This window comes from Pseudophryne corroboree, chromosome 6, assembly GCF_028390025.1.
Source record: "Pseudophryne corroboree isolate aPseCor3 chromosome 6, aPseCor3.hap2, whole genome shotgun sequence".
Classification (NCBI taxonomy): domain Eukaryota; kingdom Metazoa; phylum Chordata; class Amphibia; order Anura; family Myobatrachidae; genus Pseudophryne; species Pseudophryne corroboree.
In genome coordinates this window covers 819,332,176-819,404,264 of record NC_086449.1, presented here as the reverse complement: position 1 = coordinate 819,404,264, position 72,089 = coordinate 819,332,176, and positions in this window count along the sequence as shown.

Sequence of the window (72,089 nt, the reverse complement as noted above, 5' to 3'; positions counted from 1 at the left end):
TCTCCCCCCTTCTCACCTGTATCTCCCCCCTTCTCACCTGTATCTCCCCCCCTTCTCACCTGTATCTCACCCTTCTCACCTGTATCTCCCCCTTCTCACCTGTATCTCCCCCCTTCTCACCTGTATCTCCCCCCTTCTCACCTGTATCTCCCCCTTCTCACCTGTATCTCCCCCTTCTCACCTGTATCTCCCCCCTTCTCACCTGTATCTCCCCCCTTCTCACCTGTATCTCCCCTCTTCTCACCTGTATCTCCCCCTCCCCACCTGTATCTCCCCCCTTCTCACCTGTATCTCCCCCCTTCTCACCTGTATCTCCCCCTTCTCACCTGTATCTCCCCCCTTCTCACCTGTATCTCCCCCCTTCTCACCTGTATCTCCCCCCTTCTCACCTGTATCTCCCCCTCCCCACCTGTATCTCCCCCCTACCCACCTGTATCTCCCCGCTTCTCACCTGTATCTCCCCCTTCTCACCTGTATCTCCCCCTTCTCACCTGTATCTCCCCCTCCCCACCTGTATCTCCCCCCTCCCCACCTGTATCTCCCCCTTCTCACCTGTATCTCCCCCTTCTCACCTGTATCTCCCCCCTTCTCACCTGTATCTCCCCCCTTCTCACCTGTATCTCCCCCCTTCTCACCTGTATCTCACCCCTTCTCACCTGTATCTCCCCCCTACCCACCTGTATCTCCCCCCTTCTCACCTGTATCTCCCCCCTTCTCACCTGTATCTCCCCCCTTCTCACCTGTATCTCCACCCTTCTCACCTGTATCTCCCCCTCCCCACCTGTATCTGCCCCCTTCTCACCTGTATCTCCCCCCTTCTCACCTGTATCTCCCCCCTTCTCACCTGTATCTCCCCCCTTCTCACCTGTATCTCCCCCTTCTCACCTGTATCTCCCCCCTTCTCACCTGTATCTCCCCCTCCCCACCTGTATCTCCCCCCTTCTCACCTGTATCTCCCCCCTTCTCACCTGTATCTCCCCCTTCTCACCTGTATCTCACCCCTTCTCACCTGTATCTCCCCCCTTCTCACCTGTATCTCCCCCCTTCTCACCTGTATCTCCCCCCTTCTCACCTGTATCTCCCCCTCCCCACCTGTATCTCCCCCCTTCTCACCTGTATCTCCCCCCCTTCTCACCTGTATCTCCCCCTCCCCACCTGTATCTCCCCCCTTCCCACCTGTTTCTCACCTGTATCTCCCCCCTTCTCACCTGTATCTCCCCCTCCCCACCTGTATCTCCCCCCTTCTCACCTGTATCTCCCCCCTTCTCACCTGTATCTCCCCCCTTCTCACCTGTATCTCCCCCTTCTCACCTGTATCTCACCCCTTCTCACCTGTATCTCCCCCCTTCTCACCTGTATCTCCCCCTCCCCACCTGTATCTCCCCCCTTCTCACCTGTATCTCCCCCCTTCTCACCTGTATCTCCCCCTTCTCACCTGTATCTCCCCCTTCTCACCTGTATCTCCCCCCTTCTCACCTGTATCTCCCCCCTTCTCACCTGTATCTCACCCCTACCCACCTGTATCTCCCCCCTTCTCACCTGTATCTCCCCCTCCCCACCTGTATCTCCCCCCTACCCACCTGTATCTCCCCCCTACCCACCTGTATCTCCCCCCTTCTCACCTGTATCTCCCCCTTCTCACCTGTATCTCCCCCCTTCTCACCTGTATCTCCCCCTCCCCACCTGTATCTCCCCCCTACCCACCTGTATCTCCCCCCTTCTCACCTGTATCTCCCCCTTCTCACCTGTATCTCCCCCTTCTCACCTGTATCTCCCCCCTTCTCACCTGTATCTCCCCCTCCCCACCTGTATCTCCCCCCTACCCACCTGTATCTCCCCCCTTCTCACCTGTATCTCCCCCTTCTCACCTGTATCTCCCCCCTTCTCACCTGTATCTCCCCCCTTCTCACCTGTATCTCCCCCTTCTCACCTGTATCTCCCCCCTTCTCACCTGTATCTCCCCCTCCCCACCTGTATCTCCCCCCTTCTCACCTGTATCTCCCCCCTTCTCACCTGTATCTCCCCCCTTCTCACCTGTATTTCACCCCTTCTCACCTGTATCTCCCCCCTTCTCACCTGTATCTCCCCCCTTCTCACCTGTATCTCCCCCCTTCTCACCTGTATCTCCCCCTCCCCACCTGTATGTCCCCCCTTCTCACCTGTATCTCCCCCTTCTCACCTGTATCTCCCCCCTTCTCACCTGTATCTCCCCCCTTCTCACCTGTATCTCCCCCCTTCTCACCTGTATCTCCCCCTTCTCACCTGTATCTCCCCCTTCTCACCTGTATCTCCCCCCTTCTCACCTGTCCCCTTCTCACCTGTATCTCCCCCTTCTCACCTGTATCTCCCCCTTCTCACCTGTATCTCCCCCCTTCTCACCTGTATCTCCCCCTCCCCACCTGTATGTCCCCCCTTCTCACCTGTATCTCCCCCTTCTCACCTGTATCTCCCCCCTTCTCACCTGTATCTCCCCCCTTCTCACCTGTATCTCCCCCTCCCCACCTGTATCTCCCCCCTTCTCACCTGTATCTCCCCCCTTCTCACCTGTATCTCCCCCCTTCTCACCTGTATCTCCCCCTACCCACCTGTATCTCCCCCCTACCCACCTGTATCTCCCCCCTTCTCACCTGTATCTCCCCCTTCTCACCTGTATCTCCCCCTCCCCACCTGTATCTCCCCCCTCCCCACCTGTATCTCCCCCTTCTCACCTGTATCTCCCCCCTTCTCACCTGTATCTCCCCCCTTCTCACCTGTATCTCCCCCTTCTCACCTGTATCTCCCCCCTTCTCACCTGTATCTCCCCCCTTCTCACCTGTATCTCCCCCCCTTCTCACCTGTATCTCCCCCCTTCTCACCTGTATCTCCCCCCTTCTCACCTGTATCTCCCCCTTCTCACTTGTATCTCCCCCCTTCTCACCTGTATCTCCCCCTTCTCACCTGTATCTCCCCCTTCTCACCTGTATCTCCCCCTCCCCACCTGTATCTCCCCCCTTCTCACCTGTATCTCCCCCTTCTCACCTGTATCTCCCCCTTCTCACCTGTATCTCCCCCCTTCTCACCTGTATCTCCCCCCTTCTCACCTGTATCTCCCCCTTCTCACCTGTATCTCCCCCTCCCCACCTGTATCTCCCCCCTTCTCACCTGTATCTCCCCCTTCTCACCTGTATCTCCCCCCTTCTCACCTGTATCTCCCCCCTTCTCACCTGTATCTCCCCCTTCTCACCTGTATCTCCCCCCTCCTCACCTGTATCTCCCCCCTTCTCACCTGTATCTCCCCCCTACCCACCTGTATCTCCCCCCTTCTCACCTGTATCTCCCCCCTTCTCACCTGTATCTCCCCCTTCTCACCTGTATCTCCCCCTTCTCACCTGTATCTCCCCCCCTTCTCACCTGTATCTCCCCCTTCTCACCTGTATCTACCCTCTTCTCACCTGTATCTCCCCCCTTCTCACCTGTATCTCCCCCCTACCCACCTGTATCTCCCCCTTCTCACCTGTATCTCCCCCCTTCTCACCTGTATCTCACCCCTACCCACCTGTATCTCCCCCCTTCTCACCTGTATCTCCCCCTTCTCACCTGTATCTCACCCCTCTCCACCTGTATCTCCCCCAGTGACGTGCGGTGAGGTCAATTGCTGGGGAGGCACCAAATTATAGGATGGGGGGAGGGGGGCCCTAACAAGGAGATATATATATATATATATATATATATATATGTGTGTGTGTGTGTGTCTCTATATTCCATAACTACTGTTTAAATTATCACATAAAAAGGCTGATGGGGGGGCAGGCATTAGGGGATCTCCCTGTTACCTCTGGGTAAGAGCACTTCTCGGTGTCCCGTCCACACATCCTGCAGGGACAGCACCGGGTCCTCGGCAGGGGCCTTCTCCGTGCTCAGCTTCTCCCAGTCCCAGACCCAGACTCCCACAGCCCATTTTCTGCCGCCATTAACCCAGGAAGAAGAGACTGACTAACACTGGCGGTGGGCGGAACTAGTCAGCGCAGCCGCTGGCTGGGAGGATGTGAGCGCGGACTGTCTGTGCAGCGCAGAGCAGGGTATGGCGATTACACCAGGACAATCACCAGAGGTGGGGTAGCTCCAGTAGTGTAACTTCATCCCAGTTGCCCGGTGGCAAGTTAAATGTTGGTGCCCCCCCTTCACTTACCACATGCTAAATAGGGACAGCACCAATAAAAGGTGTGGTCTCACTGTGAATGGGTGTGTCCACACAACAGTACCCCCAATTCAAAGTGCGCCACACAGTAGCGTAACCTTATTTTCATTACACTGCACTATAGTACATCTTATTCACATTACGCAACACGGTAGTGCCCCTTTTTCACACCATGTCACATAGTAGTGCCCCTTATTCTGTAATGTCACAGTAGTGCCAATTACAAATTAAGCCACACACAGTGATCACGCTGAGCCCCCCAAAAAGTGGGTGACTTTTAAAAATTGGGGTTTTACCTGTCTTTTTCTGGGTCCCATCGGTCATACACCATCACCCGCTCACCACACCCTGCAGAACATACAGTCACCGGTGCTCACCCCCCTCAGCACACACAGTCACCTGCTCACCTCCCCCACAGCACATACAGTCACCTGCTCACCTCCCCCCGGCAGCACATACACAGTCACCCACTTATCCCCCAAGTGCAGCACATACAGTCACCTGCTCACCCCGCCTCCCCCTGCAGCACATACAGACACCCGCTCACCTTCTACCCCATAGAAACTGCTCACCTCCCCCCCACAGCACATAGACACCCCCTCACCTCCCCCCCCCCCACAGCATAGACACCCGCTCCCCTCCCCCCACAGCACATACAGACACCCGCTCACCTCCCCCCACAGCACATACAGACACCCGCTCCCCTCCCCAGCACATACAGACACCCGCTCCCCTCCCCAGCACATACAGTCACCTGCTCACCTTCCCCCCACAGCACATAGACACCCCTTCACCTCCCCCCACAGCATATAGACACCTGCTCACCATCCCCCCACAGCATATAGACACTTGCTCACCATTCCCCCACAGCACATAGACACCTGCTCACCTTCCCCCCACAGCACATAGACACCCCTTCACCTCCCCCCACACAGCACAGACACCCGCTCACCTCCCCCCCACAGCACATACAGACACCCGCTCCCCTCCCCAGCACATACAGTCATCTGCTCACATCCCCCCACAGCATATAGACACCTGCTCACCTCCCCCCCACATCAGATAGACACCCACCCCCCAAGCATATAGTCACCCACTCACCTTCCCCCGAAGCACATACAGACACCCGCTCACCTACTACCCCATAACACATAGACATCCGCTCACCTCCCCCCCACAGCACATACAGACACGACACCCGCTCCCCTCCCCAACACATAGTCACCTGCTCACATCCCCCCACAGCATACAGACACCTGCTCACCTCCCCCCACACATCAGATAGACACCCACCCCCCAAGCATATAGTCAGCCACTCACCTCCCCCTGCAATACATACAGACACACTCCCCCCACAGCACATAGACACCGGACCCCCCTTCCCCTCCATAGTCACCTGCACACCACCCAGCACATAGTCAGCCACTCACCTCCCCCTGCAATACATACAGACACACTCCCCCCCACAGCACATAGACACCGGACCCCCCTTCCCCTCCATAGTCACCTGCACACCACCCAGCACATAGTCAGCCACTCACCTCCCCCTGCAATACATACAGACACTCGCCACCCATAGCACATAGACACCGGACCCCCCTTCCCCTCCAAGCACATAGTCACCCGCTCAGCTCACATTACTAAATCGTTATATGATGCAGCTGTGCGCTCAGCGCTACACTCGGCAGCTCCTCTAACAGGAAGGACCCGTCAGGCTGCGGGTACTGTGCGGCTCTGACAGCGGGGGTTGGTGCTGGAGAGACAGGCAGTCAGGAAGAGTGCTGGGGAGAGGAGCAGCCCTGTCCAAAGAATGAGGAGCGATCTGACACAGGACCGGCCGGCTCATCAGCTCATTCAACCGCTCAGTGTGCTGACAGCCGGACGGGTCCTTCCTGTTAGAGGAGTTGCCGAGTAGTGCGCTGAGAATCATCAACACGGCACTTCTCACCGGTGACCGTCCCACAGGGCTCTGGGAGTCTCAGTCATGTAAAATACATCCGACTGCGCTGGAGCTGGAGGTAATTATTGCCAAGCCTTGTCCCACTTAGGTGATTGGACCAGCGGATCCAGTACTGGATCCGCTGTCCAATCACATCTGCAGTGCTGACAGGGACGTGCTTTCATGTGAGCTGAAAGCCCGTCCCTGTCAATGAGGCACCGATACTAGTGCCGCTTTCACCACTTTTCTCAATGGGCTTTTTCAGCCCAGTGCCTGGCCCCGCCCCCCGCTGTATCCCGTTCCAATTGTGAATGGGAGGCACTGCTATCAGTGCCTCCCAAAGTAATTATCTGCATTAAAATGATTGGAATAATATAAAGAAGAAACTTATGACACAGAATATGTGTCATAAGTATCTTCTTTCTATTATTTTAATCATTATTGACAGGGGAGGCACTGCCTCCCCTGCCTCCCCTGACTGCACGTCCCTGATCTCCCCCCTCCCCACCTGTATCTCCCCCCTCCCCACCTGTATCTCCTCTCCCCTCTCCCCACCTGTATCTCCCCCTCCCCACCTCTATCTCCCCCTTCCCACCTCTATCTCCCCCCTCCCCACCTCTATCTCCCCCCTCCCCATCTGTATCTCCCCCCTCCCCAGCTGTATCTTCCCCTCCCCATCTCTATCTTTGTCTTCCTTCACACCTGTGTCTATGCCCCTTCTCCACTGACAGTACTGCAGCCAGACGCCATCAACACTAGCTGCAGCAACAGGGTGACCATGGAGTGGCCCCTGGGGGGCCGTTGTGGACTGTCACTGCCACCTCTCAGCTACTGACTTCAGCCATTATATGGATGGAGGACACATCTGTTGTTCCAGGATCTAAACAGGAAGTGGCTATACAGTATTATTTGGATATTGCTGTGGATTTACTTAAAAGAAAAGTGCACCTTTATTGGACTATCCAGCATTATTAGGACTATTCTCAAAAGATAATTATTTGTTTTAAATCCCCATACCCTCCAACGTTTTACACATAAAAATTGGTACAAATTAGAAAAGGGGGCATGGCCACGGGTAAAGTGGTGTGGTCACGCCCCTTTTCCTGTACTTTCAATGGAAGTTTGGAGAGCCAAAAATCGGTACAGACCATAAAAAAAGGTGCTGTAGCAATTAAAAAGGTGCAGTTGGAGGGTATGAATCCCTGGGTGTGTTCAAATACACGGTGTGTATCTATTGTTCACTCCAAGATGTTCAAGTGTATATGTTGCAACAGGAAAGCGCTGATGTAGCTGCACATTCGGGTATGGGTCGTTGGCTCGACCCAACTTAGGTCGACCACTGAAGGTCGACATTGCTGTTAGGTCGACAGGCAATGGGCATTAGGTCGACATGTACTAGATCAACAGGTAAATAGGTCGACATGAGTTTTTAAACTCTTTTTGGTGTTGTTTTCTCCGTAAAGTGACGGGGAACCCCAATTAGTGCACTGTGTCCCCTCGCATGCTTCGGGCAAGGTGCCTCGCTCCACTACCGCTGCGCTCGGCACAGGTTACCATTCCAATCGAAGTCCACGTGGATCGTTAAGTATGAAAAAATAAAAAAAAAAATGAAAAAAATGTTGAAAACTCATGTCAACCTTTTGCCCTGTCGACCTAGTACATGTCAACCTAACTCCCATGTTGACCTAACAGCAATGTCGACCTTCAGTGGTCGCCCTAATGACTGTCGACCTAAGTTGGGTCGAACTAACGACCGTATCCCGCACATTCAATCTAATGGAGTACTGATGAATGCTCTAATTGAGAATCTTCAGCTGCATGTCCTCTTTTAACTGCACACTTTTTTTTCAGGAAAACATTTATGTTCCCTTTCCACCTGTATCTATACCACCTCCCCACCTGTGTGTCTACCACCTCCCCACCTGTATCTATACCACCTCCCCACCTGTGTGTCTACCACCTCCCCACCTGTATCTATACCACCTCCCCACCTGTGTGTCTATCACCTCTACACCTGTGTCTCTCTCTCCCTTTCCACCTGTATCTATACCACCTCCCCACCTGTGTGTCTACCACCTCTACACCTGTGTCTCTCTCTCCCTCTCCACCTGTATCTATACCACCTCCCCACCTGTGTGTCTATCACCTCTACACCTGTATCTATACCACCTCCCCACCTGTGTGTCTACCACCTCCCCACCTGTGTCTCTCTCTCCCTCTCCACCTGTATCTATACCACCTCCCCACCTGTGTGTCTATCACCTCTACACCTGTATCTATACCACCTCCCCACCTGTGTGTCTACCACCTCCCCACCTGTGTCTCTCTCTCCCTCTCCACCTGTATCTATACCACCTCCCCACCTGTGTGTCTATCACCTCTACACCTGTGTCTCTCTCTCCCTTTCCACCTGTATCTATACCACCTCCCCACCTGTGTGTCTACCACCTCCCCACCTGTGTCTCTCTCTCCCTCTCCACCTGTATCTATACCACCTCCCCACCTGTGTGTCTATCACCTCTACACCTGTGTCTCTCTCTCCCTTTCCACCTGTATCTATACCACCTCCCCACCTGTGTGTCTACCACCTCCCCACCTGTGTCTCTCTCTCCCTCTCCACCTGTATCTATACCACCTCCCCACCTGTATCTATACCACCTCCCCACCTGTGTCTCTCTCTCCCTCTCCACCTGTATCTATACCACCTCCCCACCTGTGTGTCTATCACCTCTACACCTGTGTCTCTCTCTCCCTCTCCACCTGTATCTATACCACCTCCCCACCTGTGTGTCTATCACCTCTACACCTGTGTCTCTCTCTCCCTTTCCACCTGTATCTATACCACCTCCCCACCTGTGTGTCTACCACTCCCCACCTGTGTCTCTCTCTCCCTCTCCACCTGTATCTATACCACCTCCCCACCTGTGTGTCTACCACCTCCCCACCTGTGTCTCTCTCTCCCTCTCCACCTGTATCTATACCACCTCCCCACCTGTGTGTCTATCACCTCTACACCTGTGTCTCTCTCTCCCTTTCCACCTGTATCTATACCACCTCCCCACCTGTGTGTCTACCACCTCCCCACCTGTGTCTCTCTCTCCCTCTCCACCTGTATCTATACCACCTCCCCACCTGTGTGTCTATCACCTCTACACCTGTGTCTCTCTCTCCCTTTCCACCTGTATCTATACCACCTCCCCACCTGTGTGTCTACCACCTCCCCACCTGTGTCTCTCTCTCCCTCTCCACCTGTATCTATACCACCTCCCCACCTGTGTGTCTACCACCTCTACACCTGTGTCTCTCTCTCCCTCTCCACCTGTATCTATACCACCTCCCCACCTGTGAGTCTATCACCTCTACACCTGTATCTATACCACCTCCCCACCTGTGTGTCTACCACCTCCCCACCTGTGTCTCTCTCTCCCTCTCCACCTGTATCTATACCACCTCCCCACCTGTGTGTCTATCACCTCTACACCTGTATCTATACCACCTCCCCACCTGTGTGTCTACCACCTCCCCACCTGTGTCTCTCTCTCCCTCTCCACCTGTATCTATACCACCTCCCCACCTGTGTGTCTATCACCTCTACACCTGTGTCTCTCTCTCCCTTTCCACCTGTATCTATACCACCTCCCCACCTGTGTGTCTACCACCTCCCCACCTGTGTCTCTCTCTCCCTCTCCACCTGTATCTATACCACCTCCCCACCTGTGTGTCTATCACCTCTACACCTGTGTCTCTCTCTCCCTTTCCACCTGTATATATACCACCTCCCCACCTGTGTCTCTCTCTCCCTCTCCACCTGTATCTATACCACCTCCCCACCTGTGTGTCTGCCACCTCTACACCTGTGTCTCTCTCTCCCTCTCCACCTGTATCTATACCACCTCCCCACCTGTGTGTCTGTCTCCCTCTCCACCTGTATCCCTCCCCCCTCCCCACCTGTATGACTCCCCCTCTCCACATATGTTTCTGCCTTCTCTCTACCTGTGCTTCCACCACCCTCTCCATTTGTGTCTTTGCCACCTTCACTACCTGTCTCTCTGCCACCATCACTTCCTGTCTCTCTGCCACCTTCACTACCTGTGTGTCCACTCCTATACCTTCCTACTAGTACCTCTGCCTCGTTCGCCACTTGTGCCATTGCCCCTCCCTACCTTTTTCTCTGCCCTCTCCCCACCTGTGCTTCTGCCCTTCTTTCCACCTGTGTCTCTGCTCCTATCAACCTCTTTCTCTGCCATCCACCCCACCTATGGTTCTGCCTTCTCTCTACCTGTGCTTCCACCTCCCTCTCCACCTCTGTCACTACCTTCCACTCCACCTGTGTCTTTGCCTTGTCTCCATCTGCGCTTCCGCCTCCCTCTCCAAATGCATCTCTGCCTCCCTCACCACCTGTATCTCTACCCCCTTCTGCACCTGTATCTCTACCTTCCTCTCCACCTGTGTGTCTGTCTTCTCCCCATCTACGCTTCAGTCTCCCTCTCCAAATGTATCTCTGCCTCCCCCCCACCTGTGTCTCTACTCCTTTCACGACCCATACTTCCACCCCTCTTGCCACCTGCGCTTCTCACAAACTGTGTAGAAAAGAGGGCAGTGCCTGATAGACCAAATGTAGCAGCAGTTTCATTATGGAGCCATCAGAGTTCCTAATATGAGTAATGCAGGGGAGCCCTGAATAGAATGTGAAGATCAGGTCAGTAGTCTGTGTTGGGGGTATGTCCTGCACATCCCTGTTTCAAGATCCTGCTGACGCCTAAGCCAGCCACTAAGCTGATGCACTGCAGTGAGTATTCAGACATCCAGCGTAGTCCCTCCCATCCCCAGGACCAGGTACGCACGTCTCCCTGCTCCTATACCCAGCTGTCCCCCTTTTTTTCCTACTCCTTCCTTCCTTCCTTCCTCAGGCTCACTCCTCCTTTCCCTCTATCCTGTTTGTACTGCTTCACTCTAATGGATGAGGTGTGAGTAGTTAACAGTAATGTAGTGTTGTGAGGTAGATTAGTGAGGTGTAGTGCGGGGATATAGTGTGGGGAGGTAGCGTAGTGATATAGGGGGTCATTCCGAGTTGATTGCTAGCTGCTTTCTTTCGCAGCGCAGCGATCAGCTCCAAAAACGGCACTTCTGCGCACGTGTATGGTGAGCACTGTGCACGCGCGTCGTACTTTCACAAAAGCCGATGTAGTTTTACACAAGCTCTAGCGACGCTTTTTAGTCGCACTGCTGATCGGTGAGTGATTGACAGGAAAGGGGCGTTTCTGGGAGGTAACTGACCGTTTTCGGGGAGTGTGTGTAAAAACGCAGGCGTGCCAGATTAAAACGCAGGAGTGACTGGGGAAACGGGGGAGTGGCTGGCCGAACGCAGGGCGTGTTTGTGACGTCAAAACAGGAACTAAACAGTCTGCAGTGATCGCTAGCTAGGAGTAAGTCTCGAGCTGCTCAGAAACTGCACAATCTTTTTTTTGTAGCAGCGGTGCGATCCTTTCGTTCGCACTTCTGCAAAGCGAAGATACACTCCCAGAGGGCGGCGGCTTAGCGTTTGCACGGCTGCTAAAAGCAGCTAGCGAGCGAACAACTCGGAATGAGGGCCATAGTGCAGGAATGTAGTGTAAGTTGGTAACGTAGTGTTGATCGATGAGCTCTCTCCCCCAGTCAGCTGGTTGCCGTAATCCTGCTCTGTGACTCTGATCAGCTGTCCTGTAAACCGGTACCTCAATTTACAGTGTATGAGATGCCGGTTTACAGCTCAGCTGGGTCACACCGAGCAGGAGCCCGGTGACCATATGACTGGGGGAGAGAGCTCACTGATCACTGTGCAGCTTAGTGTAAGCAGAGGTGGGAGGGGGTGTCACGGGTGTGAAAGGGGAGTAGCCGGTGGCGGCGCATGCGCTGTACAATCTCAAGGTATTTTTCATGAAAAAGCTTTCTCACAAGCTCTGTCCCTGTATGCCATAGTTGATGCATCCTTGCTATGTATTCAATCATCTCAATGCGATTTTGGTCGAATTTATCACATTCCATGCACATCACAGATGCGGATTGTGATAAATATGCCCCATAGTGCGGAGATGTAGTGTAGTAGTGATACAGTGAAGAGATGTAGTGTGGGAGGGAGGAAGTGCAGTAGTATGCCACTACCCCCCCCCCCCCCCCCCCCTCTGCCCTCACAGGTAAAAATTCTCTGTGACGCTAATCACACCAACTGCGCGACATGCAATAGGCCCTTCATAGACTTCAGCTCCAGGCCCATGTGGACCTTAATCTGGCACTGTGTGCACGCACGGCAGAGCGTGTGCACGTGCAGCGGGCATGTGCATGAGGGGTTAGTGCAAGGCATATGTATCAGGATATTTTTCGACTTTGACAGCTTAAAGCAGGGACACGGGGTGCAGTATGGCTGGGAGCAGGGACACATGGGGTGCAGTAATATGGGGGGGCTGTGGATATGTGGGTGCAGTAGGATGGGTGAGGGATGACAGGATGCAGTATGGCTGGGAGCAGGGACACGGGGTGCAGTAATATGGGGGGGCTGTGGATATGTGGGTGCAGAAGGATGGGTGAAGGATTACATAGGGTGCAGTATGGCTGGGTGCAGGGACACATGGGGTGCAGTAATATGGGGGGGCTGTGGATATGTGGGTGCAGAAGGATGGGTGAAGGATTACATGGGGTGCAGTATGGCTGGGGCAGGGACACATGGGGTGCAGTAATATGGGGGGCTGTGGATATGTGGGTTCAGTACGATTGGTGAAGGATTTCATAGGGTGCTGAATGGCTGGGAGCGGGGACACATGGGGTACAGTAAGGCTGGGTGCAGGGACACATGGGGTGCAGTAATATGGGGGGGAGCTGTGGATATGTGGGTGCAGTAGGATGGGTGAAGGATTACATAGGGTGCAGTATGGCTGGGTGCAGGGACACATGGGGTGCAGTATGGCTGGGAGCAAGGACACATGGGGTGCAGTATGGCTGGGAGCAGGGACACATGGGGTGCAGTAATATGGGGGGGCTGTAGATATGTGGGTGCAGTAGGATGGGTGAAGGATTACATGGGGTGCAGTATGGCTGGGAGCAGGGACATGTTGTGCAGTAAGGCTGGGTGCAGGGACACATGGGGTGCAGTAAGGCTGGGTGCAGGGACACATGGGGTGCAGTACTATGGGGGGGCTGTGGATATGTGGGTGCAGTAGGATGGGTGAAGGATTACATAGGGTGCAGTAAGGCTGGGTGCAGGGACACATGGGGTGCAGTAATATGGGGGGGGGCTGTGGATATGTGGGTGCAGAAGGATGGGTGAAGGATTACATAGGGTGCAGTGTGGCTGGGTGCAGGGACACATGGGGTGCAGTAATATGGGGGGGCTGTGGATATGTGGGTGCAGAAGGATGGGTGAAGGATTACATGGGGTGCAGTATGGCTGGGGCAGGGACACATGTGGTGCAGTAATATGGGGGGCTGTGGATATGTGGGTTCAGTACGATTGGTGAAGGATTTCATAGGGTGCTGAATGGCTTGGAGCAGGGACACATGGGGTACAGTAAGGCTGGGTGCAGGGACACATGGGGTGCAGTAAGGCTGGGTGCAGGGACACATGGGGTGCAGTAATATGGGGGGGCTGTGGATATGTGGGTGCAGTAGGATGGGTGAAGGATTACATAGGGTGCCGTATGGCTGGGTGCAGGGACACATGGGGTGCAGTATGGCTGGGAGCAGGGACACATGGGGTGCAGTATGGCTGGGAGCAGGGACACATGGGGTACAGTAATATGGGGGGGCTATGGATATGTGGGTGCAGTAGGATGGGTGAAGGATTACATGGGGTGCAGTAAGGCTGGGAGCAGGGACATGTTGTGCAGTAAGGCTGGGTACAGGGACACATGGGGTGCAGTAAGGCTGGGTGCAGGGACACATGGGGTGCAGTACTATGGGGGGGCTGTGGATATGTGGGTGCAGTAGGATGGGTGAAGGATTACATAGGGTGCAGTAAGCCTGGGAGCAGGGACACATGGGGTGCAGTATGGCTGGGAGCAGGGACATGTGGTGCAGTATGGCTGGGTGCAGGGACACATGGGGTGCAGTATGGCTGGGAGCAGGGACACATGGGGTGCAGTATGGCTGGGAGCAGGGACACATGGGGTGCAGTAAGGCTGGGAGCAGGGACACATGGGGTGCAGTATGGCTGGGAGCAGGGACATGTTGTGCAGTAAGGCTGGGAGCAGGGACACATGGGGTGCAGTAAGGCTGGGTGCAGGGACACATGGGGTGTAGTATGGCTGGGAGCAGGGACACATGGGGTGCAGTATGGCTGGGAGCAGGGACACATGGGGTGCAGTAATATGGGGGGCTGTGGATATGTGGGTGCAGTAGGATGGGTGAAGGATTACATGGGGTGCAGTGTGGCTGGGTGCAGGGACACGGGGTGCAGTATGGCTGGGAGCAGGGACACATGGGGTGCAGTAATATGGGGGGGCTGTGGATATGTGGGTGCAGTAGGATGGGTGAAGGATTACATGGGGTGCAGTATGGCTAGGAGCAGGGACATGTTGTGCAGTAAGGCTGGGTGCAGGGACACATGGGGTGCAGTAAGCCTGGGTGCAGGGACACATGGGGTGCAGTATGGCTGGGTGCAGGGACACATGGGGTGCAGTATGGCTGGGAGCAGGGACATGTGGTGCAGTATGGCTGGGTGCAGGGACACATGGGGTGCAGTAAGGCTGGGAGCAGGGACACATGGGGTGCAGTATGGATGGGAGCAGGGACACATGGGGTACAGTATGGCTGGGAGCAGGGACACATGGGGTGCAGTAATATGGGGGGGCTGTGGATATGTGGGTGCAGTAGGATGGGTGAAGGATTACATGGGGTGCAGTATGGCTGGGAGCAGGGACATGTTGTGCAGTAAGGCTTGGAGCAGGGACACGGGGTGCAGTATGGCTGGGTGCAGGGACACGGGGTGCAGTATGACTGGGTGCAGGGACACATGGGGTGCAGTAATATGGGGGGGCTGTGGATATGTGGGTTCAGTACGATTGGTGAAGGATTACATAGGGTGCTGAATGGCTGGGAGCAGGGACACATGGGGTACAGTAAGGCTGGGTGCAGGGACACATGGGGTGCAGTAATATGGGGGGGCTGTGGATATGTGGGTGCAGTAGGATGGGTGAAGGATTATATAGGGTGCAGTATGGCTGGGTGCAGGGACACGGGGTGCAGTATGGCTGGGAGCAGGGACACATGGGGTGCAGTAATATGGGGGGGCTGTGGATATGTGGGTGCAGTAGGATGGGTGAAGGATTACATGGGGTGCAGTATGGCTGGGAGCAGGGACATGTTGTGCAGTAAGGCTGGGTGCAGGGACACATGGGGTGCAGTAAGGCTTGGTGCAGGGACACATGGGGTGCAGTAAGGCTGGGTGCAGGGACACATGGGGTGCAGTACTATGGGGGGGCTGTGGATTTGTGGGTGCAGTAGGATGGGTGAAGGATTACATAGGGTGCAGTAAGGCTGGGTGCAGGGACACATGGGGTGCAGTATGGCAGGGAGCAGGGACATGTGGTGCAGTATGGCTGGGTGCAGGGACACATGGGGTGCAGTATGGCTGGGAGCAGGGACATGTGCAGTAAGGCTGGGTGCAGGGACACATGGGGTGCAGTAAGGCTGGGAGCAGGGATACATGGGGTGCAGTATGGCTGGGAGCAGGGACACATGGGGTACAGTAAGGCTGGGTGCAGGGACACATGGGGTGCAGTACTATGGGGGGGCTGTGGATATGTGGGTGCAGTAGGATGGGTGAAGGATTACATGGGGTGCAGTATGGCTGGGAGCAGGGACATGTTGTGCAGTAAGGCTGGGTGCAGGGACACATGGGGTGCAGTAAGGCTGGGTGCAGGGACACATGGGGTGCAGTATGGCTGGGAGCAGGGACATGTGGTGCAGTATGGCTGGGTGCAGGGACACATGGGGTGCAGTATGGCTGGGAGCAGGGACACGAGGTGCAGTATGGCTGGGTGCAGGGACACGGGGTGCAGTATGGCTGGGTGCAGGGACACATGGGGTGCAGTAATATGGGGGGGCTGTGGATATGTGGGTGCAGTAGGATGGGTGAGGGATGACAGGATGCAGTATGGCTGGGAGCAGGGACACATGGGGTGCAGTAATATGGGGGGGCTGTGGATATGTGGGTGCAGTAGGATGGGTGAAGGATTACATGGGGTGCAGTAAGGCTGGGAGCAGGGACATGTTGTGCAGTAAGGCTGGGTGCAGGGACACATGGGGTGCAGTAAGGCTGGGTGCAGGGACACATGGGGTGCAGTAAGGCTCGGTGCAGGGACACATGGGGTGCAGTACTATGGGGGGGCTGTGGATATGTGGGTGCAGTAGGATGGGTGAAGGATTACATAGGGTGCAGTAAGGCTGGGTGCAGGGACACATGGGGTGCAGTATGGCTGGGAGCAGGGACATGTGCAGTAAGGCTGGGTGCAGGGACACATGGGGTACAGTAAGGCTGGGAGCAGGGACACATGGGGTGCAGTATGGCTGGGAGCAGGGACACATGGGGTACAGTAAGGCTGGGTGCAGGGACACATGGGGTGCAGTAATATGAGGGGGGCTGTGGATATGTGCGTGCAGTAGGATGGGTGAAGGATTACATAGGGTGCAGTATGGCTGGGTGCAGGGACACGGGGTGCAGTATGGCTGGGAGCAGGGACACATGGGGTGCAGTAATATGGGGGGGCTGTGGATATGTGGGTGCAGTAGGATGGGTAAAGGATTACATGGGGTGCAGTATGGCTGGGAGCAGGGACATGTTGTGCAGTAAGGCTTGGAGCAGGGACACGGGGTGCAGTATGGCTGGGTGCAGGGACACGGGGTGCAGTATGGCTGGGTGCAGGGACACATGGGGTGCAGTAATATGGGGGCGCTGTGGATATGTGGGTGCAGTAGGATGGGTGAGGGATGACAGGATGCAGTATGGCTGGGTGCAGGGACACATGGGGTGCAGTAATATGGGGGGGCTGTGGATATGTGGGTGCAGTAGGATGGGTGAAGGATTACATAGGGTGCAGAATGGCTGGGTGCAGGGACACATGGGGTGCAGTAATATGGGGGGGCTGTGGATATGTGGGTGCAGAAGGATGGGTGAAGGATTACATGGGGTGCAGTATGGCTGGGGCAGGGACACATGGGGTGCAGTAATATGGGGGGGCTGTGGATATGTGGGTTCAGTACGATTGGTGAAGGATTTCATAGGGTGCTGAATGGCTGGGAGCAGGGACACATGGGGTACAGTAAGGCTGGGTTCAGGGACACATGGGGTGCTGTAATATGGGGGAGCTGTGGATATATGGGTGCAGTAGGATGGGTGAAGGATTACATAGGGTGCAGTATGGCTGGGTGCAGGGACACATGGGGTGCAGTATGGCTGGGAGCAGGGACACATGGGGTGCAGTAATATGGGGGTCTGTGGATATGTGGGTGCAGTAGGATGGATGAAGGATTACATGGGGTGCAGTATGGCTGGGAGCAGGGACATGTTGTGCAGTAAGGCTGGGTGCAGGGACACATGGGGTGCAGTATGGCTGGGTGCAGGGACACATGGGGTGCAGTAAGGCTGGGTGCAGGGACACATGGGGTGCAGTACTATGGGGGGGCTGTGGATATGTGGGTGCAGTAGGATGGGTGAAGGATTACATAGGGTGCAGTAAGGCTTGGTGCAGGGACACATGGGGTGCAGTATGGCTGGGAGCAGGGACATGTGGTGCAGTATGGCTGGGTGCAGGGACACATGGGGTGCAGTATGGCTGGGAGCAGGGATATGTGCAGTAAGGCTGGGTGCAGGGACACATGGGGTGCAGTAAGGCTGGGAGCAGGGACACATGGGGTGCAGTATGGCTGGGAGCAGGGACATGTTGTGCAGAAAGGCTGGGAGCAGGGACACATGGGGTGCAGCAAGGCTGGGTGCAGGGACACATGGGGTGCAGTATGGATGGGAGCAGGGACACGTGGTGCAGTATGGCTGGGTGCAGTGACACATGGGGTGCAGTATGGCTGGGAGCAGGGACACGTGGTGCAGTATGGCTGGGTGCAGGGACACATGGGGTGCAGTAAGGCTGGGTGCAGTGACACATGGGGTGCAGTAAGGCTGGGTGCAGGGACACATGGGGTGCAGTAAGGCTGGGTGCAGGGACACATGGGGTGCAGTATGGCTGGGTGCAGGGATACATGGGGTGCAGTATGGCTGGGTGCAGTGACACATGGGGTGCAGTAAGGCTGGGTGCAGGGACACATGGGGTGCAGTATGGCTGGGAGCAGGGACACATGGGGTGAAGTATGGCTGGGTACAGTGACACATGGGGTGCAGTATGGCTGGGAGCAGGGACACGTGGTGCAGTATGGCTGGGTGCAGTGACACATAGGGTGTAGTAAGGTTGGGTTTGTGGTGATGTGGTTATGGTCATGTGACTGGTCATGAGGACACAGTATGACGATGCATGGTAACATGGGGGTACAGTAAAAGGGGGATTGTGTTGGAGGTACACTAATGCTGGGTGACATGGGGGTGCGATAAGATGGAGAGGCGGTTGACGGGTTTGACGTTGGGTAGACACGTGGATGGTGCTGGAGAGACATAGGGGTGGTACTACAGACACGCACGGTTTTGGCACTGGACAGACACACAGAGGGGTGGTACTACAGACACGCACGGTTTTGGCACTGGACAGACACACAGAGGGGTGGCACAGGACAGACACACAGAGGGGCGGCACAGGACAGACACACAGAGGGGTGGCACCGGACAGACACACAGAGGGGTGGCACAGGACAGACACACAGAGGGGTGGCACAGGACAGACACACAGAGGGGTGGCACAGGACAGACACACAGAGAGGTGGCACAGGACAGACACACAGAGGGGTGGCACAGGACAGACACACAGAGGGGTGGCACAGGACAGATACACAGAGGGGTGGCACAGGACAGACACACAGAGGGGTGGCACAGGACAGACACACAGAGGGGTGGCACAGGACAGACACACAGAGAGGTGGCACAGGACAGACACACAGAGGGGTGGCACAGGACAGACACACAGGACAGACACACAGAGGGGTGGCACAGGACAGACACACAGAGGGGTGGCACCGGACAGACACACAGGGGGGATGGCCCCGGACAGACACACAGAGGGGTGGCACCAGACAGACAGACACACAGAGGGGTGGCACAGGACAGACACACAGAGGGGTGGCACAGGACAGACACACAGAGGGGCGGCACCGGACAGACACACAGAGGGGTGGCACAGGACAGACACACAGAGGGGTGGCACAGGACAGACACACAGAGGGGATGGCCCGGACAGACACACAGAGGAGTGGCACAGTACAGACACACAGAGGGGTGGCACAGGACAGACACACAGAGGGGATGGCCCGGACAGACACACAGAGGGGTGGCACAGGACAGACACACAGAGGGGATGGCCCGGACAGACACACAGAGGGGTGGCACAGGACAGACACACAGAGGGGTAGCACCGGACAGACACACAGAGGGGTGGCACAGGACAGACACACAGAGGGGTGGCACCGGACAGACACACAGAGGGGTGGCACAGGACAGACACACAGAGGGGAGGCACAGGACAGACACACAGAGGGGCGGCACAGGACAGACACACAGAGGGGTGGCACCGGACAGACACACAGAGGGGTGGCACAGGACAGACACACAGAGGGGTGGCACCGGACAGACACACAGAGGGGTGGCACAGGACAGACACACAGAGGGGTGGCACAGGACAGACACACAGAGGGGTGGCACAGGACAGACTCACAGAGGGGTGGCACAGGACAGACACACAGAGGGGTGGCACAGGACAGACACACAGAGCGGTGGCACAGGACAGACACACAGAGGGGTGGCACAGGACAGACACACAGAGGGGCGGCACAGGACAGACACACAGAGGGGCGGCACAGGACAGACACACAGAGGGGCGGCACAGGACAGACACACAGAGGGGCGGCACAGGACAGACACACAGAGGGGCGGCACAGGACAGACACACAGAGGGGATGGCCCGGACAGACACACAGAGGGGTGGCACAGGACAGACACACAGAGGGGATGGCCCGGACAGACACACAGAGGGGCGGCACAGGACAGACACACAGAGGGGCGGCACAGGACAGACACACGGGGGGTGGCACAGGACAGACACACAGGACAGACACACAGAGGGGTGGCACAGGACAGACACACAGAGGGTTGGCACAGGACAGGCACACAGAGGGGATGGCCCGGACAGACACACAGAGGGGTGGCACAGGACAGATACACAGAGGGGTGGCACCGGACAGACACACAGAGGGGTGGCACAGGACAGACACACAGAGGGGTGGCACAGGACTGACACACAGAGGGGTGGCACAGGACAGACACACAGAGGAGCGGCACCGGACAGACACACGGGGGGTGGCACAGGACAGACACACAGAGGGGCGGCACAGGACAGACACACAGAGGGGCGGCACAGGACAGACACACAGAGGGGCGGCACAGGACAGACACACAGAGGGGTGGCACAGGACAGACACACAGAGGGGCGGCACAGGACAGACACACAGAGGGGATGGCCCGGACAGACACACAGAAGGGTGGCACAGGACAGACACACAGAGGGGATGGGCCGGACAGACACACAGAGGGGCGGCACAGGACAGACACACAGAGGGGCGGCACAGGACAGACACACGGGGGGTGGCACAGGACAGACACACAGGACAGACACACAGAGGGGTGGCACAGGACAGACACACAGAGGGGTGGCACAGGACAGGCACACAGAGGGGATGGCCCGGACAGACACACAGAGGGGTGGCACAGGACAGACACACAGAGGGGTGGCACCGGACAGACACACAGAGGGGTGGCACAGGACAGACACACAGTGGGGTGGCACAGGACAGACACACAGAGGGGTGGCACAGGACAGACACACAGAGGAGCGGCACCGGACAGACACACGGGGGGTGGCACAGGACAGACACACAGAGGGGTGGCACCGGACAGACACACAGAGGGGTGGCACAGGACAGACACACAGAGGGGTGGCACCGGACAGACACACAGAGGGGTGGCACAGGACAGACACACAGAGGGGTGGCACCGGACAGACACACAGAGGGGCGGCACAGGACAGACACACAGAGGGGTGGCACAGGACAGACACACAGAGGGGTGGCACAGGACAGACACACAGAGGGGTGGCACAGGACAGACACACAGAGGGGCGGCACCGGACAGACACACGGGGGGTGGCACAGGACAGACACACAGAGGGGTGGCACTAGACAGACACACAGAGTGGTGGCACCGGACAGACACACAGGGGGGTGGCACCTGACAGACACATGGGGGGTGGCACAGGACAGACACACAGAGGGGTGGCACCGGACAGACACACAGGGGGGTGGCACCAGACAGACACACGGGTGGTGGCACCTGATAGACACACGGGGGTGGCACAGGACAGACACACAGAGGGGTGGCACCGGACAGACACACAGGGGGTGGCACCGGACAGACACACAGAGGGTGGCACCGGACAGACAAACAGGTGGTGGCACCGGACAGACACAGGGGGTGGCACCGGACAGACACACATGGGGTGGCACCGGACAGACACACGGGTAGTGGCACCGGACAGACACACGGGGGGTGGCACAGGACAGACACACAGAGGGGTGGCACTAGACAGACACACAGGGGGGTGGCACAGGACAGACACACAGGGGGGTGGCACCTGACAGACATATGGGGGGTGGCACAGGACAGACACACAGAGGGGTGGCACCGGACAGACACACAGGGGGGTGGCACCAGACAGACACACGGGTGGTGGCACCTGATAGACACACGGGGATGGCACAGGACAGACACACAGAGGGGTGGCACCGGACAGACACACAGGGGGTGGCACCGGACAGACAAACGGGTGGTGGCACCGGACAGACACAGGGGGGTGGCACCGGACAGACACACATGGGGTGGCACCGGACAGACACACGGGTAGTGGCACCGGACAGACACACGAGGGGTGGCACTGGATGGTACTGGAGACACACAGGTAGGACCATAGATTAGAAGAAAAGGCTGAGGGACAGTAATACTCAATACGACATGAGTTCTAAAGAAACCGTATTACAGATACACATGGTACCACATTAGCAAATATATTTTAATAATGATAGAACTGGACAAAAAACAGGTGGATGTACTTGACACCCAAATCCCAGGCGCAAAGTTCTATAATTGATTAGTTAATTCACTTATATTCGGTAGACACTAGCTGCACAAACTGAGGCTTTGCAAGAGCCTGAAAGCAAACTAGAAAACAAACGGAAGTGTTTGTGCGCTTTAGTGACTTCCAAATAGAGTGATAAAAACGTGAATGTTTGCCTTTACTATAAAACCAAGAGACTTGTTAAATTATATTCCTTTACTAGAAACAAATAGTATTGCACTTTAAATACATACACTTGTTAAAATACACAATAAAATGTATCAGCTCAATTGCTATAATGTTTCAACCAGAATGCATTCCTCATTTAGTGAGATGTTAAAATAAAAAGCCACTTTAGCTTAATTAATTGTACCAATGGTTTCTACAGGGATATCCAACTAGTAAGAAACATTGATAGTTTGCTTCATTTGTCGTTAATGCCACATATTTTTCTTTACTCTATGCCAGTTTGTAAAGTTGATTAAATAAATGTCTCCACTTATACTGTCACTGGCGTCCCAGTGCAGTATTGATCCTCCGTGATGTGTTATGCCCGATCAGACGGGGTTAATAATTACCCTTTCCTCGAGGTGTCCTCCACTACAGCACTATAGCACAAGTGCAGGGAAATACCTTAGGGAGTTCCGGGCTGGCGGGCAGCGTTTGTAAGCACACAATCGTAGGCAGAGGAGATTCCAACGAGCCGTTGGTGCTGCACCAAGCAGCGTCCAGGAAGCCACAGTGATAGTCGGCCGTAGATGTAAATGTCCTCGGTGTAGCACACACCACAGACGGCAGCCGAAGGACACAGGTGGATGTGGCAGAGACGAGCGGCAGAAGACCGGCACAGTTGAGAACGGCAGGAGCGGCAGAAGCGGCCAGGGACACAATCACACAAGCAGCGGTTGAAACCGGGTGATGACGTCAACGCGTTTCGTCCCGTTAATTCTCGGGACTTCCTCAAGACTGGCTTCTCAATGGGGTGTTACCTTTTTATCTACCTCTTGATGAGGTAGATAAAAAGGTAACACCCCATTGAGAAGCCAGTCTTGAGGAAGTCCCGAGAATTAACGGGACGAAACGCGTTGACGTCATCACCCGGTTTCAACCGCTGCTTGTGTGATTGTGTCCCTGGCCGCTTCTGACGCTCCTGCCGTTCTCAACTGTGCCGGTCTTCTGCCGCTCGTCTCTGCCACATCCACCTGTGTCCTTCGGCTGCCGTCTGTGGTGTGTGCTACACCGAGGACATTTACATCTACGGCCGACTATCACTGTGGCTTCCTGGACGCTGCTTGGTGCAGCACCAACGGCTCGTTGGAATCTCCTCTGCCTACGATTGTGTGCTTACAAACGCTGCCCGCCAGCCCGGAACTCCCTAAGGTATTTCCCTGCACTTGTGCTATAGTGCTGTAGTGGAGGACACCTCGAGGAAAGGGTAATTATTAACCCCGTCTGATCGGGCATAACACATCACGGAGGATCAATACTGCACTGGGACGCCAGTGACAGTATAAGTGGAGACATTTATTTAATCAACTTTACAAACTGGCATAGAGTAAAGAAAAATATGTGGCATTAACGACAAATGAAGCAAACTATCAATGTTTCTTACTAGTTGGATATCCCTGTAGAAACCATTGGTACAATTAATTAAGCTAAAGTGGCTTTTTATTTTAACATCTCACTAAATGAGGAATGCATTCTGGTTGAAACATTATAGCAATTGAGCTGATACATTTTATTGTGTATTTTAACAAGTGTATGTATTTTAAGTGCAATACTATTTGTTTCTAGTAAAGGAATATAATTTAACAAGTCTCTTGGTTTTATAATAAAGGCAAACATTCACGTTTTTATCACTCTATTTGGAAGTCACTAAAGCGCACAAACACTTCCGTTTGTTTTCTAGTATGATAGAACTGGCCAGAGTCCCTCACATTCTGCCCGGCCCCGATACTTCTGTTACTATGTATTATCTGGTTGAATCTCTGGTTACATGATGATGACGACATTGGTTTTATTCCTACACAAACATTCGTCTCCTGGCCATGAATGAATAGTGAGTACGAAGTCAAGACACGGCCTGTCCAGGGAGGATCAGTTTCTGTAGAGAAATCATCTAGGTAAGACCAGATACATGGGCCAATATTTACTAAGAATTCAAGTTTGTCCGATTTGTGTTTTTTTTTTCTAAGTCCCAATCCGGGAATTCACTAAGCACCAATCTCGGCAGTGTTTGGACTATTCGTGATGGTTTGATTTGCAAAGTTCTGAAATACGAATGAATAGACCATCGGTCAAACGCGGCTGTTATTTCATACAATACGGGCATTCACTATTTATTCGTATTTGGGTGTTAGTTTCTGAGTGCTCTAGTGCGGGTCTGTTTTTTTTCGATTCGTTAAAAAAAGCAGCAAAAAAATAGACCTGCTTTTTCCAGTCGAGTTTGGATAACCATGCACGGATCAGTGAGATCTGTGCATGGTTATCTATGGGAAAGGGTGTGTTTAGTGTAAAAACAGAAAAAAAAATTGCGTGTGGTCCCCCCTCCTAAGCATAACCAGCCTCGGGCTCTTTGAGCCGGACCTGGTTGAAAAAATATGGGGGGGGAAATGACAGGGGTTCCCCCATATTTAATCAACCAGCACCGGACTCTGCGCCTGGTCCTGTTTCCAAAAATACGGGGGACAAAAAGCGTAGGGGTCCCCCGTATTTTTGAAACCAGCACTGGGCTCCACTAGCCAGGTACATAATGCCACAGCCGGGGGACACTTTTATACTGGTCCCTGCGGCCCTGGCATTACATACCCAACTAGTCACCCCTGGCCGGGGTACCCTGGAGGAGTGGGAACCCCTTAAATCAAGGGGTCCCCCCCCTGCAGCCACCCAAGGGCCAGGGGTGAAGCCCGAGGCTGTCCCCCCCATCCAAGGGCGGCGGATGGGGGGCTGATAGCCTTTAAAAAAAATGTGAATATTGTTTTTAGTAGCAGTACTACAAGTCCCAGCAAGCCTCCCCCGCAAGCTGGTACTTGGAGAATCACAAGTACCAGCATGCGGTGGAAAACCGGGCCCGCTGTTACCTGTAGTACTACTACTAAAAAAATACCCCAAAAAAACCAGGACACACACACCGTGAAAGTATAAGTTTATTACATACATGCACACCTCCATACACATATACTTACCTATGTTCCCACGAGGCTCGGTCCTCTTCTCCATGTAGAATCCTTGGGGTACCTGTCAAAAAAATTATACTCACATAATCCAGTGTAGAATCAGACCTTTGTATAATCCACGTACTTGGCAAAATAATAAAACGGAAACCCAACCACGCACTGAAAGGGGTCCCATGTTTACACATGGGACCCCTTTCCCTGACTGCCAGGACCCCCCCTGACTCCTGTCAAAGAGGGTCCCTTCAGCCAATCAGGGAGCACCACGTCGTGGCACTCTCCTGATTGGCTGTGTGCTCCTGTAGTGTCTGTCAGGCAGCACACGGCACAGATACAATGTAGCGCCTATGCGCTCCATTGTAGCCAATGGTGGGAACTTTGCGGTCAGCCGCTGCCATGGTACAGCTTGATACTAAACAATTTAAAATGGACAATATAAAGGCAGCTAGCAGATTTAAACGCAGATTACTACAACAAAGAAAAACCAGAATACTGCTGTCAGCGCCTAAAAAGAACTAATATATTTATGTAGGTAGATCATTAAATAGGATATCTTTACAACATCATATACCCTGTGTCTCTACACTAAGGCATCTTTATACAATAAGTATGGTGACCCATAAGATCACTAAATATATTTACTATAATACGGAGTTTTATGGTTATATTCCAATTAGAACATGCACTGCAGCCCTAATGAATATTCACTATTTTCTTGACTGTAAGTGTACTATATGAGATAGTGCGACTGGTTGATACAACATAGCACTGAACGGTTAATTACATCTACCGGCATAGTTTATGCCTTAAGTGTTATATACTACCCTCAAAAAAACCATAAACAATGGCTATTTGCCGGATTCCAACAGGTGCATACTCTATAAACCATTTTCCTTATTATATTATAATATTATTATATATTTCTCTGACGTCTTAGTGGATGCTGGGTACTCCGTAAGGACCATGGGGAATAGACGGGCTCCGCAGGAGACTGGGCACTCTAAGAAAGAATTAGGACTACTGGTGTGCACTGGCTCCTCCCTCTATGCCCCTCCTCCAGACCTCAGTTAGAATCTGTGCCCGGCTCGAGCTGGTTGCACACTAGGGGCTCTCCTGAGCTTCTAGTAAAGAAAGTATTTATTAGGTTTTTTATTTTCAGTGAGATCTGCTGGCAACAGACTCACTGCTACGAGGGACTTAGGGGAGAGAAGCGAACCTACCTGCTTGCAGCTAGCTTGGGCTTCTTGGCTACTGGACACCATTAGCTCCAGAGGGATCGAACACAGGCCCAGCCTCAGTCGTCCGGTCCCGGAGCCGCGCCGCCGTCCCCCTTGCAGAGCCAGAAGCAAAAAGAACGTCCTGGAAATCGGCGGCTGAAGACTCCGGTCTTCATTAAGGTAGCGCACAGCAATGCAGCTGTGCGCCATTGCTCCCTATGCACACCACATACTCCGGTCACTGATGGGTGCAGGGCGCTGGGGGGGGGGGGGGGGGGGGGGCGCCCTGGGCTGCAATTAGAGTACCTTACTTTGGCAAAAAAGCGCATAATATAGTCTAATAAACTATATATGTGCAAAAATCCCCTGCCATAATATTAATATAAGAGCGGGAGAAGCCCGCCGAAAAGGGGGCGGGGCTATCTCCCTCAGCACACTGGCGCCATTTCCTCTTCACAGCTCCGCTGGAAGACAGCTCCCCAGGCTCTCCCCTGCAGTTTCCAGGCTCAAAGAGTAAAAAAAGAGAGGGGGGGGGGGGGCACTAAATTTAGGCGCAAAACTGTATTGTATAGCTGCTATAGGGAAAATCACTTTCTGTAATAGTGTAAATCCCTGTTTATATAGCGCTGTGGTGTGTGCTGGCATACTCTCTCTCTGTCTCCCCAAAGGACTTTGTGGGGTCCTGTCCTCAGTCAGAGCATTCCCTGTGTGTGTGCGGTGTGTCGGTACGGCTGTGTCGACATGTTTGATGAGGAGGCTTATGTGGAGGCGGAGCAGGTGCCGATAAATGTGATGTCACCCCCTGCGGGGTCGACACCAGAGTGGATGGATATGTGGAAGGTTTTACACGACAGTGTCAACTCCTTACATAAAAGGTTTGATGACATAACAGCTGTGGGACAGCCGGCTTCTCAGCCAGTGCCTGCCCAGGCGTCTCAAAGGCCATCAGGGGCTCAAAAACGCCAGCTACCTCAGATGGCAGACACAGATGTCGACACGGAGTCTGACTCCAGTGTCGACGAGGATGAGACATATACACAATCCACAAGGGGCATCCGTTGCATGATTACGGCAATAAAAAATGTGTTGCACATTTCTGACATTAACCCAGGTACCACTAAAAAGGGTATTATGTTTGGGGAGAAAAAGCAACCAGTGGTTTTTCCCCAATCAGATGAGTTGAATGAAGTGTGTGAAGAAGCGTGGGCTTCCCCCGATAAGAAACTAGTGATTTCTAAAAAGTTACTGATGGCGTACCCTTTCCCGCCAGAGGACAGGTTACGTTGGGAGACATCCCCGAGGGTGGATAAAGCGCTCACACGCTTGTCAAAAAAGGTGGCACTGCCGTCTCAGGATACGGCCGCCTTAAAGGAGCCTGCGGATAGAAAGCAGGAGGCTATCCTGAAGTCTGTATATACACACTCAGGTACTATACTAAGACCTGCTATTGCTTCAGCATGGATGTGCAGTGCTGCAGCTGCGTGGTCTGATTCCCTGTCTGATAACATTGATTCCCTTGACAGGGACACTATATTGCTAACCATAGAGCATATTAAAGACGTAGTTTTATCTATGAGAGGGCACAGAGGGATATTTGCCGGCTGGCATCTAGAATTAATGCAATGTCCATTTCTGCCAGGACAGTATTATGGACTCGGCAGTGGACAGGTGATGCGGATTCTAAAAGGCACATGGAGGTTTTGCCTTACAAGGGTGAGGAATTGTTTGGGGATGGTCTCTCGGACCTTGTTTCCACAGCAACAGCTGGGAAGTCGACATTTTTACCTCAAGTTCCCTCACAGCCTAAGAAAGCACCGTATTATCAGGTACAGTCCTTTCGGCCCCAGAAAGGCAAGCGGGTTAAAGGCGCGTCCTTTCTGCCCAGAGGCAGGGGTAGAGGGAAAAAACTGCACCATACAGCCAGTTCCCAAGAACAAATATCCTCCCCTGCTTCCACTAAATCCACCACATAACGCTGGGGCTCCACTGGTGGAGCCAGGTGCGGTGGGGGCCCGTCTCCGGAACTTCAGCGACCGGTGGGTTCGCTCACAGGTGGATCCCTGGGTTCTACAAGTGGTATCTCAGGGATACAAGTTGGAATTCGAAACGTCTCCCCCTCGCCGTTACCTCAAATCAGCCTTGCCGGCTACTCCCCAGGACAGGGAGGTAGTGCTGGCGGCAATTCACAAGCTGTACCTCCAGCAGGTGATAATAAAAGTTCCCCTCCTTCAACAGGGACGGGGTTACTATTCCACAATGTTTGTGGTACCGAAACCAGACGGTTCGGTGAGACCCATTCTAAATTTGAAATCCTTGAACACGTATATAAGGAAGTTCAAGTTCAAAATGGAATCGCTCAGGGCGGTTATTGCAAGCCTGGAAGAGGGGGATTACATGGTATCACTGGACATCAAGGATGCTTACCTACATGTCCCCATTTACCCGCCTCACCAGGTGTACTTCCATTTTGTGGTACAGGACTGCCATTGCCAATTCCAGACGTTGCCGTTTGGTCTGTCCACGGCACCGAGGGTATTTACCAAAGTAATGGCTGAAATGATGATACTCCTTCGAAAGAAGGGAGTTATAATTATCCCGTACTTGGACGATCTCCTTATAAAAGCGAGGTCCAGGGAGCAGTTGTTGGTCGGAGTAGCACTATCTCAGGAAGTGCTACAACAGCACGGCTGGATTCTGAATATCCCAAAGTCGCAGCTGGTTCCTACGACGCGTCTGCTGTTCCTGGGTATGATTCTGGACACAGAACAGAAGAAGGTGTTTCTCCCGGAGGAGAAGGCCAAGGAGTTGTCATCTCTGGTCAGAGACCTCCTGAAACCAAAACAGGTGTCGGTGCATCACTGCACGCGAGTCCTGGGAAAGATGGTAGCTTCTTACGAGGCAATTCCATTCGGCAGGTTCCATGCAAGGATCTTTCAGTGGGATCTGTTAGACAAGTGGTCCGGATCGCATCTTCAGATGCATCGGCTGATCACCCTGTCCCCGAGGGCCAGGGTGTCTCTGCTGTGGTGGCTGCAGAGTGCTCATCTTCTCGAGGGCCGCAGATTCGGCATACAGGACTGGGTCCTGGTGACCACGGATGCAAGCCTCCGAGGTTGGGGGGCAGTCACTCAGGGAAGAAACTTCCAGGGACAATGGTCGAGTCAGGAGGCTTCCCTACTCATAAATATTCTGGAACTAAGGGCCATTTACAATGCCCTAAGTCAGGCAAGACCCCTGCTTCAAAACCAGCCGGTGCTGATTCAGTCAGACAACATCACGGCGGTCGCCCATGTAAACCGACAGGGCGGCACAAGACGCAGGATGGCGATGGCAGAAGCCACAAGGATTCTCCGATGGGCGGAAAATCACGTGATAGCACTGTCAGCAGTGTTCATTCCGGGAGTGGACAACTGGGAAGCAGACTTCCTCAGCAGGCACGACCTCCACCCGGGAGAGTGGGGACTTCATCCAGAAGTTTTCCAGCTGATTGTAAATCGTTGGGAAAGGCCACAGGTGGACATGATGGCGTCCCGCCTCAACAAAAAGCTAAAAAGATATTGCGCCAGGTCAAGGGACCCTCAGGCGATAGCTGTGGACACTCTAGTGACACCGTGGGTGTACCAGTCGGTTTATGTGTTCCCTCCTCTTCCTCTCATACCAAAGGTGCTGAGGATAATAAGAAAGAGAGGAGTAAGAACTATACTCATTGTTCCGGATTGGCCAAGAAGGACTTGGTACCCGGAACTACAAGAAATGATCTCAGAGGACCCTTGGCCTCTGCCTCTCAGACAGGACCTGCTACAGCAGGGGCCCTGTCTGTTCCAAGACTTACCGCGGCTGCGTTTGACGGCATGGCGGTTGAACGCCGGATCCTGATGGAAAAGGGCATTCCGGTTGAAGTCATTCCTACGCTGATAAAAGCTAGGAAGGATGTGACAGCAAAACATTATCACCGCATATGGCGAAAATATGTTGCTTGGTGTGAGGCTATGAAGGCCCCAACAGAAGAATTTCAGCTGGGTCGATTTCTGCACTTCCTACAGTCAGGAGTGACTATGGGCCTAAAATTGGGATCCATTAAAGTCCAGATTTCGACCTTGTCTATTTTCTTTCAAAAAGAACTGGCTTCACTGCCTGAAGTTCAGACGTTTGTTAAGGGAGTGCTGCATATTCAGCCCCCTTTTGTGCCCCCAGTGGCACCTTGGGATCTCAACGTTGTGTTGGAGTTCCTAAAATCACATTGGTTTGAACCACTTCAGACCGAGGAATTAAAATATCTCACGTGGAAAGTGGTCATGCTTTTGGCCTTGGCTTCGGCTAGGCGGGTGTCAGAATTGGCGGCTTTGTCCTGTAAAAGCCCCTATCTGATCTTCCATATGGACAGAGCAGAATTGAGGACTCGTCCCCAATTTCTCCCTAAGGTGGTATCTGCGTTTCATTTGAACCAACCTATTGTGGTGCCTGCAGCTACTAAGGACTGCCCATCCCAAGTGCGGATTGTCTGCAATACTTGTACATAGTTATTGTTACAAAAATCGGGTTATTATTGTTGTGAGCCATCTTTTCAGAGGCTCCTCTCTTATCATGCTGTTAACTGGGTTCAGATCACAGGTTGTACGGTGTGATTGGTGTGGCTGGTATGAGTCTTACCCGGGATTCAAAATCCTTCCTTATTGCGTCCGGGCACAGTATCCTAACTGAGGCTTGGAGGAGGGTCATAGGGGGAGGAGCCAGTGCACACCAGGTAGTCCTAAAGCTTTACTTTTGTGCCCAGTCTCCTGCGGAGCCGCTAATCCCCATGGTCCTTACGGAGTTCCCAGCATCCACTACGGACTATGAGAAATAGAATTATCGGTAAGTAAATTCTTATTTTCTCTGACGTCCTAGTGGATGCTGGGAACTCCGTAAGGACCATGGGGATTATACCAAAGCTCCCAAACGGGCGGGAGAGTGCGGATGACTCTGCAGCACCGAATGAGAGAACTCCAGGTCCTCCTCAGCCAGGGTATCAAATTTGTAGAATTTAGCAAACGTGTTTGCCCCTGACCAAGTAGCTGCTCGGCAAAGTTGTAACGCCGAGACCCCTCGGGCAGCCGCCCAAGATGAGCCCACCTTCCTTGTGGAATGGGCTTTTACAGATTTTGGCTGTGGCAGGCCTGCCACAGAATGTGCAAGCTGAATTGTACTACAAATCCAACGAGCAATAGTCTGCTTAGAAGCAGGAGCACCCAGCTTGTTGGGTGCATACAGGATAACAGCGAGTCAGATTTCCTGACTCCAGCCGTCCTGGAAACATATATTTTCAAGGCCCTGACTACGTCCAACAACTTGGAGTCCTCCAAGTCACTAGTAGCCGTAGGTAGTGTACCACAATAGGTTGGTTCAGATGAAACATTGAAACCACCTTAGGGAGAAATGAGGACGAGTCCTCAATTCCGCCCTGTCTGAATGGAAGATCAGATAAGGGCTTTTACAGGATAAAGCCCCCAATTCTGACACGTGCCTGGCCGAGGTCAGGGCCAACAACATGACCACTTTCCATGTGAGATATTTTAACTCCACAGATTCAAGTGGTTCAAACCAATGTGACTTTAGGAACCCCAAAACTACATTGAGATCCCAAAATGCCACTGGAGGCACAAAAGGAGGCTGTATATGCAGTACCCCTTTTACAGACGTCTGAACTTCAGATAGTGAAGCTAGTTCTTTCTGGAAGAAAATTGACAGGGCCGAAATTTGAACCTTAATGGACCCCAATTTTAGGCCCATAGACACTCCTGTTTACAGGAAATGCAGGAATCGACCTAGTTGAAATTCCTCCATCGGGGCCTTACTGGCCTCGCACCACGCAACATATTTTCGCCAAATGCGGTGATAATGCTTTGCGGTTACATCCTTCCTGGCTTGACCAGGGTAGGGATGACTTCATCCGGAATGCCTTTTTCCTTCAGGATCCGGCGTTCAACCGCCCTGCCGTCAAACGCAGCCGCGGTAAGTCTTGGAATAGACAGGGTCCTTGCTGGAGCAGGTCCCTTCTTAGAGGTAGAGGCCACGCGTCCTCCGTGAGCATCTCTTGAAGTTCCGGGTACCAAGTCCTTCTTGGCCAATCCGGAGCCACGAGTATAGTTCTTACTCCCCTCCGTCTTATAATTCTCAGTACTTTTGGTATGAGAGGAAGAGGAGGGAACACATACACTGACTGGTACACCCACGGTGTTACCAGAGCGTCCACAGCTATTGCCTGAGAGTCCCTTGACCTGGCGCAATACCTGTCCAATTTTTTGTTTAGGCGGGACGCCATCATGTCCACCTTTGGTTTTTCCCAATGGTTTACAATCATGTGGAAGACTTCTGGGTGAAGTCCCCACTCTCCCGGGTGGAGGTCGTGCCTGCTGAGGAAGTCTGCTTCCCAGTTGTCCACTCCCGGAATGAACACTGCTGACAGTGCTATCACATGATTTTCCGCCCAGCGAAAAATCCTTGCAGCTTCTGCCATTGCCCTCCTGCTTCTTGTGCCGCCCTGTCTGTTTACGTGGGCGACTGCCGTGATATTGTCCGACTGGATCAGCACCGGCTGACCTTGAAGCAGAGGTCTTGCTTGGCTTAGGGCATTGTAAATGGCCCTTAGCTCCAAAATATTTATGTGAAGTGATGTCTCCAGGCTTGACCACAAGCCTTGGAAAATTTTTCCCTGTGTGACTGCTCCCCAGCCTCTCAGGCTGGCATCCGTGGTCACCAGGCCCCAGTCCTGAATGCCGAATCTGCGGCCCTCTAGAAGATGAGCACTCTGCAACCACCACAGGAGAGACACTCTTGTCTTTGGTGACAGGGTTATCCGCTGATGCATCTGAAGATGCGATCCGGACCATTTGTCCAGCAGGTCCCACTGGAAAGTTCTTGCGTGGAATCTGCCGAATGGAATTGCTTCGTAGGAAGCCACCATTTTTCCCAGGACCCTTGTGCACTGATGCACTGACACTTGGCCTGGTTTTAGGAGGTTTCTGACTAGTTCGGATAACTCCCTGGCTTTCTCCTCCGGGAGAAAAACCTTTTTCCGGACTGTGTCCAGGATCATCCTCAGGAATAGAAGGCGTGTCGTCGGGATCAGCTGCGATTTTGGAATATTGAGAATCCAACCGTGCTGCCGCAGCACTATCTGAGATAGTGCTACCCCGACTTCCAACTGTTCCCTGGATCTTGCCCTTATCAGGAGATCGTCCAAGTAAGGGATAACTAAAACTCCCTTCTTTCGAAGGAGTATCATCATTTCGGCCATTACCTTGGTAAAGACCCGGGGTGCCGTGGACAATCCAATCGGCAGCGTCTGAAACTGATAGTGACAGTTCTGTACCACAAACCTGAGGTACCCTTGGAGAAGGGTAAATTTGGGACATGTAGGTAAGCATCTTTGATGTCCAGAGAGACCATATAGTCCCCTTTTTCCAGGTTTGCAATCACTGCTCTGAGTGACTCCATCTTGAATTTGAACCTTTGTATGTAAGTGTTCAAGGATTTTAGATTTAAAAATGGTCTCACCAAGCCGTCCGGCTTTGGTACCACAAATAGTGTGGAATAGTACCCCTTTCCCTGTTGCAGGAGGGGTACCTTGATTATCACCTGCTGGGAATACAGCCTGTGAATGGCTTGCAATACTGTCTCCCTGTCTGAGGGAGACGTCGGTAAAGCAGACTTTATGAAACGGCGAGGGGGAGACGTCTCAAATTTCTTGAGACGGGCCCCCACCGTGCCTGAGACCGCTTGTAAAGCCCCAGCGTCATGCTGAGGACTTTGCGGAGGCGGGAGAGGGCTTTTGTTCCTGGGAATTGGCTGTTTCCAGTGGCCACCAGGTCTGTTAGACCTACCCCAAATAACTCCTCCCTTTTATAAGGCGATACTTCCATATGCCTTTTGGAATCATCATCACCTGACCACTGTCTTGTCCATAACCCTCTTCTGGCAGAAATGGACAGCGCACTTACTCTTGATGCCAGTCGGCAAATATCCCTCTGTGCATCACGCATATATAGAAATGCATCTTTTAAATGCTCTATAGTTAGTAATATACTGTCCCTATCTAGGGTATCAATATTGTCAGTCAGGGAATCCGACCAAGCCACCCCAGCACTGCACATCCAGGCTGAGGCGATTGCTGGTCGCAGTATCACACCCGTGTGAGTGTATATACATTTTAGGATATTTTACTGCTTTCTGTCAGCAGGTTCCTTAAGGGCGGCCGTATCCGGGGACGGTAGTGCCACCTGTTTAGACAAGCGTGTGAGCGCTTTATTCACCCTAAGGGGTGTTTCCCAACGTGCCCTATCCTCTGGCGGGAAGGGGTATGATGCTAATAACTTTTTAGGAATTAACAGTTTTTATCGGGGGAAACCCACGCATCATCACACACTTCATTTAATTCCACAGATGCAGGAAAAACTACAGGCAGTTTTTTCTCTCCCAACCTAATACCCTTTTTAGTGGTACTGGTATTATCAGAAATGTGTAAAAACATTTTCCATAGCCTCAATCATGTAACGTGTGGCCCTACTGGAAGTCACATTCGTCTCTTAATCGTCGACACTGGAGTCAGTATCCGTGTCGGCGTCTGTATCTGCCATCTGCGGTAACGGGCGTTTTAGAGCCCCAGATGGCATTTGAGACACCTGGACAGGCACAGGCTGAGTCGCCGGCTGTCTCATGTCATCAATCTTTTGTAAAGAGCTGACACTGTCACATAATTCCTTCCATAAGCTCATCCACTCAGGTGTCGACTCCCTAGGGGGTGACATCTCTGTTACAGGCAATTGCTCCGCCTCCACCTCATTTTCCTCCTCATACATGTCGACACAACGTACCGACACACAGCACACACACAGGGAATGCTCTGATAGAGGACAGGACCCCACTAGCCCTTTGGGGAGACAGAGGGAGAGTATGCCAGCACACACCAGAGCGCTATATATATATATATATATGTATATACAGGGATAACCTTATATAAGTGTTTTTCCCCTTATAGCTGCTGTATTGTTATACTGCGCCTAATTAGTGCCCCCCTCTCTTTTTTAACCCCTTTCTGTAGTGTAGTAACTGCAGGGGAGAGCCAGGGAGCTTCCCTCCAACGGAGCTGTGAGAGAAAATGGCGCCAGTGTGCTGAGGAGATAGGCTCCGCCCCCTTCTCGGCGGCCTTTTCTCCCGTTTTTCTGTGGAATCTGGCAGGGGTTAAAATTCATCCATATAGCCCTGGGGGCTATATGTGATGTATTTTCGCCAGCCAAGGTGTTTTTATTGCTGCTCAGGGCGCCCCCCCCCCTAGCGCCCTGCACCCTCAGTGACCGAAGTGTGAAGTGTGCTGAGGAGCAATGGCGCACAGCTGCAGTGCTGTGCGCTACCTTGGTGAAGACAGGATGTCTTCTGCCGCCGATTTTTCCGGACCTCTTCTTACTTCTGGCTCTGTAAGGGGGCCGGCGGCGCGGCTCTGGGACCGAGCTCCGAGGCTGGGCCTGTGTTCGGTCCCTCTGGAGCTAATGGTGTCCAGTAGCCTAAGAAGCCCAATCCACTCTGCACGCAGGTGAGTTCGCTTCTTCTCCCCTTAGTCCCTCGATGCAGTGAGCCTGTTGCCAGCAGGTCTCACTGAAAATAAAAAACCTAAAACTAAACTTTCACTAAGAAGCTCAGGAGAGCCCCTAGTGTGCACCCTTCTCGGCCGGGCACAAAAATCTAACTGAGGCTTGGAGGAGGGTCATAGGGGGAGGAGCCAGTGCACACCAGGTAGTCCTAAAGCTTTACTTTTGTGCCCAGTCTCCTGCGGAGCCGCTAATCCCCATGGTCCTTACGGAGTTCCCAGCATCCACTAGGACGTCAGAGAAATAAGAATTTACTCACCGGTAATTCTATTTCTCGTAGTCCGTAGTGGATACTGGGCGCCCGTCCCAAGTGCAGATTGTCTGCAATACTTGTATATAGTTATTGCTTAACTAAAGGGTTATTGTTATGAGCCATCTGTTCAGCGAGGCTAAATTGTTATTTATACTGTTAACTGGGTATAGTTATCACGAGTTGTATGGTGTGATTGGTGTGGCTGGTATGAGTCTTACCCGGGATTCCAAATCCTTTCCTTGTAGTGTCAGCTCTTCCGGGCACAGTTTCCCTAACTGAGGTCTGGAGGAGGGGCATAGAGGGAGGAGCCAGTGCACACCAGTAGTCCTAATTCTTTCTTAGAGTGCCCAGTCTCCTGCGGAGCCCGTCTATTTCCCATGGTCCTTACGAAGTTCCCAGCATCCACTACGGACTACGAGAAATAGAATTACCGGTGAGTAAATTCTTATTATCTTGATCAAATAGCTCTGATTTAATGTCTTCAACGCTGCAATACATATTACTTTGTACTGCACATCTTTACCCAGTCTGTCTAGTGGCGTATACGGCTGAGTCACGGACTGACAGCGATATAGGTATCAGTGTTCAAATCCCACACTGGGGATGAATTGTTTATTTTATTATGCAAAAATTATTGTTTTTTAATTCTTTTTTGACCCCAATAATATTTATGGTGTTATGATATAGATTACAGCCCCTCTCAGGGCATTAATTATAGAATTGGAATATCCTTGTGACTCCCGAATATTTACATATTTTTACATATATTTTTTTCTTCCTTTTAATCTATTCCATTTTGAGCACGGATATACTCTTTAATTGTACTCTCTTAGTATGTCTCTGTAAGATATACTCTACCTGATGCTGTTTATTTTAATTTGTCTAATGATTAATCATCTCTGCCATGGTCAGCTATTTTCTCTTTTTCTTATTTTTATTTTATCGTGTATTTACTGATGTAGAGCCGTTACTGTTATTAACCACACTGCATTGCTTTTAATTATATATTGATTGCAGACACCTGTCTAGTGGCCTTAAATACCGGCCAAACCAGAGGTAGGAATACACCTTTGATAAAGTCACGTGGAGCGTGACGAAACGCGTTAGGACTCTACCTCTAACACACCTGCCGAGGTCTCCCTTCGTGTCCACACGCACTGACCCATCTGATCCTTACCTGACGTGCTCATTTCCACCGTTAACAGTGGTGCTCTGTGCCGCTCCCGGCTAGACATCGATACCGGCGGCTTTGCTCTTCTGCTCTCCTCCCGCTGCTCAGCGTTTGTGGGCACTGCAGGACTTTGGCCGAGGACGCTCGGTTCCAATACCAGCCCACACAGAGAGGTAAAAACAGCACCTTTACTGAACACGGTGAGACTGATTAATTGAAATCTCTGGGACGGCTGTAATTGCCTATCAGCCATTATCTTCATTACGATCATTCAGTGACTGTGGACTTTTATCAAAGATTGTTCTTACATGTTGAAAGAGAGACTTCTTTATAGAGACCATCAAGGTGTGTCTATAGATTATTTGAATGTTTATCTAAATCTAGTCATTTTTTAACTCTTTTTATGGTTAATAAATCTACATTGTTTATAACGGCTCTCCTCCGTTTATTTATTTTATTTTTCCTCCTGAGACACAGCGCAGCCGTGTGATGTCACGCAGCTACTGCGACCCACCCCAGCCAAGGTCTGGACACGCCTGCGTTGTCCGGACTGCACCCCTTAAATGGAGCATCGACGCCCACAAAATGTGGCCTCAACGCCCCGTTCCCGTCCCCCTCCAGGTCTTAAACTGTATTCTGAAAAGAACACAGTTTAGGACTTTGCACATGCGCGTACCAGCGTGAACGCATGCGCAGATGTGCAAAAAACGATTCATAGCGATTTTCGCACATCACCGACGGGGTTTGAATTAGGCCCCAAGACCTTTTTGGGCCTCCTTTGCTCACCACACTTCAGTAAGGTTACTATTCCCAATCGTACTCCACTTAGACAAGCAAATGTTTTTATATTTAAAGACGAGACAGAAAAGGAAGACATTTCCTGTCCCTATACAGAGAAGTAAGAGCCTACCAGCCGCTCAGGCAGAATTAGCTGATATCGGGGGTCATTCCGAGTTGATCGCTCGCTAGCAGTTTTTCGCTGCTGTGCAAACACTAAGCCGCCTCCCACTGGGAGTGTATTTTAGCTTAGCAGAAGTGCGAACGCTTGCATCGCAGAACGGCTACAAAAATATTTTGTGCAGTTTTAGAGTAGCTCAAAACCTACTCAGCGCATGCGATCACTTCAGACCATTCAGTTCCGGATTTGACGTCACAAACACGCCCTGCGTTCGCCCAGCCACTCCTGCGTTTTTTCTGGCACGCCTGCGTTTTTCTGAACACTCCCTGAAAACGGTCAGTTGACACCCAGAAACGCCCACTTCATGTCAATCACTCTGCGGCAGCCAGTGCGACTGAAATGCATCGCTACATCGTTTGTTGTATTAGTACGTCACGCGTGCGCATTGCGCCGCATACACATGCGCAGAAGTGCTGTTTTTTTTAGCCTCATCGCTGCGCAGCGAACAAATGCAGCTAGCGATCAACTCGGAATGACCCCATATTCTTTGTGCGTTGTGTGTTGGGACTGGGGATACACCCCCTAGGGTGCCACAAAGTCTATGCAGCAGCATTCAGAGAGAACAGAACTGGGGTGTTCCCCGTTTGCCGGAGCCTTTATCTGTCAGCACTCCTGAATGTGAGCTGGCGCAGATCAGGACCCATCCGCCACTATTACCGGGAGGCGTTGCATCATCCAGGGGCACTTCTGCCAAATTAGTTTCTAGAGTAGAGTGAATCATGGTACCAATTCAGAGACATGGGTTAATTCGATGTTTTGAGATTTACTGATGCGTAGAAACCGCACTGCACACGTATAGATCTGGGTCTGCGATGCCACTCACAATGCCCTAAATGCCGCAGTATGGCTGACCTGCTGCTGCCGTTTGTGGGCGGCGTCAGGCAGGGTTTTCTGGGAGTACAGAAGCCAGCGACGGAAGAAGCGTTACTGGCCCAAGCAGTGTGATTTACCCGGGCATCATGAGTAACCTGAGGGTAACTGAGATGGCCGATGTTCCTGCAGATGATCCGATGCTGGTTCCTCGGGCACAGCCGCGGATCTGGGCACTCGGCAGTTGGAGTCTATTTACTTAAGACGCCTCCTGCGGCTTTTGCATAATTTTGCACAGAAGCTGCGTACATGAAATTTAGATGCATCTGCGGTAGCAAAAAAACCCGCTAATGGACATGAACATCAGAATCGTCTCCTATGTGCTTTTCGTGTAAAATATTGAAATGCTATCGGATTTCTCTGCCGCTGACGCGCAGTTCCTTGTACTGCTGCCCCGTCTCTCCGATACATAGTAATATGTGACAAATGCTCATATTGTGAGTGAAACGCGATCCAGTTCTCAGCTATGACCAGTGGCCTTCTTACTCCTCTCATCATCAGTCACCTGTGAATAAGTCCGTCGGCCTTTTGTGTGCAAATAATACCCAGGAGTGCAGTGGAGAGTAACCGCACGCATGGGGGGGGGATCAGTTACAGGATAACGATACCTCATAGGGTGGGAGACTGACAGAAATACATACACTGAGAACATGAGAAACGCACACGCAGGCCTGTAACAGCCAAGGGATCACCACGCTGTCATCTGCCTTCTGTACGGCCTGATCCCGGTAGCCTCAGGCTGTTTAAATATAAGCACATTGGGGATCATTCCGAGTTGTTCGCTCGCTAGCAGTTTTTAGCAGCCGTGCAAACGCTATGCCGCCGCCCACTGGGAGTGTATTTTAGCTTAGCAGAAGTGCGAATGAAAGGATCGCAGAGCGGCGGCAACGTTTTTTTGTGCAGTTTTAGAGTAGCTCAAAACCTACTCAGCGCTTGCGATCACTTCAGACTGTTCAGTTCCTGTTCTGACGTCCCTGCGGTCGCCCAGCCACGCCTGCGTTTTTCCTGGCACGCCTGCATTTTTTCGAACACTCCCTGAAAACGGTCAGTTGACACCCAGAAACGCCCACTTCATGTCAATCACTCTGCGGCCAGCAGTGCGACTGAAAAGCTTCGCTACACCTTGTGTGAAACTACATCATTCGTTGCAGTTGTACGATGCGCGTGCACATTGCGCCGCATACACATGCGCAGAAGTGCCATTTTTTTGCCTCATCGCTGCACAGCGAACTGATGCAGCTAGCGATCAACTCAGAATGACCCCCATAGTTGTATTTTTATATAGCACACACATATTCCGCAGCGCTGTACAGAGAATTTTTGGCCATTCACATCAGTCCTTGCTCCAGTGGAGCTTACACCACACTAGGGCAGTGGTTTCGAAACGTGGCACTCAAAGCACCCCAACAGCCCAGGTTTTAAGGATATCCCTGCTTGTCAAACTGACTGAGGTACTAATTAAGTCACCAGTGCCTAAGCATGGATTTCCTTAAAACCTGGACTGTTGGGGGGGCCTTGAGGACCAAGGGTTAGTATTTGTTGGGAGCAAATTAACCTACGAGTTTATTTTCGGAGTGTGGGAAGAAACCGGAGTGCCCGTAGGAAACCCACACAAGCACGAGGGGAACATACAAACTCCACACAGTTAGGGCTGTGGTGAGAATTAAACAAAGGACCTCGGTACAGCTGCCAAGCAATAGAGTTTCAATTACAATTGTTGAAACTGTACACCGAGCACATGAAAGGCCCACACACACAGAGAACTGCTTTTGTTATCAGCAAGATACTCAACAAAATGTACGTAACCATGATTTCCATGCAGGGACTTGAATGAGGCCTCACGTGTCCCCTGCAGCAGCACTGATCAGTGGCATAGCCAGAAATTTGTGGGCCCCATAGCAACGTTTTGAAGGGGCCCCTGTCCCAATGCTTCTAGAGACACCTCTCTGCAGCAGTTGTTCATTGTATGCCCCATAATAGCGCCTTAGTTTACTTACGGAACTATAGTAGTGCCTTAGTTAATATTATCCCCCATAGTACTGCCCTTGATTATTTTATAGACCATAGTAATTCACATTGTAGGGCTGCCAGCATAGGCCTCTGTCATTTCTTACTTATTTTTTTTTCAAAAGGAGACAGCATCAGCTACTGCTATTTCCATCAGTCAGATTTGATAAAAGAGCCGGCAGGCACTAGGACCCGCCGCTGCTCTAACAGCAAGTCCGTGTGGTAACCAATGCGGAGGCTGGAGCTGCACCGCAACCTACCTCCCCCACTGCCAGCCAGCCTGAGTCCAGCCCAGGCGCGGGGTTCAAATGCCAGCATGGAGTAAGACTGTTACTTATGATGGCGCAGAAGGCTTCATCCGCCCTCACCGCACAATAATCCCAGCGCTTCCTCCTCCACTTCCTTTACCACCATGCTAGGTGCAGTCACACTCAGCCTCAGCTTTGAGAAGGCGGCCCGTGTGATTGTGACAGGGCTGTCCTGCAGATGTCTTATGCTGTGTGACTGTGACAGGGCTGTCCTGCAGATGTCTTATGCTGTGTGACTGTGACAGGGCTGTCCTGCAGATGTCTTATGCTGTGTGATGTGACAGGGTTGTCCTGCAGATGTCTTATGCTGTGTGACTGTGACAGGGCTGTCCTGCAGATGTCTTATGCTGTGTGACTGTGACAGGGTTGTCCTGCAGATGTCTTATGCTGTGTGACTGTGACAGGGCTGTCCTGCAGATGTCTTATGCTGTGTGATTGTGACAGGGCTGTCCTGCAGATGTCTTATGCTGTGTGATGTGACAGGGTTGTCCTGCAGATGTCTTATGCTGTGTGATGTGACAGGGCTGTCCTGCAGATGTCTTATGCTGTGTGACTGTGACAGGGTTGTCCTGCAGATGTCTTATGCTGTGTGACTGTGACAGGGCTGTCCTGCAGATGTCTTATGCTGTGTGAGTGTGACAGGGCTGTCCTGCAGATGTCTTATGCTGTGTGATGTGACAGGGCTGTCCTGCAGATGTCTTATGCTGTGTGACTGTGACAGGACTGTCCTGGAGATGTCTTATGCTGTGTGACTGTGACAGGGCTGTCCTGCAGATGTCTTATGCTGTGTGACTGTGACAGGGTTGTCCTGCAGATGTCTTATGCTGTGTGACTGTGACAGGGCTGTCCTGCAGATGTCTTATGCTGTGTGACTGTGACAGGGTTGTCCTGCAGATGTCTTATGCTGTGTGACTGTGACAGGGCTGTCCTGCAGATGTCTTATGCTGTGTGACTGTGACAGGGTTGTCCTGCAGATGTCTTATGCTGTGTGATTGTGACAGGGCTGTCCTGCAGATGTCTTATGCTGTGTGACTGTGACAGGACTGTCCTGCAGATGTCTTATGCTGTGTGACTGTGACAGGGCTGTCCTGCAGATGTCTTATGCTGTGTGATGTGACAGGGCTGTCCTGCAGATGTCTTATGCTGTGTGACTGTGACAGGACTGTCCTGCAGATGTCTTATGCTGTGTGACTGTGACAGGGCTGTCCTGCAGATGTCTTATGCTGTGTGACTGTGACAGGGCTGTCCTGCAGATGTCTTATGCTGTGTGACTGTGACAGGACTGTCCTGCAGATGTCTTATGCTGTGTGACTGTGACAGGGCTGTCCTGCAGATGTCTTATGCTGTGTGACTGTGACAGGGCTGTCCCGCAGATGTCTTATGCTGTGTGATTGTGACAGGGTTGTCCTGCAGAAGTCTTATGCTGCTTGTTGGAGATCCAGCTGGCTGCTTCTGCTGATCAAAGATGGGCAGTTCTCAGTGCAGTGCCCAAAACATGGAATGCTGCACCTGCCACCACCAACTAAACACTATAATAATTATATTGTGCTGGGGCTACTTGCAGGCTCCCATAACTAATGGAACAGGTGACCAACATTTCAAGGCCCAATCAGCCTTTTCATCAGGGTGAAACATTGGCAATAAACCAGGATGCGCTCCTACAGCCAATCATTACCTGATGGCGTATTCTGTGATACCACACCCCCTGTGATACCACACCCCTTATCTGGGAGCACGCGTGCCTTAGGTGCATGTAAATATAACTATGACCGTTACTCTATCATGGTGCCCCCCCCCCCCCTTTCATTTTCTTCTGGATCCACCCCTGGCTGCCAGTACACATTATGCAATACAGTACCCCTAATTCACATTACTACTGTATATACAGTGTCCACAGTTCATATTATGCCACATTAAAGAGCCCGCAGTTCATATGATGCCACACTATGGTGCCTCCACTTCATATTGTGCCACATTACAGTGCCCCAGTTCATATTACTACATCTAACATTATAATGCCCTCCAGTTACTTTTATACCACAGTAGAAAGAGCAGGTCCAGGGGTGTAACCAGATATATTGTAGGACGAAAGGCAAAAGTTTGTAAGGGCCCCTATGTACCACTCAATGGTTGAAAATGTATACAACATATGTAACTGTGACAGGGAGGTGGCCCCTCTCAGCTCTGGGCCCCATAGCAGCTGCACTCCCTGCACCTATGGTAGCTACACCCTGTATATAACACATGTAACTGTGACAGGGAAGGTGACCCCTCTCAGCTCTGGGCCCCATAGCAGCTGCACTCCCTGCACCTATGGTAGCTACACCCTGTATATAACACATGTAACTGTGACAGGGAAGGTGACCCCTCTCAGCTCTGGGCCCCATAGCAGCTGCTCTCCCTGCACCTATGGTAGCTACACCCTGTATATAACACATGTAACTGTGACAGGGAAGGTGGCCCCTCTCAGCTCTGGGGCCCATAGCAGCTGCACTCCCTGCACCTATGGTAGCTACACCCTGTATATAACACATGTAACTGACAGGGAAGGTGGCCCCTCTCAGCTCTGTGCCACATAGCAGCTGCACTCCCTGCACCTATGGTAGCAACATCCTGTATATAACACATGTAACTGTGACAGGGAAGGTGGCCCCTCTCAGCTCTGTGCCCCATAGCAGCTGCACTGCCTGCACCTATGGTAGTTACTCCCTGTATATAACACATGTAACTGACAGGGAAGGTGGCCCCTCTCAGCTCTTGGCCCCATAGCAGCTGCCCTCCCTGCACCTTTGGTAGCTACATCCTGTATATAACACATGTAACTGTGACAGGAAGGTGGCCCCTCTCAGCTCTGGGCCCCATAGCAGCTGCACTATCTGCACCTATGGTAGCTACACCCTGTATATAACACATGTAACTGTGACAGGGAAGGTGGCCCCCCTCAGCTCTGGGCTCCATAGCAGCTGCACTCCCTGCACCTATAGTAGCTACACCCCTGTATATAACACATTTAACTGTGACAGGGAAGGTGACCCCTCTCAGCTTTGGGCCCCATAGCAGCTGCACTATCTGCACCTATGGTAGCTACACATGTAACTGTGACAGGGAAGGTGGCCCCTCTCAGCTCTGGGCCCCTAAGCAGCTGCACTCCCTGCACCTATGGTAGCTACACCCTGTATATAACACATGTAACTGTGACAGGGAAGGTGGGCCCCTCTCAGCTCTGGGCCCCATAGCAGCTGCACTATCTGCACCTATGGTAGCTACACCCTGTATATATCACATGTAACTGTGACAGGGAAGATGGCCCCTCTCAGCTCTGGGCTACATAGCAGCTGCACTCCCTGAACCTATGGTAGCTACACCCTGTATATAACACATGTAACTGTGACAGGGAAGGTGGGCTCCTCTCAGCTCTGGGCCCCATAGCAGCTGCACTCCCTGCACCCATGGTAGCTACGCCCTTGACACTGATACAGCCATGCACAGTCAGGCATGTACAGTAGGAACATCCACATCTATTGCATGGGGATGGTATTGGGCAACACTCCTTAATATAACACAAGAGGGGTCCGGTATGTAAAACTGCGGTCGGGATCCTGACAGTGAGACCAACTGGTAAATTAACTGCATCCCCGCAAGAGATTTCTGTGACACTCCTTGTGTTATGCCATTACTATATGGGCAACAAACTTAAAAAATAGCCAAGGGTGTATAGGGATAGTTTTAGAATTGGTTTAAGATGTTCTAATTTCTGCCTAACTAAAAGCCAATGGTGTAAATCCATAAGTCATTTAGATCGTAGTAATCCTAAATATTATTTCCAGTTCTGCTGTGTAATGTGTTGCAGTAAAATATGCATACATATCCACTAATTTCGATGAGCGAACCTTTTGCAACTTCGCATGTTCCTTATTGCCAGGTACAGGTAACGACATTTTTAGATGGGTAGCCTAACGTTGGAAGGTGAAGCTGTATGCCACTTGTTAAACTGCACAGGGTCTGCAGCCCCCATAGCAGGACTGTGGAAATACAGGGTCCTTTTCAGCCTTGACAAAGCTGTCTATACAGTGAAACGTGCACATACGCTTTTCAGCGAGTGCAGTATGTGCTATTTCTAATAATGTGTTTAGATTTCTCTGTACCAATTTAGTATTGAGACTGATATTCGGGTTTAGTGGGGTGGCTGGAGCAGCAAGCAATTCAGCAAACTGAGTAATATTCATACCAAATGGCTCAACACCTAATGCTATACAAGATCTACACTGGCTCAACACCTAGTGCTATACAAGATCTACACTGTCTACATAGACCAGTGGTCTTCAACCTTAATTGGGGTGTGAGCTACTTTCAGAAAATAAAACCTCTGAAGGAGCTACCCCCTCCCCCCAATGCACGTGCGTTCCTGCGAAAGTGGGTGTGTCCTCACAAAAGTGGGTGTGTCCTCACAACTACAAGTAATGCCCCCCTCCACGTAGTGTCAGATACACAAATAATGCCCCCAGCATGCCAGATACACAAATAATGCCCCCAGCAGTGCCAGATACAACCCCCCCCCCCCCACAGTGCCATTTAAATGCCCGCCCCACCCCGCAGTGTCCGATACAGTGCCCCACACAGTGCTAACTGTTAGGGTCTCCTGCCCTGTGCTGCCACGTCGTCATGGCAAACGGGAGACAAGTGCTAGTGGAGTAACCTGAGCGCAGCTGATACTCCGGTTCGGGTTTTTTGCTGTGCAGTGGTTATAGGCTCTGTGCACGGCAGGGGATCCGGTGCTGGTTTTTGTGCTCACAGTCTGTGAGGTCTGAGTGGGGCGTGGACAGCACCTGCTTTATAAGGCCTCTTTTCAGGGTAAGCAGATGCTGCTGAATCTTTGTTGGTTAGTCAGTTCATGAAAGTTAGCCAGTACTGTGTAGCTTTGTATTTGTTTGTTGCTTACTGCAAATAGGCCTGGGGATTTGGTATTACACTCTGCCAATCCAGACCTAGCAGTAAGACTGGAGTCAGTCGTTTAGCTTGCTGGGGTTCTGTTACTACTCTGTGAACTTAGCAAGTTTGCGGCTGTATTCTAAGACTTGCCTGTCTAATCCTGTCTCACTGTGCTAGGTGTCAGGGGTCAGTTTAGTGGCAGTAAGCTAAAACCTGTGCACTGCAAGTGAGAATTAGGATTGTGGAGATTCTCCTTGTCTATCATTCCATCTCTGACCAAGGAGTTTACTGCCACACCCGTTGGTAACCCTTTAGGGTTTTGCTGTTGCCCTTAGCAACAGCATTTCGGGTTCTCTACGTATTAAAACACAACATCTTGCTTTTCCATCTGAGCAGTTCTCATACAAGGGAGATACCCAGTTCCTTAGCCTCTGGGCTTCTCTGTTCACTTTGTGTGTATTTTGTTACCCTATCACCTTCTGTGTACATTATGTCATATCCCCCAGTTTGTCTGTGAGTCCATCTGTTTTGCATAACATTTCAAACACCAGTACATTCCTGCAGACACTGGAGTGCATAACAGTTCTGACACCAGTACTTTCCTGCAGGCACTGGTGTGCATAACATATTCAGCAGCCTAATACTCCTGTTGAAATTTTGTGGGAATATGGAGCATACCCCTCAAAATACGTTGCAACAGGTGGTCGATCAGGTGCAGGTCCTGACTCGACAATTTAATGATTTGTCCATTAAAATGCACACCTCCCAGGCTGCTGGCGGAGCTCCCGCAGCAGCAGCACCTGCAGGGGTTAAGGAGCCGAAAGTAAATCTCCCGGATCGTTTTTCTGGAGATCGCTCGCAGTTCTTTTGTTTCAAGGAGAGCTGCAAGCTATACTTCCGGCTTAGGCCTCAGTCTTCTGGGTCGGAGATTCAGCGGGTGGGCATAGTGATTTCCTTGCTACAAGGAGACCCACAGGTCTGGGCATATGGGTTGCAGCCTGACTGTCCGTCGCTTAAAAGTGTTGATGCTTTTTTTACGGCACTGGGCATGTTGTATGATGACCCTGACAAGACGGCCTCAGCCGAGGCTCAGATTTCGATCCTTAAGCAAGGGCGAAGGCCAGTTGAGGTTTACTGTACGGAGTTTCGGAGGTTGGCCCATGATACCCAGTGGAATGACCCAGCCCTGAGACACCAGTACCGAAGAGGTCTTTCTAACCAGATAAAGGACCAACTGGTACAATATCCCTTGCCTGATAGCTTGGATCAGCTCATGCAGTTATCCATCCGGGTGGATAGGCGGCTGAGAGAGCGTAGGCTTGAAAGGGAGACTGAGATTTCCTTCCTTCCCAAGGGAACCTCAGACTCTGAGGAATTTTCTGAGGAGCCTATGCAGATTGGGGCTACCCGCCTCTCCTCGCGTGAGAAGACGCGGAGGAGACAGCAGGGGTTGTGTTTGTACTGTGGGAATAAAGGTCATGTGGTAGTATCATGCCCAGAAAAGCCGGAAAACTTCAGGGCCTGAGGGTGATGGGAAATATCCTGTCAGGCCAGAAGTCAGAATTTCCCAAGAAGACTTTTATCATTCCGGTGACCTTGAAGATCCTCGGTCAAACTGTCAAGACTGAGGCCTTTGTGGACAGTGGGGCCGACGGGGTTTTTATGGACCGCCAATTCGCCCTGAAACACTCTGTTCCCTTAGTACCCTTGGCATCGGAAATTGAGATTTGTGGGTTAAACGGGGAACCATTATCCCAAGGTAAAATTACCTCTTGCACTAGCCAGATTTCTTTGTTTATTGGAGCCACACACTCTGAAAAATTGTCCTTTTATGTGACTGTCTGTACTTTTGCCCCATTGGTGTTGGGGTTACCCTGGTTAAGGGCCCACAATCCTCAATTTGACTGGGTCTCTGGGGAGATTCTTAGTTGGGGTACTGATTGTTTCAGGAGTTGCTTGAGCCTTCCAGTCAGGCTCTCGCAGCTAAGTTTGCCAGGATTGCCAGGGTGTTATGCAGATTTTGCGGACGTGTTCTCCAAAAAAGTTGCAGAGGTACTACCTCCCCATCGCCCCTATGACTGTGCCATTGATTTGTTGCCAAATGCTAAGCTTCCCAAGAGCAGGTTGTACTCCCTGTCACGTCCTGAGACTCAGGCTATGGCAGAGTACATTCAGGAGAACTTGGCTAAGGGATTTATCAGACCTTCACAGTCTCCAGTTGGGTCGGGGTTCTTCTTCGTGGGTAAAAAGGACGGTTCGTTGCGACCCTGCATCGACTTCAGGGAATTGAACCGTATCACGATTAAAAACTCATACCCACTGCCTCTCATTTCGGTCTTGTTTGACCAGCTTCGTACTGCCACCATTTTTTCTAAGATTGACCTACGCGGTGCGTACAATCTAATCCGAATAAGAGAGGGGGATGAATGGAAGACTGCCTTTAATACCCACTCAGGGCATTATGAATATTTGGTGATGCCTTTTGGGCTCTGTAATGCCCCGGCAGTCTTCCAGGATTTCATGAATGATGTGCTCAGGGAATATTTGGATAGATTCTTAGTTGTATACTTAGATGACATCCTAATCTTCTCCCATTCCCTGGAGGAACATCGGAAGCATGTACGCTTAGTCCTCCAGAAACTCAGAGACCACCGGCTTGGGGCGAAGCTGGAGAAGTGCGAATTTGAAGTTCAGCAAATCGCATTTCTAGGATATATTATCTCCCCAGAAGGTTTCCAAATGGAGGGTTCCAAGGTACAGGCAGTCCTGGATTGGGTGCAGCCCACTAGTTTGAAGGCGCTTCAGCGTTTCCTGGGCTTTGCGAATTTTTATAGACGATTTATCGCTGGATTTTCGTCTATAGTGGCGCCCTTGGTGGCACTCACTAAGAAAGGGGCGGATGTTGCTCACTGGTCTTGTGAGGCTAAAGCGGCTTTTGCCCGTCTCAAAAGGGCATTTGTTTCGGCCAAGGTGCTGCGACACCCAGATCCAGAGCGTCCTTTTGTGGTGGAGGTGGATGCCTCTGAGATGGGTATTGGGGCAGTGCTTTCTCAGATGGGAGTGTCTGATAATCGCCTTCATCCCTGTGCTTACTTTTCCCGTAAATTTTCGCCTGCCGAGATGAATTATGACGTGGGTAACCGGGAATTGTTGGCTATTAAGGATGCACTCGAGGAGTGGAGACACTGGCTTGAGGGGGCTAAGTTTGTGGTCTCAATTCTCACTGACCATAAGAATCTGGCATATTTAGAGTCAGCGAAGCGTCTCAATGCCAGGCAGGCACGATGGGCTTTGTTTTTTGCTCGCTTTAATTTTTTGATAACATATCGCCCTGGGTCAAAAAACATCAAGGCTGATGCGCTCTCGCGGAGTTTTGCTCCAATCCAGGAGACCACGAGGAGCCGTTGCCCATTGTTTCCCCATCATGTATTAAAGTGGGCATTACCCAGGACCTCTTATCATTAGTCCTTAGAGCACAGGAGCAGGCTCCTCCAGACCTTCCGGTAGGTCTTTTGTTTGTGCCTCCTAGGTTAAGACAGCGAGTGTTCCTGGAATTCCATGCCAAGAAGTCTGCAGGTCACCCGGGTATTGCCAGAACTCGGGAGTTGCTATCTAGGGCGGTGTGGTGGCCCTCGGTGGCTAAGGATGTGGATCAGTGGGTTCGGGCATGTGACATCTGTGCCCGAAATAAGACTCCTAGAGGGGTTCCTGTTGGCCCATTACATCCACTCTCTATCCCATCTAAGCCATGGACACACATTTCAATGGATTTTGTGGTGGACTTGCCCAAATCCTCGGGGATGACAGCCATCTGGGTTGTCGTTGACAGGTTTTCGAAGATGGCGCACTTCGTTCCACTGGTTGGGCTGCCATCAGCCAGACGCCTGTCTGAATTATTTATGCTGCATGTTGTGCGTCTCCACGGGTTGCCACTTGATGTGGTCTCTGACCGCGGATCCCAGTTTGTGGCCAAATTCTGGAGGGCATTTTGTTCCGATCTCCAGATTTCTGTCAGCTTGTCGTCAGGCTACCATCCGCAGTCTAATGGGCAGACTGAAAGGGTGAACCAGTCCTTGGAGCAGTTCCTCAGGTGTTATGTCTCCAAGTGTCAGACTGACTGGGTTGCTCATCTGTCCATGGCGGAGTTTGCCTATAACAACGCGGCTCACTCTGCTACAGGGATCTCTCCCTTCCTTTGTGTGTATGGGCATCATCCTAAGGCCAATTCTTTTGACCCCCTGGACTCCACGCCTGGTGGTTCCTCTGTGGTTTCGGTCCTTAGAGGTATTTGGCGGAAAGTGAAGAAAGCCCTTGTGTCTGTGTCATTAGTGACCAAAAGGGTTTTTGATAAGCGGAAAAGACCCTGCAGCTTCAAATTAGGAGACTTCGTCTGGTTGTCTACCAAGAATTTGAAGTTGAGACAGCCATCTCATAAGTTAGGCCCCCGGTTCATCGGCCCTTATAAGATCACCAGGGTTATCAATCCGGTGGCATTTCAGTTAGATCTGCCCCGTTCTTTGGGTATCAATAAAACATTTCATTGTTCCCTTTTAAAACGGGCGATTAGTAATCCTTCTTCCAGTGGAAGACCTTCCCCTCTTCTGATACGTGGCCAGAGGGAGTTTGTTGTTGAAAGGATTCTTGACTCCAAGGTGGTTCGGGGTCGGCTGTCATTTTTGGTGCACTGGAAGGGGTATGGCCCGGAGGAGCGGTCGTGGGTGCGCAGTTGTGATCTTCATGCCCCCAGACTGATACGCTCATTCTTCTCGCAGTTCCCCGATAAACCAGGTGGTAGGGGTTCTTTGACCCCTCGTCAGAGGGGGGGTACTGTTAGGGTCTCCTGCCCTGTGCTGCCACGTCGTCATGGCAAACGGGAGACAAGTGCTAGTGGAGTAACCTGAGCGCAGCTGATACTCCGGTTCGGGTTTTTTGCTGTGCAGTGGTTATAGGCTCTGTGCACGGCAGGGGATCCGGTGCTGGTTTTTGTGCTCACAGTCTGTGAGGTCTGAGTGGGGCGTGGACAGCACCTGCTTTAGAAGGCCTCTTTTCAGGGTAAGCAGATGCTGCTGAATCTTTGTTGGTTAGTCAGTTCATGAAAGTTAGCCAGTACTGTGTAGCTTTGTATTTGTTTGTTGCTTACTGCAAATAGGCCTGGGGATTTGGTATTACACTCTGCCAATCCAGACCTAGCAGTAAGACTGGAGTCAGTCGTTTAGCTTGCTGGGGTTCTGTTACTACTCTGTGAACTTAGCAAGTTTGCGGCTGTATTCTAAGACTTGCCTGTCTAATCCTGTCTCACTGTGCTAGGTGTCAGGGGTCAGTTTAGTGGCAGTAAGCTAAAACCTGTGCACTGCAAGTGAGAATTAGGATTGTGGAGATTCTCCTTGTCTATCATTCCATCTCTGACCAAGGAGTTTACTGCCACACCAGTTGGTAACCCTTTAGGGTTTTGCTGTTGCCCTTAGCAACAGCATTTCGGGTTCTCTACGTATTAAAACACAACATCTTGCTTTTCCATCTGAGCAGTTCTCATACAAGGGAGATACCCAGTTCCTTAGCCTCTGGGCTTCTCTGTTCACTTTGTGTGTATTTTGTTACCCTATCACCTTCTGTGTACATTATGTCATATCCCCCAGTTTGTCTGTGAGTCCATCTGTTTTGCATAACAGTTCAAACACCAGTACATTCCTGCAGACACTGGAGTGCATAACAGTTCTGACACCAGTACTTTCCTGCAGGCACTGGTGTGCATAACACTAACCCTTGATGGCTTCTTCTACTGCCGCCGGTGCTGCTCCTCCTGTATGAGGGACGGAAGGGGAGGAGAGCGCAGCGCGCGCCTCTCCTGTGATGTCCGGAGAGCGGCTGCGGTGAGGGTGACAGAGTCTCTGGCGGCGGCGGGCATTTAAAATATGGTGCCGGTAAGTGAGCCAATCAAAACTCGCAGTCCGGCAGCCAATCAGGTGCCGCCACTGCCGGTCCACAAGCACTGATTGGCTGATGGCCGGCACAGTATTAAAAATGAAGGGAGGAAGAGTGCCAGTGACTGCCCAAGCCTGTGCGCTCTGTGAGCTACCGAAAATACTACGGCGAGCTACCGGTAGCTCGCAAGCTACAGGTTGGAGATCACTGACATAGACAGTTAATAGGTTGTCGTGCATTAGGTCGACGGGGTCAAAAGGTCGACGTGACAATGGTCGACAAGAAAATGGTCGACACGTGGTTTGTTTGGGGGGGGGGGTTGCCCACATCTTGTATATTTCATGTTATGTGGCCACCATCAGTAGAAACATGGGGGGTAATTCAGACCTGATTGTAGACTTGCGGAAAAATGCACATCTACGATCAATTCCTTTGACATGCGGGGGGATGCCCAGCACAGGGCAAGTTCGCTCCGCATGCCAGATCCAGCCCCCCACACACACACACCTCCACCCGCAGACATGCATAAGCTTCGCATGGCGGTGATGCGTTTGCATGATTTGAGTAACCCTATGCCTACGCAGCCTAGCTGTGAAGGAAGACGGCTACCCACCATGCGTGTGATGTCACGCAGCTACTGCGACCCACCCCAGCCAAGGTCTGGACACGCCTGCGTTGTCCGGACTGCACCCCGTAAATGGAGCATCGACGCCCACAAAATGTGGCCTCAACGCCCCGTTCCCGTCCCCCTCCAGGTCTTATACTGTATTCTGAAAAGAACACAGTTTAGGACTTTGCACATGCGCGTACCAGCGTGAACGCATGCGCAGATGTGCAAAAAACGATTCATAGCGATTTTCGCACATCACCGACGGGGTTTGAATTAGGCCCCAAGACCCTTTTGGGCCTGCTTTGCTCACCACACTTCGGTAAGGTTACTATTCCCAATCGTACTCCACTTAGACAAGCAAATGTTTTTATATTTAAAGACGAGACAGAAAAGGAAGACATTTCCTGTCCCTATACAGAGAAGTAAGAGCCTACCAGCCGCTCAGGCAGAATTAGCTGATATCGGGGGTCATTCCGAGTCGATCGCTCGCTAGCAGTTTTTCGCTGCTGTGCAAACACTATGCCGCCTCCCACTGGGAGTGTATTTTAGCTTAGCAGAAGTGCGAACGCTTGCATCGCAGAACGGCTACAAAAATATTTTGTGCAGTTTTAGAGTAGCTCAAAACCTACTCAGCGCATGCGATCACTTCAGACCATTCAGTTCCGGATTTGACGTCACAAACACGCCCTGCGTTCGCCCAGCCACTCCTGCGTTTTTTCTGGCCTGCCTGCGTTTTTCTGAACACTCCCTGAAAACGGTCAGTTGACACCCAGAAACGCCCACTTCATGTCAATCACTCTGCGGCAGCCAGTGCAACTGAGATGCATCGCTACATCGTTTGTTGTATTAGTACGTCACGCGTGCGCATTGCACCGCATACGCATGCGCAGAAGTGCTGTTTTTTTTAGCCTCATCGCTGCGCAGCGAACAAATGCAGCTAGCGATCAACTCGGAATGACCCCCATATTCTTTATGCGTTGTGTGTTGGGACTGGGGATACACCCCCTAGGGTGCCACAAAGTCTACGCAGCAGCATTCAGAGAGAACAGAACTGGGGTGTTTCCCGTTTGCCGGAGCCTTTATCTGTCAGCACTCCTGAATGTGAGCTGGCGCAGATCAGGACCCATCCGCCACTATTACCGGGAGGCGTTGCATCATCCAGGGGCACTTCTGGCAAATTAGTTTCTAGAGTAGAGTGAATCATGGTACCGATTCAGAGACATGGGTTAATTCGATGTTTTGAGATCTACTGATGCGTAGAAACCGCACTGCACACGTATAGATCTGGGTCTGCGATGCCACTCACAGTGCCCCAAATGCCACAGTATGGCCGACCTGTTGCTGCCGTTTGTGGGTGGCGTCAGGCAGCGTTTTCTGGGAGTGCAGAAGCCAGCGACGGAAGAAGCGTTACTGGCCCAAGCAGTGTGATTTACCCGGGCATCATGGGTAACTGAGATGGCCGATGTTCCTGCAGATGATCCGATGCTGGTTCCTCGGGCACAGCCGCGGATCTGGGCACTCGGCAGTTGGAGTCTATTTACTTAAGACGCCTCCTGCGGCTTTTGCATAATTTTGCACAGAAGCTGCGTACATGAAATTTAGATGCATCTGCGGTAGCAAAAAAACCCGCTAATGGACATGAACATCAGAATCGTCTCCTATGTGCTTTTCGTGTAAAATATTGAAATGCTATCGGATTTCTCTGCCGCTGACGCGCAGTTCCTTGTACTGCTGCCCCGTCTCTCCGATACATAGTAATATGTGACAAATGCTCATATTATGAGTGAAACGCGATCCAGTTCTCAGCTATGACCAGTGGCCTTCTTACTCCTCTCATCATCAGTCACCTGTGAATAAGTCCGTCGGCCTTTTGTGTGCAAATAATACCCAGGAGTGCAGTGGAGAGTAACCGCACGCATGGGGGGGGGATCAGTTACAGGATAACGATACCTCATAGGGTGGGAGACTGACAGAAATACATACACTGAGAACATGAGAAACGCACACGCAGGCCTGTAACAGCCAAGGGATCACCACGCTGTCATCTGCCTTCTGTACGGCCTGATCCCGGTAGCCTCAGGCTGTTTAAATATAAGCACACTGGGAATCAATCCGAGTTGTTCGCTCGCTAGCAGTTTTTAGCAGCCGTGCAAACGCTATGCCGCCTCCCACTGGGAGTGTATTTTAGCTTAGCAGAAGTGCGAATGAAAGGATCGCAGAGCGGCGGCAACGTTTTTTTGTGCAGTTTTAGAGCAGCTCAATACCTACTCAGCGCTTGCGATCACTTCAGACTGTTCAGTTCCTGTGACGTCACGAACACGCCCTGTGGTCGCCCAGCCACGCCTGCGTTTTTCCTGGCACGCCTGCGTTTTTTCGAACACTCCCTGAAAACGGTCAGTTGACACCCAGAAACGCCCACTTCATGTCAATCACTCTGCGGCCAGCAGTGCGACTGAAAAGCTTCGCTACACCTTGTGTGAAACTACATCATTCGTTGCAGTTGTACGATGCGCGTGCACATTGCGCCGCATACGCATGCGCAAAAGTGCCATTTTTTTGCCTCATCGCTGCACAGCGAACTGATGCAGCTAGCGATCAACTCAGAATGACCCCCATAGTTGTATTTTTATATAGCACACACATATTCCGCAGCGCTGTACAGAGAATTTTTGGACATTCACATCAGTCCTTGCTCCAGTGGAGCTTACACCACACTAGGGCAGTGGTTTCTAAACGTGGCACTCAAAGCACCCCAACAGCCCAGGTTTTAAGGATATCCCTGCTTGTCAAACTGACTGAGGTACTAATTAAGTCACCAGTGCCTAAGCATGGATTTCCTTAAAACCTGGACTGTTGGGGGGGCCTTGAGGACCAAGGGTTAGTATTTGTTGGGAGCAAATTAACCTACGAGTTTATTTTCGGAGTGTGGGAAGAAACCGGAGTGCCCGTAGGAAACCCACACAAGCACGAGGGGAACATACAAACTCCACACAGTTAGGGCTGTGGTGAGAATTAAACAAAGGACCTCGGTACAGCTGCCAAGCAATAGAGTTTCAATTACAATTGTTGAAACTGTACACCGAGCACATGAAAGGCCCACACACACACAGAGAACTGCTTTTGTTATCAGCAAGATACTCAACAAAATGTACGTAACCATGATTTCCATGCAGGGACTTGAATGAGGCCTCACATGTCCCCTGCAGCAGCACTGATTAGTGGCATAGCCAGAAATTTGTGGGCCCCATAGCAACGTTTTGAAGGGGCCCCTGTCCCAATGCTTCTAGAGACACCTCTCTGCAGCAGTTGTTCATTGTATGCCCCATAATAGCGCCTTAGTTTACTTACGGAACTATAGTAGTGCCTTAGTTAATGTTATCCCCCATAGTACTGCCCTTGATTATTTGCTAGACCATAGTATGTCACATTGTAGGGCTGCCAGCATAGGCCTCTGTCATTTCTGACTTCTTTTTTTTTTTCAAAAGGAGAACAGCATCAGCTACTGCTATTTCCATTAGAGATGAGCGGGTTCGGTTCCTCGGAATCCGAACCCGCCCGAACTTCATGATTTTTTACACGGATCCGAGCGACTCGGATCTTCCCGCCTTGCTCGGTTAACCCGAGCGCGCCCGAACGTCATCATGACGCTGTCGGATTCTCGCGAGGCTCGGATTCTATCGCGAGACTCGGATTCTATATAAGGAGCCGCGCGTCGCCGCCATTTTACACGTGCATTGAGATTGATAGTGAGAGGACGTGGCTGGCGTCCTCTCCGTTTAGAGAAGAAATAGATAGGAGAGTGAGAGTGAGACAGTGACACTTAATTTACTGGAGCTTAGGAGGAGTACTCAGACAGAGAGTGCAGAATTTTGCTGATAGTATTAGTTAGTTATACTAGTGACAGAGTGAGACAGTGACACTTCATTTACTGGAGCTTAGGAGGAGTACTCAGACAGAGAGTGCAGAATTTTGCTGATAGTATTAGTTAGTTATACTAGTGACTGACCAGTGACCACCAGTGCAGTTTTATATTATTTAATATAATCCGTTCTCTGCCTGAAAAAACGATACACAGTGACTCAGTCACATACCATATCTGTGCTCAGCCCAGTGTGCTGCTGCATCATCTATGTATAATATCTGACTGTGCTCACACAGCTTAATTGTGGGGGAGACTGGGGAGCAGTTAGGTTATAGCAGGAGCCAGGAGTACATATTAAAATTAAACAGTGCACACTTTTTTTCTGCAGGAGTGCCACTGCCAGTGTGACTGACCAGTGACCTGACCACCAGTATATAGTATACTATATTGTATTGTGAATGTCTGCCTGTAAAAGTTAAACACACGTCGTGTGACTTGTGTGGTGTTTTTTTATTCTATAAAATAAAAAACTCATTCTGCTGACAGACAGTGTCCAGCAGGTCCGTCATTATATAATATATACCTGTCCGGCTGCAGTAGTGATATATATATATTTTTTATATCATTATTTATAATCCAGTCGCAGCAGACACAGTACGGTAGTTCACGGCTGTAGCTACCTCTGTGTCGGCACTCGGCAGTCCATCCATAATTGTATACCACCTACCCGTGGTTTTTTTTTTCTTTCTTCTTTATACATACTACATCTCATTATCATCCAGTCTATATTAGCAGCAGACACAGTACAGTACGGTAGTCCACGGCTGTAGCTACCTCTGTGTCGGCACTCGGCAGTCCGTCCATAATTGTATACCACCTACCCGTGGTTTTTTTTTTCTTTCTTCTTTATACATACTACATCTCATTATCAACCAGTCTATATTAGCAGCAGACACAGTACGGTAGTCCACGGCTGTAGCTACCTCTGTGTCGGCACTCGGCAGTCCATCCATAATTGTATACCACCTACCCGTGGGTTTTTTTTCTTTCTTCTTTATACATACTACATCTCATTATCATCCAGTCTATATTAGCAGCAGACACAGTACATTACGGTAGTCCACGGCTGTAGCTACCTCTGTGTCGGCACTCGGCAGTCCGTCCATAATTGTATACCACCTACCCGTGGTTTTTTTTTTCTTTCTTCTTTATACATACTACATCTCATTATCAACCAGTCTATATTAGCAGCAGACACAGTACGGTAGTCCACGGCTGTAGCTACCTCTGTGTCGGCACTCGGCAGTCCATCCATAATTGTATACCACCTACCCGTGGTTTTTTTTTCTTTCTTCTTTATACATACTACATCTCATTATCAACCAGTCTATATTAGCAGCAGACACAGTACGGTAGTCCACGGCTGTAGCTACCTCTGTGTCGGCACTCGGCAGTCCATCCATAATTGTATACCACCTACCCGTGGTTTTTTCTTTCTTTCTTCTTTATACATACTACATCTCATTATCATCCAGTCTATATTAGCAGCAGACACAGTACAGTACGGTAGTCCACGGCTGTAGCTACCTCTGTGTCGGCACTCGGCAGTCCGTCCATAATTGTATACCACCTACCCGTGGTTTTTTTTTCTTTCTTCTTTATACATACTACATCTCATTATCAACCAGTCTATATTAGCAGCAGACACAGTACGGTAGTCCACGGCTGTAGCTACCTCTGTGTCGGCACTCGGCAGTCCATCCATAATTGTATACCACCTACCCGTGGTTTTTTTCTTCTTTCTTCTTTATACATACTACATCTCATTATCATCCAGTCTATATTAGCAGCAGACACAGTACAGTACGGTAGTCCACGGCTGTAGCTACCTCTGTGTCGGCACTCGGCAGTCCGTCCATAATTGTATACCACCTACCCGTGGGTTTTTTTTCCTTTCTTCTTTATACATACTACATCTCATTATCATCCAGTCTATATTAGCAGCAGACACAGTACAGTACGGTAGTCCACGGCTGTAGCTACCTCTGTGTCGGCACTCGGCAGTCCGTCCATAATTGTATACCACCTACCCGTGGTTTTTTTTTCTTTCTTCTTTATACATACTACATCTCATTATCAACCAGTCTATATTAGCAGCAGACACAGTACGGTAGTCCACGGCTGTAGCTACCTCTGTGTCGGCACTCGGCAGTCCATCCATAATTGTATACCACCTACCCGTGGTTTTTTTTTCTTTCTTCTTTATACATACTACATCTCATTATCATCCAGTCTATATTAGCAGCAGACACAGTACAGTACGGTAGTCCACGGCTGTAGCTACCTCTGTGTCAGCACTCGGCAGTCCGTCCATAATTGTATACCACCTACCCGTGGTTTTTTTTTCTTTCTTCTTTATACATACTACATCTCATTATCATCCAGTCTATATTAGCAGCAGACACAGTACAGTACGGTAGTCCACGGCTGTAGCTACCTCTGTGTCGGCACTCGGCAGTCCGTCCATAATTGTATACCACCTACCCGTGGTTTTTTTTTTCTTTCTTCTTTATACATACTACATCTCATTATCAACCAGTCTATATTAGCAGCAGACACAGTACGGTAGTCCACGGCTGTAGCTACCTCTGTGTCGGCACTCGGCAGTCCGTCCATAATTGTATACCACCTACCCGTGGTTTTTTTTTTCTTTCTTCTTTATACATACTACATCTCATTATCATCCAGTCTATATTAGCAGCAGACACAGTACAGTACAATAGTCCACGGCTGTAGCTACCTCTGTGTCGGCACTCGGCAGTCCGTCCATAATTGTATACCACCTACCCGTGGTTTTTTTTTCTTTCTTCTTTATACATACTACATCTCATTATCAACCAGTCTATATTAGCAGCAGACACAGTACGGTAGTCCACGGCTGTAGCTACCTCTGTGTCGGCACTCGGCAGTCCATCCATAATTGTATACCACCTACCCGTGGGTTTTTTTTCTTTCTTCTTTATATATACTACATCTCATTATCAACCAGTCTATATTAGCAGCAGACACAGTACGGTAGTCCACGGCTGTAGCTACCTCTGTGTCGGCACTCGGCAGTCCATCCATAATTGTATACCACCTACCCGTGGTTTTTTTTTCTTTCTTCTTTATACATACTACATCTCATTATCATCCAGTCTATATTAGCAGCAGACACAGTACAGTACGGTAGTCCACGGCTGTAGCTACCTCTGTGTCGGCACTCGGCAGTCCGTCCATAATTGTATACCACCTACCCGTGGTTTTTTTTTTCTTTCTTCTTTATACATACTACATCTCATTATCAACCAGTCTATATTAGCAGCAGACACAGTACGGTAGTCCACGGCTGTAGCTACCTCTGTGTCGGCACTCGGCAGTCCATCCATAATTGTATACCACCTACCCGTGGTTTTTTTTTCTTTCTTCTTTATACATACTACATCTCATTATCATCCAGTCTATATTAGCAGCAGACACAGTACAGTACGGTAGTCCACGGCTGTAGTTACCTCTGTGTCGGCACTCGGCAGTCCGTCCATAATTGTATACCACCTACCCGTGGTTTTTTTTTTTCTTCTTTATACATACTACATCTCATTATCATCCAGTCTATATTAGTAGCAGACACAGTACAGTACGGTAGTCCACGGCTGTAGCTACCTCTGTGTCGGCACTCGGCAGTCCGTCCATAATTGTATACCACCTACCCGTGGTTTTTTTTTTCTTTCTTCTTTATACATACTACATCTCATTATCAACCAGTCTATATTAGCAGCAGACACAGTACGGTAGTCCACGGCTGTAGCTACCTCTGTGTCGGCACTCGGCAGTCCGTCCATAATTGTATACCACCTACCCGTGGTTTTTTTTTTCTTTCTTCTTTATACATACTACATCTCATTATCATCCAGTCTATATTAGCAGCAGACACAGTACAGTACAATAGTCCACGGCTGTAGCTACCTCTGTGTCGGCACTCGGCAGTCCATCCATAATTGTATACTAGTATCCATCCATCTCCATTGTTTACCTGAGGTGCCTTTTAGTTGTGCCTATTAAAATATGGAGAACAAAAATGTTGAGGTTCCAAAATTAGGGAAAGATCAAGATCCACTTCCACCTCGTGCTGAAGCTGCTGCCACTAGTCATGGCCGAGACGATGAAATGCCAGCAACGTCATCTGCCAAGGCCGATGCCCAATGTCATAGTACAGAGCATGTCAAATCCAAAACACCAAATATCAGTAAAAAAAGGACTCCAAAACCTAAAATAAAATTGTCGGAGGAGAAGCGTAAACTTGCCAATATGCCATTTACCACACGGAGTGGCAAGGAACGGCTGAGGCCCTGGCCTATGTTCATGGCTAGTGGTTCAGCTTCACATGAGGATGGAAGCACTCAGCCTCTCGCTAGAAAACTGAAAAGACTCAAGCTGGCAAAAGCACCGCAAAGAACTGTGCGTTCTTCGAAATCCCAAATCCACAAGGAGAGTCCAATTGTGTCGGTTGCGATGCCTGACCTTCCCAACACTGGACGTGAAGAGCATGCGCCTTCCACCATTTGCACACCCCCTGCAAGTGCTGGAAGGAGCACCCGCAGTCCAGTTCCTGATAGTCAGATTGAAGATGTCAGTGTTGAAGTACACCAGGATGAGGAGGATATGGGTGTTGCTGGCGCTGGGGAGGAAATTGACCAGGAGGATTCTGATGGTGAGGTGGTTTGTTTAAGTCAGGCACCCGGGGAGACACCTGTTGTCCGTGGGAGGAATATGGCCACTGACATGCCTGGTGAAAATACCAAAAAAATCAGCTCTTCGGTGTGGAAGTATTTCAACAGAAATGCGGACAACAGGTGTCAAGCCGTGTGTTGCCTTTGTCAAGCTGTAATAAGTAGGGGTAAGGACGTTAACCACCTCGGAACATCCTCCCTTATACGTCACCTGCAGCGCATTCATAATAAGTCAGTGACAAGTTCAAAAACTTTGGGCGACAGCGGAAGCAGTTCACTGACCAGTAAATCCCTTCCTCTTGTAACCAAGCTCACGCAAACCACCCCACCAACTCCCTCAGTGTCAATTTCCTCCTTCCCCAGGAATGCCAATAGTCCTGCAGGCCATGTCACTGGCAATTCTGACGAGTCCTCTCCTGCCTGGGATTCCTCCGATGCATCCTTGCGTGTAACGCCTACTGCTGCTGGCGCTGCTGTTGTTGCTGCTGGGAGTCGATGGTCATCCCAGAGGGGAAGTCGTAAGCCCACTTGTACTACTTCCAGTAAGCAATTGACTGTTCAACAGTCCTTTGCGAGGAAGATGAAATATCACAGCTGTCATCCTGCTGCAAAGTGGATAACTGAGGCCTTGACAACTATGTTGGTGTTAGACGTGCGTCCGGTATCCGCCGTTAGTTCACAGGGAACTAGACAATTTATTGAGGCAGTGTGCCCCCGTTACCAAATACCATCTAGGTTCCACTTCTCTAGGCAGGCGATACCGAAAATGTACACGGACCTCAGAAAAAGAGTCACCAGTGTCCTAAAAAATGCAGCTGTACCCAATGTCCACTTAACCACGGACATGTGGACAAGTGGAGCAGGGCAGGGTCAGGACTATATGACTGTGACAGCCCACTGGGTAGATGTATGGACTCCCGCCGCAAGAACAGCAGCGGCGGCACCAGTAGCAGCATCTCGCAAACGCCAACTCTTTCCTAGGCAGGCTACGCTTTGTATCACCGCTTTCCAGAATACGCACACAGCTGAAAACCTCTTACGGCAACTGAGGAAGATCATCGCGGAATGGCTTACCCCAATTGGACTCTCCTGTGGATTTGTGGCATCGGACAACGCCAGCAATATTGTGTGTGCATTAAATATGGGCAAATTCCAGCACGTCCCATGTTTTGCACATACCTTGAATTTGGTGGTGCAGAATTTTTTAAAAAACGACAGGGGCGTGCAAGAGATGCTGTCGGTGGCCAGAAGAATTGCGGGACACTTTCGGCGTACAGGCACCACGTACAGAAGACTGGAGCACCACCAAAAACTACTGAACCTGCCCTGCCATCATCTGAAGCAAGAAGTGGTAACGAGGTGGAATTCAACCCTCTATATGCTTCAGAGGTTGGAGGAGCAGCAAAAGGCCATTCAAGCCTATACAATTGAGCACGATATAGGAGGTGGAATGCACCTGTCTCAAGCGCAGTGGAGAATGATTTCAACGTTGTGCAAGGTTCTGATGCCCTTTGAACTTGCCACACGTGAAGTCAGTTCAGACACTGCCAGCCTGAGTCAGGTCATTCCCCTCATCAGGTTTTTGCAGAAGAAGCTGGAGACATTGAAGGAGGAGCTAACACGGAGCGATTCCGCTAGGCATGTGGGACTTGTGGATGGAGCCCTTAATTCGCTTAACAAGGATTCACGGGTGGTCAATCTGTTGAAATCAGAGCACTACATTTTGGCCACCGTGCTCGATCCTAGATTTAAAGCCTACCTTGGATCTCTCTTTCCGGCAGACACAAGTCTGCTGTGGTTGAAAGACCTGCTGGTGAGAAAATTGTCAAGTCAAGCGGAACGCGACCTGTCAACATCTCCTCCTTCACATTCTCCCGCAACTGGGGGTGCGAGGAAAAGGCTCAGAATTCCGAGCCCACCCGCTGGCGGTGATGCAGGGCAGTCTGGAGCGACTGCTGATGCTGACATCTGGTCCGGACTGAAGGACCTGACAACGATTACGGACATGTCGTCTACTGTCACTGCATATGATTCTCTCAACATTGAAAGAATGGTGGAGGATTATATGAGTGACCGCATCCAAGTAGGCACGTCACACAGTCCGTACTTATACTGGCAGGAAAAAGAGGCAATTTGGAGGCCCTTGCACAAACTGGCTTTATTCTACCTAAGTTGCCCTCCCACAAGTGTGTACTCCGAAAGAGTGTTTAGTGCCGCCGCTCACCTTGTCAGCAATCGGCGTACAAGGTTACATCCAGAAAATGTGGAGAAGATGATGTTCATTAAAATGAATTATAATCAATTCCTCCGCGGAGACACTGACCAGCAGCAATTGCCTCCACAAAGTACACAGGGAGCTGAGATGGTGGATTCCAGTGGGGACGAATTGATAATCTGTGAGGAGGGGGATGTACACGGTGATATATCGGAGGATGATGATGAGGTGGACATCTTGCCTCTGTAGAGCCAGTTTGTGCAAGGAGAGATTAATTGCTTCTTTTTTGGGGGGGGTCCAAACCAACCCGTCATATCAGTCACAGTCGTGTGGCAGACCCTGTCACTGAAATGATGGGTTGGTTAAAGTGTGCATGTCCTGTTTATACAACATAAGGGTGGGTGGGAGGGCCCAAGGACAATTCCATCTTGCACCTCTTTTTTCTTTTCTTTTTCTTTGCGTCATGTGCTGTTTGGGGAGGGTTTTTTGGAAGGGCCATCCTGCGTGACACTGCAGTGCCACTCCTAGATGGGCCCGGTGTTTGTGTCGGCCACTAGGGTCGCTTATCTTACTCACACAGTCAGCTACCTCATTGCGCCTCTTTTTTTCTTTGCGTCATGTGCTGTTTGGGGAGGGTTTTTTGGAAGGGCCATCCTGCGTGACACTGCAGTGCCACTCCTAGATGGGCCCGGTGTTTGTGTCGGCCACTAGGGTCGCTTATCTTACTCACACAGTCAGCTACCTCATTGCGCCTCTTTTTTTCTTTGCGTCATGTGCTGTTTGGGGAAGGTTTTTTGGAAGGGACATCCTGCGTGACACTGCAGTGCCACTCCTAGATGGGCCCGGTGTTTGTGTCGGCCACTAGGGTCGCTTATCTTACTCACACAGTCAGCTACCTCATTGCGCCTCTTTTTTTCTTTGCGTCATGTGCTGTTTGGGGAGGGTTTTTTGGAAGGGACATCCTGCGTGACACTGCAGTGCCACTCCTAGATGGGCCAGGTGTTTGTGTCGGCCACTAGGGTCGCTTATCTTACTCACACAGTCAGCTACCTCATTGCGCCTCTTTTTTTCTTTGCGTCATGTGCTGTTTGGGGAGGGTTTTTTGGAAGGGACATCCTGCGTGACACTGCAGTGCCACTCCTAGATGGGCCCGGTGTTTGTGTCGGCCACTAGGGTCGCTTATCTTACTCACACAGTCAGCTACCTCATTGCGCCTCTTTTTTTCTTTGCGTCATGTGCTGTTTGGGGAGGGTTTTTTGGAAGGGACATCCTGCGTGACACTGCAGTGCCACTCCTAGATGGGCCCGGTGTTTGTGTCGGCCACTAGGGTCGCTTATCTTACTCACACAGTCAGCTACCTCATTGCGCCTCTTTTTTTCTTTGCGTCATGTGCTGTTTGGGGAGGGTATTTTGGAAGGGACATCCTGCGTGACACTGCAGTGACACTCCTAGATGGGCCCGGTGTTTGTGTCGGCCACTAGGGTCGCTTATCTTACTCACACAGTCAGCTACCTCATTGCGCCTCTTTTTTTCTTTGCGTCATGTGCTGTTTGGGGAGGGTTTTTTGGAAGGGACATCCTGCGTGACACTGCAGTGCCACTCCTAGATGGGCCCGGTGTTTGTGTCGGCCACTAGAGTCGCTTATCTTACTCACACAGTCAGCTACCTCATTGCGCCTCTTTTTTTCTTTCCGTCATGTGCTGTTTGGGGAGGGTTTTTTGGAAGGGACATCCTGCGTGACACTGCAGTGCCACTCCTAGATGGGCCCGGTGTTTGTGTCGGCCACTAGGGTCGCTTATCTTACTCACACAGTCAGCTACCTCATTGCGCCTCTTTTTTTCTTTGCGTCATGTGCTGTTTGGGGAGGGTTTTTTGGAAGGGACATCCTGCGTGACACTGCAGTGCCACTCCTAGATGGGCCCGGTGTTTGTGTCGGCCACTAGGGTCGCTTATCTTACTCACACAGTCAGCTACCTCATTGCGCCTCTTTTTTTCTTTGCGTCATGTGCTGTTTGGGGAGGGTTTTTTGGAAGGGACATCCTGCGTGACACTGCAGTGCCACTCCTAGATGGGCCCGGTGTTTGTGTCGGCCACTAGGGTCGCTTATCTTACTCACACAGTCAGCTACCTCATTGCGCCTCTTTTTTTCTTTGCGTCATGTGCTGTTTGGGGAGGGTTTTTTGGAAGGGACATCCTGCGTGACACTGCAGTGCCACTCCTAGATGGGCCCGGTGTTTGTGTCGGCCACTAGGGTCGCTTATCTTACTCACACAGTCAGCTACCTCATTGCGCCTCTTTTTTTCTTTCCGTCATGTGCTGTTTGGGGAGGGTTTTTTGGAAGGGACATCCTGCGTGACACTGCAGTGCCACTCCTAGATGGGCCCGGTGTTTGTGTCGGCCACTAGGGTCGCTTATCTTACTCACACAGTCAGCTACCTCATTGCGCCTCTTTTTTTCTTTGCGTCATGTGCTGTTTGGGGAGGGTTTTTTGGAAGGGACATCCTGCGTGACACTGCAGTGCCACTCCTAGATGGGCCCGGTGTTTGTGTCGGCCACTAGGGTCACTTATCTTACTCACACAGTCAGCTACCTCATTGCGCCTCTTTTTTTCTTTGCGTCATGTGCTGTTTGGGGAGGGTTTTTTGGAAGGGACATCCTGCGTGACACTGCAGTGCCACTCCTAGATGGGCCCGGTGTTTGTGTCGGCCACTAGGGTCGCTTATCTTACTCACACAGTCAGCTACCTCATTGCGCCTCTTTTTTTCTTTGCGTCATGTGCTGTTTGGGGAGGGTTTTTTGGAAGGGACATCCTGCGTGACACTGCAGTGCCACTCCTAGATGGGCCAGGTGTTTGTGTCGGCCACTAGGGTCGCTTATCTTACTCACACAGTCAGCTACCTCATTGCGCCTCTTTTTTTCTTTGCGTCATGTGCTGTTTGGGGAGGGTTTTTTGGAAGGGACATCCTGCGTGACACTGCAGTGCCACTCCTAGATGGGCCCGGTGTTTGTGTCGGCCACTAGGGTCGCTTATCTTACTCACACAGTCAGCTACCTCATTGCGCCTCTTTTTTTCTTTGCGTCATGTGCTGTTTGGGGAGGGTTTTTTGGAAGGGACATCCTGCGTGACACTGCAGTGCCACTCCTAGATGGGCCCGGTGTTTGTGTCGGCCACTAGGGTCGCTTATCTTACTCACACAGTCAGCTACCTCATTGCGCCTCTTTTTTTCTTTGCGTCATGTGCTGTTTGGGGAGGGTATTTTGGAAGGGACATCCTGCGTGACACTGCAGTGACACTCCTAGATGGGCCCGGTGTTTGTGTCGGCCACTAGGGTCGCTTATCTTACTCACACAGTCAGCTACCTCATTGCGCCTCTTTTTTTCTTTGCGTCATGTGCTGTTTGGGGAGGGTTTTTTGGAAGGGACATCCTGCGTGACACTGCAGTGCCACTCCTAGATGGGCCCGGTGTTTGTGTCGGCCACTAGAGTCGCTTATCTTACTCACACAGTCAGCTACCTCATTGCGCCTCTTTTTTTCTTTCCGTCATGTGCTGTTTGGGGAGGGTTTTTTGGAAGGGACATCCTGCGTGACACTGCAGTGCCACTCCTAGATGGGCCCGGTGTTTGTGTCGGCCACTAGGGTCGCTTATCTTACTCACACAGTCAGCTACCTCATTGCGCCTCTTTTTTTCTTTGCGTCATGTGCTGTTTGGGGAGGGTTTTTTGGAAGGGACATCCTGCGTGACACTGCAGTGCCACTCCTAGATGGGCCCGGTGTTTGTGTCGGCCACTAGGGTCGCTTATCTTACTCACACAGTCAGCTACCTCATTGCGCCTCTTTTTTTCTTTGCGTCATGTGCTGTTTGGGGAGGGTTTTTTGGAAGGGACATCCTGCGTGACACTGCAGTGCCACTCCTAGATGGGCCCGGTGTTTGTGTCGGCCACTAGGGTCGCTTATCTTACTCACACAGTCAGCTACCTCATTGCGCCTCTTTTTTTCTTTGCGTCATGTGCTGTTTGGGGAGGGTTTTTTGGAAGGGACATCCTGCGTGACACTGCAGTGCCACTCCTAGATGGGCCCGGTGTTTGTGTCGGCCACTAGGGTCGCTTATCTTACTCACACAGTCAGCTACCTCATTGCGCCTCTTTTTTTCTTTCCGTCATGTGCTGTTTGGGGAGGGTTTTTTGGAAGGGACATCCTGCGTGACACTGCAGTGCCACTCCTAGATGGGCCCGGTGTTTGTGTCGGCCACTAGGGTCGCTTATCTTACTCACACAGTCAGCTACCTCATTGCGCCTCTTTTTTTCTTTGCGTCATGTGCTGTTTGGGGAGGGTTTTTTGGAAGGGACATCCTGCGTGACACTGCAGTGCCACTCCTAGATGGGCCCGGTGTTTGTGTCGGCCACTAGGGTCACTTATCTTACTCACACAGTCAGCTACCTCATTGCGCCTCTTTTTTTCTTTGCGTCATGTGCTGTTTGGGGAGGGTTTTTTGGAAGGGACATCCTGCGTGACACTGCAGTGCCACTCCTAGATGGGCCCGGTGTTTGTGTCGGCCACTAGGGTCGCTTATCTTACTCACACAGCGACCTCGGTGCAAATTTTAGGACTAAAAATAATATTGTGAGGTGTGAGGTATTCAGAATAGACTGAAAATGAGTGTAAATTATGGTTTTTGAGGTTAATAATACTTTGGGATCAAAATGACCCCCAAATTCTATGATTTAAGCTGTTTTTTAGGGTTTTTTGAAAAAAACACCCGAATCCAAAACACACCCGAATCCGACAAAAAAAATTCGGTGAGGTTTTGCCAAAACGCGGTCGAACCCAAAACACGGCCGCGGAACCGAACCCAAAACCAAAACACAAAACCCGAAAAATTTCCGGCGCTCATCTCTAATTTCCATCAGTCAGATTTGATAAAAGAGCCGGCAGGAACTAGGACCCGCCGCTGCTCTAACAGCAAGTCCGTGTGGTAACCAATGGGGAGGCTGGAGCTGCACCGCAACCTACCTCCCCCACTTCCAGCCAGCCAGAGTCCAGCCCAGGCGCGGGGTTCAAATGCCAGCATGGAGTAAGACTGTTACTTATGACGGCGCAGAAGGCTTCATCCGCCCTCACCGCACAGTTTCCCGGCGCTTCCTCCTCCACTTCCTTTACCACCATGCTAGGTGCAGTCACACTCAGCCTCAGCTTTGAGAAGGCGGCCCGTGTGACTGTGACAGGGCTGTCCTGCAGAAGTCTTATGCTGCTTGTTGGAGATCCAGCTGGCTGCTTCTGCTAATCAAAGATGGGCAGTTCTCAGTGCAGTGCCCAAAACATGGAATGCTGCACCTGCCACCACCAACTAAACACTATAATAATTATATTGTGCTGGGGCTACTTGCAGGCTCCCATAACTAATGGAACAGGTGACCAACATTTCAAGGCCCAATCAGCCTTTTCATCAGGGTGAAACACTGGCAATAGACCAGGATGCGCTCCTACAGCCAATCATTACCTGATGGCGTATTCTGTGATACCACACCCCCTGTGATACCACACCCCTTATCTGGGAGCACGCGTGCCTTAGGTGCATGTAAATATAACTATTACCGTTACTCTATCATGGTGCCCCCCCCCCCCCCTCCCCCCCTTTCATTTTCTTCTGGATCCACCCCTGGCTGCCAGTACACATTATGCAATACAGTACCCCTAACTCACATTACTACTGTATATACAGTGTCCACAGTTCATATTATGCCACATTAAAGAGCCCGCAGTTCATATGATGCCACACTATGGTGCCTCCACTTCATATTGTGCCACATTACAGTGCCCCAGTTCATATTACTACATCTAACATTATAATGCCCTCCAGTTACTTTTATACCACAGTAGAAAGAGCAGGTCCAGGGGTGTAACCAGATATATTGTAGGACGAAAGGCAAAAGTTTGTAAGGGCCCCTATGTACCACTCAATGGTTGAAAATGTATACAACATATGTAACTGTGACAGGGAGGTGGCCCCTCTCAGCTCTGGGCCCCATACCAGCTGCACTCCCTGCACCTATGGTAGCTACACCCTGTATATAACACATGTAACTGTGACAGGAAAGGTGGCTCCTTTCAGCTCTGGGGCCCATAGCAGCTGCACTCCCTGCACCTATGGTAGCTACACCCTGTATATAACACATGTAACTGTGACAGGGAAGGTGGCCTCTCTCAGCTCTGGGCCCCATAGCACTCTGCACTATCTGCACCTATGGTAGCTACACCCTGTATATAACATATGTAACTGTGACAGGGAAGGTGGCCCCTCTCAGCTCTGAGGCCTATAGCAGCTGCACTCCCTGCACCTATGGTAGCTACATCCTGTATATAACACTTGTAACTGTGACAGGGAAGGTGGCCCCTCTCAGCTCTGGGCCCCATAGCAGCTGCACTCCCTGCACCTATGGTAGCTACATCCTGTATATAACACATGTAACTGTGACAGGGAAGGTGACCCCTCTCAGCTCTGGCCCCATAGCAGCTGCACTATCTGCACCTATGGTAGCTACACCCTGTATATAACACATGTAACTGTGACAGGGAAGGTGACTCCTCTCAGCTCTTGGCACCATAGCAGCTGCACTCCCTGCACCTTTGGTAGCTACATCCTGTATATAACACATGTAACTGTGACAGGGAAGATGGCCCCTCTCAGCTCTTGGCACCATAGCAGCTGCACTCCCTGTACCTATGGTAGCTACACCCTGTATATAACACATGTAACTGTGACAGGGAAGGTGGCCCCTCTCAGCTCTGGCCCCATAGCAGCTGCACTCCCTGCACCTTTGGTAGCTACATCCTGTATATAACACATGTAACTGTGACAGGGAAGGTGGCCCCTCTCAGCTCTGGGCCCCATAGCAACTGCACTGCCTGCACCTATGGTAGCTACACCCTGTATATAACACATGTAACTGTGACAGGGAAGGTGGCCCCTCTCAGCTCTGGGCCCATAGCAGCTGCTCTCCCTGCACCTATGGTAGTTATGCCCTGTATATAACACATGTAACTGTGACAGGGAAGGTGGCCCCTCTCATCACTGGGCCCCATAGCAGCTGCACTCCCTGCACCTATGGTAGCTACACCCTGTATATAACACATGTAACTGTGACAGGGAAGGTGACTCCTCTCATCTCTGGGCCCTATAGCAGCTGCACTGCCAGCACCTATGGTAGATACACCCTGTATATAACACATGTAACTGTGACAGGGAAGGTGGCCCCTCTCAGCTTTGGGCCCCATAGCAGCAGCACTCCCTGCACCTATGGTAGCTACACCCTGTATATAACACATGTAACTGTGACAGGGAAGGTGGTCCCTCTCAGCTCTGGGCCCCATAGCAGCTGCACTATCTGCACCTATTGTAGCTACACCCTGTATATAACACATGTAACTGTGACAGGGAAGGTGGCCCCTCTCAGCTCTGTGCCCCATAGCAGCTGCACTCCCTGCACCTATGGTAACTACACCGTGTATATAACACATGTAACTGTGACAGGGAAGGTGGCCCCTCTCAGCTCTGGGCTCCATAGCAGCTGCACTCCCTGCACCTATGGTAGCTACACCCCTGTATATAACACATGTAACTGTGACAGGGAAGGTGACCCCTCTCAGCTCTGGGCTCCATAGCAGCTGCACTCCCTGCACCTATGGTAGCTACACCCCTGTATATAACACATGTAACTGTGACAGGGAAGGTGACCCCTCTCAGCTCTGGGCCCCATAGCAGCTGCACTGCCTGCACCTATGGTAGCTACATCCTG